This window comes from Solanum stenotomum, chromosome 5 (genome assembly GCF_019186545.1).
Source record: "Solanum stenotomum isolate F172 chromosome 5, ASM1918654v1, whole genome shotgun sequence".
Classification (NCBI taxonomy): domain Eukaryota; kingdom Viridiplantae; phylum Streptophyta; class Magnoliopsida; order Solanales; family Solanaceae; genus Solanum; species Solanum stenotomum.
In genome coordinates, this window is record NC_064286.1 from 41,290,262 (window position 1) to 41,362,350 (window position 72,089).

The following is a 72,089-nucleotide window of genomic DNA, read 5'->3' on the forward strand; positions in this document are numbered from 1 at the left end:
TTAGCAGATATATTCACCAATACATTACCAACTTTAACCTTTGAGAAGTTGAGATACAAAATTGGAATGCGTCATCTTTGAGTTGTTAAATGATGTCTTCATCAGGGGATAAATGCACGTTGCACTCTTTTTTCCTTAACCATATTCTATCCCACTGAATTTTTCAGATAAAGGGTTTTAATGAGGCATCAAACAAAACGTATTACTACATTTTTTTCTTTCACTGAATTTTTTTTTTACATGGACATCTAAAGGGGAGTGTTCTAAAGTCAATGTCCACATAAATATACTTTGTATGTAACATAAATGTACACACAATATATTTTGTGTTGTAACATATATGTACACACAATATACATTGTGTGTAAGATTGATATACATGCAACACACTATGTGTTGTAAACTAGCCATCCATACAATACACTTGAGAGCCGTTTGGTTACTGGTTAGAGTCATGCAGGTATTAGTTATGTAAGATTTAGTTATGCATGTATTAGTTATGCAAGGTTTAGTTATGGGGTATTAGTTATGCAGAGTTAGTTATGCATGTATTAGTTATGTAGGGTGTAGTTATACAGATATTAATTATGCAAGATTTACTTATGTAGGTATTAGTTATGCAGGGTTTAGTTAGGTAAATATTACAATACATTAGTAAGCTAATTTTTATTTCTTAATTTCAAAAATGTTTAGTGAACTAATAGTTATTAGACCCATTAAAATAAATAACTATCTAAATAACACATTATTATTAAAGAAATATCAATAGATAAAAACACTAAAGTAAATAACAAATAACTAAAAATATTATAATTCATGTATATGGCAGTGCGTTGCGAAGAAACTAAGCAAATAAATTAATTACAATTAACCGTCACTGTCTTACCGCCAAAGAAAACAATTAATAAAAAATTAAGCAAAAAAACTAAAAATAATTAAGCAACTAACAAGACAAAAAATCTAAAAATAAAAATTTGATAGTGTTTTTTTTTTTTAGATATAATAACCATTTGATTTGTTATAAATTAATCTACATTTAAAACTAAAGTCAGGGGTAATAATTCCTGCCAAATTCCTTTGATGTGCAAGAATTTTCGTTCCAGAACTTGTCATCGAGTTTTCTACTATTACTTAAAATGTTTTTCACTGTGTAAGTAATAATCTTGGATTTTGATCGTCTTTACCGTGTGTAGTGGTGGTAAATAGACGGGTTGGGTCAAATTTGGGCAGATTGAAAATGGGTCAACATAAAATGGATAATAATTCAACCAGTCCATATTTGATATGGGTAAAAATGGATTGGGTAAAATACTAGTTTACTCATATTTTCATGAGTAAATAGTACTCTACTTAAGAATTCAACATGGAGAAAATATTTGTCTTTTTTTAGATGAAATATGTTGAAAATTCTTCATTTAGTTTTATTGTATCATAAAAGTAAAAAAAAAAATCCTATAACTTTTCAATATAAAATAAATATATGTTTTCCTCGAAAACAAGTAGATTTTTGACTTATTTTCTCATGTTTGGTTAGTGAGTAGAAAATATTTTCCGGAAAAGATTTGTAGTGTTTGGTTTATGAATGAATTTTTTTTTTGAGAAATATCTTTTATTTTTACTAGAGTAGAAAATAATTTTTGAAATTGAAAATATTTTTTAAAAACAAACTTAAATTTTTTTTCGGGGTTTGGGGGGGGGCACTGATAGGGGGGATCGAGAGTAGGGGTGAAAAAATAAAAATTGAAGTTGAAAATATTTTTTTAAAACAAACTTAAATTTTTATTTTTATTTTTTTTTGGGGGGAGGGGGGAGGGGGTCGATGGTAGGGATGAAAAAATGAAATTTTGAAGTTGAAAATATTTTTTAAAAAACAAACTTAAAATTATTTTTTTGGGGGTGGGAGGGGGCTAGTAGGGGGTGGGTGGGGGTGGTCGAGGGTAGGGGTGAAAAAATGAAATTTGAAGTTCAAAATATTTTTTAAAAATAAACTTACATTTTTTTTTTGGGGGGTGGGGGCTGGTAATGGGTGGGTGGAGGGGTGATCGAGGGTAGGGGTGAAAATGTTTTCCTTCATACCAAACACACCCTAAAACATGCTTGATGCAGTTTAAGCAATGTCAATACTAGTACATGATTTGCTTATTTTACACTATTATTTATTATCCAATATAAAATTAAATAAAAAATATATATATAATTATAATTAACAAAAGAAATGTACATTTAAAATAGATATTTTTGGAGGGCCAAAGACTTCACATTTTCAATTATAGAGAAAAATAATTAGTTTTATAGAAGAACATAAAAAGGAAGAAAAGTTATAATATATTTGATAATATCATGAATTTTGAGTGAATAAAAGTTAGAAGCTTAACTCATTTAACTAATCCATATTTTACCCATATTATCCATATTTTACCCATATTTTTATGGATTGAATATGGATATCAACCCATATTTTACCCATGTAAAAAGTCACTCACCCAATCCATTAAATATGAACGAATTGGACGGATTACCAAAATATAAGCTCATTTTGCCGGCACTAACCATGTGCAATAGTGCAAGTTATCTCCAGACTCAAGAGTAGACCATCTCTTTTATATGATGTTGTAATAAATAAATAGTATAACTCTTTTAAAAGCACACATAATAAAAAAAATTGAAAGTTAATTGAAAAGGATAAATATGTAATTTTATTATTTTAATTCATGTATAACTAATATTCACACAACTTATTCGATATTCTACCATGCATATAATTATACATAGATTTTCTCATAAGTTATGTGAGTATTAATTATGTAAAATTACTAAAACACAATCAAACATCGTATAAAATTAATACATGAATAAATTTTATACAACATTTGAAACCTACCAACCAAACATTGTATAAAATTAATACATGAATAATTTTTATCCATTCACAAACCAAACAATATATAAAATCAATACATGAATAAACAAGTTATTCATGTATTAGGTTGAGCTTTAACCAGCTACCAAACGGCCCCTTGGTACCCAAGTATATACATGAAAAATAAATATTCATATAATATAGTTGTTTGGTTGGGAACTAGTTATCTCAAGATTAACTATCTTGGGGTTAGTTATCCTGGGATAAGTTATCCCACCATGTATATGGGATAACTTATCTCATCACTATGCTATAAATGGTGGAATAAGTTATCCCAAACATGTCAATCAAACAAGACATCTAATTTTTTTCCCAAGACTATTTATGTTTATCCCTCACACCAAACAAGTGGTGGTGTGTATTTATATATATATATATATATATATATATATGTGATAAGAGTCTGAAAAATACCCCAACTTTGATCGAAATTTTGTTACGATACCAAACTTTAATGAGAACCTATTACCCCCCAGACTATTTAATACCGTATTTTAAACATATATATTTACCCACGTGGACATAAAAAATAATGTAAAATTATAAATAGTAATGTGTTCACGTGGGCACATATATACCTTTAAAATACACTATTAAATAGTTCAGGGGGTAAAAAACACACTATTAAATAGTTAAGCGGGTAATAGATCCTCCATAATGTTTGGTATCGTAACAGCAATTTCGTTCAAAGTTGAGGTATTTTTCAAACTCTTATCCCTATATATATATATATATATATATATATTATTTATTTTTTTTAATTTTATTTTTTATTTTATTTTATTTTTTTATGACAAGGGAAACCCGCAACCTCTATCATTTGGGTCCGCACAGGATAAAACCCCTGCTCTTATGCAATAGCTTGCAAACCACAGAGAAAAGGTAACCCGCACCAGGCAAGCCCGGTGCGACAATCTCAATTCAAAAGGCAAACTCTTGCTTTCGACTTCCTACATGAAAGTCCCAAGCCCAAGTCGCTGGGTCACCCCAAAGGATGTATATATATATATATTTAACATAAGACAAGATTAAGAGAAAAGAAAATATTTTCTCATCTATCTTTCTTCTTAATTTTACTACATTATCTTTGTTTTATAACACTTTTCAATTCTTTTTTCGATGAAGAATGCTCACCCATTTTCCCTCACTTTTTTTTTTCCTGTTATCTTCTTGCTTCTCTTTTTCCTCCGCTACCTAGTCCTTGATATGCAATTGTAGCTTAAAGGATATGAAACAAAATGAAATAGCAAAAGGGATGAATTTAGTGGAAGAAGAATAAACTATAAAAAAAAAATTAAAAAGAAATAAATAAAGAAACATAAATAAAAATATGAAATTAAATGAATTTAACACATGGCAGACAATGATTGGTGAGCAATTTTTCCTTCTTATAGTTGAGGTTGAATGAGAAAGATTGTATTTACCCTCGTTCTTTTTTTTTAATTTAAGAATGCTATACTGTACATGCTTGAAAAACTCGAAAGTCAGGTTATGCAATGACCAAAATTTGGTATGATTTGTCCAGTGTCCACAATAGATAAACTATAAGACACTCAGCTTGTAAGTTACAATTCAATAGTAGGTAAAACTTACCAGATACCATTTACCATTGGCAACTTTCAAGCTACGAATACAATAATCGACGATACATCTAAAACTGTGAACTGACAAATGATCCGATACAAGATAAAGAAAAATGGCATGACAACTTTAAATTCATTTATACCATGCACTATCACTATCTGATTCTATACTGGTACACACAATTGACATTGTAAATACTTTTCACAAACCTGTGCACAATAGTCGTAAAATCGTATACCCAGTTTTATTCCATGGGTGCACAAACAAGTAACCAGCCACTTTGTTCCTCAGAACTAGACAGGAACATCAGTTGTTTCTGAAAGTTCAGGACCATTATCACTCTTTCATTCACCTGAACCCGGAGGGAGCAGCTTGAGCACCCGGTCCACCCGGTCTCGACATAGCTCTAGATTGGAGGAGCATCTCTTCATAGTTCTGATTACAAAAAATCAATGTGAACAGCATGAAACAAGAAAGCCAGCATGGTAATTGGTAAATATCTCAAAGTAAATTTACCCGTTTGTCAAATGCATCGTCACTTGAACTAATAATCTTATCTGCAAGGCCATAGTCAATGGCCTCTAGTGCCCTGAAATATTTAGGGCGTAGGATATCTTTCTTAATTTCTTCCTTTGGTTTTCCAGTTCCTTGTGATAATAGTTCAAGGTAATACTCTGAGTTTGATTCTAGTTCTTTGGCCTGTGGAGGGGCAAAGTAGCAGAATACTTTAGTGACAAATGACAGACCTGGATAGGCAGGTGTCACCATACACATTGCAAACCTTATGTGATCCATATGCGCAAAATGTAACTTCAACGAGCAATTTCAGAAGTGTTTATGAGGCACATATACACATGGACATAGCTAGAGAGAAAGAACAACCTTTATCCACATCTCTATCGGTGCTCCACTGGATTTGCTGACCTTAGGTAAATACAATTTGGCTGCAATCCATCAATAGTGTGAATATCAAAAGCAGTAAAAACTGAAAACTAGAATAAATTTGGCAGGCATGAGAGTGTGGAGGCCTTTGAATGATGTACATAGAAGATAGTTATCATGAGTCACCAAAAACAATTGTTCTGCTTCTAACCTAAATCCCTCCCACCAACCAAAAAATAAAAAAGGAAAGCAAATATAAGGAGGATGGAGGAAATGAAGAATGTAGCAGAGGATTGATGAATTACAGAAAGTTATTATGAAATGAAGGGATAAGGCACAAGTACCCCCTAAACTATGACCGAAATTCCAGAGACACACATTAACTAAACTAAAGGCCCTATTAACCACCCNCCCCCGCCGAACCCATTTTTTTTTTTTTGTAATTTTGGACATCTTTTTGGCCTAGTGGCCTCCAAATATCTCCCACGTGCCTCAACAAAGTGAAGACACTGAGTGTGCCACATATGCCAAAAGGTTACAAAATTACAAAAAAAAGTGAGTTCATCGGGTAATAGAACCTTAGTTTAGTTAAGGTGTGTCTCTGAGATTTCAGTCATAGTCTAGGGGTACTTGTGTCTTATCCCTAAAATGAAGTATAGCAACTTATGTCTACACTCAAAAACCCTTGATAAACAGCACTTGTGTGATAGTACAGTTGAGAAGCATTTTTTAGAATACATCCTCACACCATGGACGTGTCAAGTTAAATAGTGATTCAGTTCGTCGTGCTGTTAAAGATACACACCCTTACGCAAATATCTGTGGCTCCCATCTATCATTGGTACCAACTATGAATTGGAAACAGAGAAGATCATATGATCATACAGTTGCCAGTGCGAATCAAGATATTGAGGGTGAAAAGTTGAGCCTTACTAGATGAATTTGGCTGCATAGCACGGAACCCTTTCTTTCCTTGTGACAGAAGCATTGCTGCTTGACCAAAAGCCAGGCCACAGTTTACCGTATATACATCTGATTTGCAGTACTAGTGACAATTAAAAACACACAAGTAATAAGTCAGATGAATAAAGATCGCAGTCTTGGGAAACATATAGATAGATAAGGTGCATCAAATTGTTCACCCATTGATGTTTTACTGCTATGGAGACTAAGGGTGGCTTTGTTCAATTTCTCATTATTTGTTCTAAAACTCAATTGAGATACTTACTCAATATCACGACAAACATAAGTAAACATAAGTTCAAACATTAAACTCAATATCACGACAAACATAAGTAAACATAAAAGTCTAGAGATACTTACTCCTATCATGTCAGCAATGGCATATGCCTCTGTTTCAGAACCGACAGTCTCCATTTCCTCATTCTGGGAAAAGCAAGAGTACATCAGCAGCAGGGAAATATTAACTAAGTATAAAGTGTATGTTCGGTCAACAAATGGGATGACATGGATTTTATATCATTCTTGGATGACTTCGGCCCAGGAAACACATCCTCTATTGCATTTTGGCTAGTGTGAGATAATTCTCTGGATTAGCAAATCAGTGATCCCATTTTATGTTTGGAATTTGAAAGCCAGATAAATCATAATGAGCAAAACCAAATATGTTATCCTTACTTCAGGAAGAATGTGCCGTCTTGTGCAGACATACAATGCAGCAAGTACATATCTAGTACAGAAATGTGGACTATGCAATACATAACTTCTTGAGAAAGAAAAAATATTATGTATTGCATGCAGACCACGTCTCAAAAATGTGTAGATGCATATAACATTTATACATAGTAATAAATTATTTGTGTATATGAATACTGTATTAAAGCATATACATATGCATGGTATCAATATCTGAGTTTTTACTGATACGACTCGTACAACATATATCTACCTCTGAGATTAATATTATGATGCATGGACATCTTTGAGTATAAAATGTATGCAAGAATGCAGATGGATACAAACATTTTCAAGGTTATTATTCATAATTCATTTGCATGTGAGGTTATTGTCATTTGGTAGACAAATAAGACTCCCAGATCCCTACGTGCAATTGCCACCATGTATCATCCTAAGATCAATCATCCAACCCTCCCTATGAGTGTCTTTGATAACTCACCTTATCCTCCAATTATATAAGCTACCAAAATGAAAGAATAGCTTCTTCTTTTTCTTTTTTTTTTTAAACTGGTAAGGTTGAATTCTTCAGCATTAAGGGTATGCTGGCAACCTCCAAAAAGGGATAATTACAGATTTCCTATCAAATCTATAATCTGGTCTATATCATCTATACAAAGCTGTTTACACCAAAAAAGTAGAGCTACTATACAATTCCATTTAACTTTGTGGATGGAATTGGATCTATCTTCAAAACATCTTCCATTTCTTTCTTTCCAGACTGACCACCAAAATGAAAGAATAGCTTGATGAATCATTCTACACTTCTCATCTTACCTTGTTCCAGAAACTAAATTTATTTGGAGAAATTAAATTGGAGGCAAACTGTCTTACCTGGGTACCAGATGAATTTATATATAGGTATACGGGCTTTGTTGGATTGTCGAAATCCAACCACATAAACTGTGCAACAATAAGCTCTGTAACAGCTTCTACAATCTGTGGCAATCCAACGCTAAACCAGTATGAGAATCAGAATAAGAACATTGCAAATGTAAAATGCATACAACCACTTAAAGGGAAGCAAGATCTAGGAAAAAGTTAATACAGGCATGCCCAGATAGACAATTCTAGCATCTAAAAGCAAAGATGGCAAATCAGGAGGCGCAGTTGGGGGTCTATCAGATCTTGCTCCTCCTCCTCCGTACATGCTGACGCTCATGCTGCATGTTGAAGGGCCCCGTTTATTCATGCCTGACATACTCCACATTCCACCATTTTTCAGATAGTTATGGGATGAAGCTATACTCTCCTGTAATCAAAATATATTAAATGTCTTTTTTGTAAGAACGTAGACTTGGCAATGGGATATTTAAACAAATTTAACACACCTGACATCTTAAAGCCATTAAAATACATGGAAACCAATTAAGAAATGAGTATAAAAAAGAACTTACTTCAGTGACACTTCCTGACTGTCGCCGGGCTGGGTTATCTTCTGTCATGAACATATCCATCTGTGACGGAGAAAGGCCGTAAAGATACTGAGGGGCATTCTTATAGTTGTTCAGTACTACAAAAAGATACTATACATGATTAAGAGCAGAATCTTCACAAACAATAGTAAAAAAGAAGATATAAACATAACGAACACAGTAAATTGAAAAATTAGAGTAGAGAAGAACAAGGAAACTGCAGTAAGAGTGCAAAGGACCATTCCACAAATACCAGATTCACTTGAATGACGACCATAGAGTTCTGAAACCTACATTCTTTTCCCACTTGAAAACACATAGGGTGTGTTCAGTATGAAGGAGAACACTTTACAGAAATGTTTGGATCGCTTAAAATGTTTCGGAAATGTTTTCCAAATGGACTTATTTTCCTCCAATTTAAGGAAAATGAATTCCCTACATAAAGGAAAAGATTTCCAAAACTCTCTTTCAACCTTACCACCTGACCCAACTTCCAACCTTGACCTAGGACTTAACTCCCAGCCCTAACTCGAAACTTTACCCAACCCCGACTTGGTGTCAAGGTCAGGTCCTGGCATGGGGTTGAATCTTAGATCTTGATTTGGGGTCAAGGTCATGGTTGGGGTTGGTTGTCAGGGCAAGGTTAGGCCAGGGTGGGGTCAAAGATCAAGTTCTGAGTCGGGGTCGATGTTAGGATCGGGTCCCGAGCTTGGGTCATGTTTAAGGTCGGTGTTGGGTTCAGTTGGGGTCGGGGTCCAAGTTTGTATTAAATAGTGAGGGTCCAGGTTCGGTGTCATAGTATTTGACCAAATTATATTCAAATGCTCTTCAAACAATATTTTCTTCTTACTAACCGAACAACAAGAAATAAGTAAGAAACTCACTTATTTTCTAGGAGCACATTTTCCTTCCTACCAAAGACACCCATAAAGTAATTCTCTCGTTCTCTCCCCCTTTTTCTTTGTGATTTTACACTATGCTGCTCAAACTTTTCCAAAATGTTGCCTTTCTATTCTTCATCTTTCTTTCTCTTTGCTTTATCATGCGAGATGGGGGCACCCGAGTCTAAGCCTCGAAAAGCACACTACTTTGGGAGGATCCGACATGCACTCGTAGACATTTTTGAAAAGCTTGAGCAACATAGTTTTTACATCAAACTAATATGCGGTTGAATTTATTCAACCTATATAGAGACACCAATACCCTCACTCAGATCTTCCTTCCACAATTTTGGAGAAACCAAACAACATAACTATTTGTGAGTGTTTAAAGCCTGTATGTAAGCAAAAAATTGAGATATATTTACAAGCAATAACTCATGTCTACAAAAAAATGTAAATAATCTCAATTAACAAAATCTCAATCCCCAAACTAGTTGGGGTCAGGTAAATAATCAGAAACATTTCATTTCAATACAAACTAATGTGCGAAATTAGGGTTGCGTAATGGAATTATGAGAATTGGATAAGGGCACTTACGTCCATCTTTGAGATTTTCTTGTCTGAACTGTTTGGGTATATGGTCGTAAGACTGGGCTACTGGAGACCTGTAAGAATAGCCTCGAACGCCGGCGTTCGGTCTGCTGCGACTATGAAGAAGAGAAGCTGAAAAGAAGAAATTGGGGCTGGGAAGGAAAGTTGATTTATGGAGTACAATACGAGAGCCAATTTCGCGATTATTAGCAAGAGTCGGGCAAGAAAGTGGAGAGAGAAGCAAGGAAGAAGCCATGGATGGACACTTCAATACACGCTTGTGGTGTTTACTTTCTGATGAGGAGGAGGAACAAGTGTAAAGTGTGGCTGGGAATTGAACTGCATTTAATGGGCCGGATTGGAGGACGTGACGCCCAATTCATCTGCTGTTGTGGTGTCCAATTTTATTAAGTATATTTATGTGAATAGTTTGTTTAGATATTCATCTAATTCATGTAGTTCAAATTTTTAGTCGTCTAAATAATTCTTTTTCGATTTTTTTGTGATTTCATTTTAATATTTCAGATTTATTTGAATCTACAAATTCATTCATATGTTTATTTTGTTTGATTTTTAATACATTTATATTTGATAATTTTAAATTTTGATTTTAGGGTTTTAGATTGAGGGAAAGCATATGTCATTCTACAATGTCTGAATCAATCAGAATTACTAGAGATATACCAAAATCCCATATTGTTAGTATTTACATTAAACATAATGGGATACAAAAAAATTGTATGCATTCAAATAAAAAGAAAACAGCTACGAAACTAAAAAGAATCAAGCACTTTTCAATCGTTCTGCATCATAGATTGGATACAAAACATCCAAAAAAAGCTAAAAATATCAAATCATACAAAGATTTCACCGATTCAAAATAATCAACAAAAACAAAAATACCTAATATACGAATATATTATCCAAACAAATAAAATAATCAACAAAAATAAAAATACCTGATGTCGAAATTTCTTGAATTCAGTGGAACTGACGAAATTATAGTCGTGAATTTTGAAAACATTTGTTTCAAGAATATGTTGAATTCAACTCGAAGAAGCTATGAAGATTATCAATTGAATGATTCGAAAGACAAAACTATTTTTTGCAAAAAAAAATTTGGAATTTTTAAGAACATAGGACAAAAAAAACGCTCGAAAGAAAAAATGGCAACATCCTCTTTCAAAACGTAACTGATTTATATTTAAAATCGTTTTTTCCTTTTTTGAAATTTTCTGTTATTAATTATTTGTATTCTTTCAAATTAATCAAAATAAAATAAATACATAACTCATCTTTTAACAAACTAAAATATTGTTATTTTTAATAAATAGTGAAACTAATGCTAAAGAGTCCCACTAAAGGCTAAAATATTATTATTTTGAAAATTTTGAACAAATTAGTTATCTAGTCATAAGACTTAACATAATTAGTCAAAATAACAACACTTTAAAATATTTATTTAAAATGTCAGAATGTCAATATTTTCAAAAATAATTTGTATCCACGTTTTATTATTTATATTTCATTTTATTTATCAAAAGAGTCCATCATTGGACCAAACTCTAACCAATAACCTACTAAAAATAAAAAACAAATACAAAACTACCCATTATTATTATTTCCACATCTTACACGTTTTCCACCTTTCACGTTTCTCAGTTAAAGAATTTATTTTTCCCACCTTTCACGTTCCGAGTTTCTCTTTCTTCACATTTTTCTGCTCACTTAGAAACACAAATTATTCAAAGTTTTGATAGATTATTCAACAAAATCTTTGTATTAATTCAAGGAATTTCTCGGTTGGTAAATAAAATCTCTATATTAATTCAAGAAACTTCTTGATTGGTAAAGGTAATTTCGTTTATTTATGCATAATTCTTTTGATTTGTTTTTAAAATCACCTATTATAGTGTATATTTCGGATTGTATATATTACGGATTTTCCATCAATTTTATTGATTTTATGCGAATAGTTTGTTTAGATATTCATCTAATATTTATGTAGTTAAGATTTTTAGTCATATAAACAATTTTTTTTCGATTTTTTTGTGATTTCGTTTTAATATTTCAGATTTATTAGAATCTACAAATTCATTCATATGTTTATTTTGTTTGATTTTTAATACATTGATATTTGATAATTTTGAAATTTGATTATAGGGTTTTAAATTTGGGGAAAGCATATGTCATTCTATAATGTCTGATCAATCAGAATTACTAGAAGTATACCAAAATCTCATATTGTTACTATTTACATTAAACATAATAGGATACCAAAAAATTGTATGCATTCAAATAAAAAGAAAATAGCTACGAAATTAAAAAGAATCAAGCACTTTTCAATTGTTCTGCATCATAGATTGGATACAAAACATCCAAAAAAAAACTAAAAATATCAAATCATACAAAGATTTCACCAATTCAAAATAATCAACAAAAACAAAAATACCTAATATACGAATATATTATCCAAACAAATAAAATAATCAACAAAAACAAAAATACTTGATGTCGAAATTTCTTGAATTCAGTGAAACTGACGAAATTATAGTCGTGAATTTTGAAAACATTTGTTTCAAGAATATGCTGAATTCAACTTGAAGAAGCTATGAAGATTATCAATTGAATGATTTGGAAGACAAAACTATTTTTTTCAAATTTTCTTTTTTGGATTCTTAAGAGCAGAGGGCAAAAAATATGCTCGAAAGAAAAAATGGCAACATCCTCTTTCAAAACATAACTGATTATTTTTTTCCTTTTTTGAAATTTTTTGTTCCATGATTTTCTCTATTCTGTTATTAATTATTTGTATTCTTTTAAATTAATCAAAATAAAATAAATACATAACTCATCTTTTAACAAACTAAAATATTGTCATTTTAAATAAATAGTGAAACTATTGCTAACGAGTCCCACTAAAGGCTAAAATATTGTTGTTTTGAAAATTTCCTAATTATATTTTGGAATTTTTTTCAAAACAGCAATAGTTTAGCATCTAATAGGATTCCTTGTCAACACTTTTAATATTTATTTAAAATGTCAATATTTTTATTTGTTATAAGGCTGACTTTTGTATTTATTTAATTTGAAAGAATACATTTTTTTAACAACTGGAGAAAATAATGGAAGAATATATTTTTAAAAAGGTAAAAATGATAAAATATCTAATCAATTACTATTGGAGTCCTACAACATGCCATCTCTCTCTTCTTCATTCAAACCCTTTCACCATTGTTCTAAAAATATTAAATATTTATTTTCGAATTATTTCATTGAAATTGAAGTGGAGTTTTCGTTGATTTGCGTCCGTTTTATTTGGATAAGAAACTATTGAATTAATCGATTGATATTTCAAACTTAATTCCATCAATTTCCTTCAAAGTTCAAGATTACTAGTGAAAATAAAAAAAGTTGTCAGGTATTGTTTAAGTTTCGATTTTTTTTTTATGAAAGTAATTGGATCAGTGTATATTTGACATTTTGTATCTTAGTTTGATTTTAATACAAAATTAGTATGAATACGAAATTTTAATATAAATACGCTTTTGTGGACGAAATGAACTTGTGTTTGACTGTTTATTTTTAGATTTTTAAATGGTTTGTTAAATCTACACTGAACGTGCGAAGCTTTTTTAGGTGGATTTTTTTTGTAACATAAAAATTATTTGCCTGCATATGTTGAAATAATGAAAATATAAATTTATTATTCATTGATACATAAATGCATTTTAAAAAACAATATACTATGAGACATACAAATAGACACAAAAAGAATACAATTTAAGAATATACTAATACATAAAACAAGAATACGATATGAAAAAAGACAAAAAGAATACAATCTAAGAACATACTAATGCACAAACACAAGATTACAATCTGAAAAAGGACAAAAAGAATACAATTTAATAACATACTAATACACAAAACATGAATACAATCTGGAAAAAGACAAAAAAAATATACAATTTAATAACATACTAACACACAAAACAAGAATACAATCTGGAAAAAAAAAAGACAAAAAGAATACAAGCTAAGAACATACTAATACATAAAACAATAATACAATCTGAAAAAGGACAAAATGAATACAATCTAAAAACATACTAATACACAAAACAATAATACAATCTGGAAAAGGATATATAAACATGACACATATATTAAACAACTACATAATGGAGCTAATATAATTCTTCTTTTGGATACTACTAATTTGGGATACATAATGGATCTAGTAGAATACAATTTTCTTCAACACTAACCCAGGATATATAATGTAGCTAAAAACATAAATACTTTATGTATTTACCTGTATAATCGGGATAAAATCTTTCAAAAGATTGTATTCAGAAAAGAAAAAAGAAAAAAAATCTCAAAAGATACTCGATGAGACTGTATTTACCTATATAATCGGACTAAAATCTTTCAAGAATATACCGAATGACTCATGAAATTGCTTTAAAAGTGGATTAATTTGTAAGAAATTTTGTAGGAGAAAACAATGATGGAAACGGAAGAGAGAAAAGAGAGATTTGGGGGTAAAAACATAGAGAGAGGAAATAGGGTTGTGGGGTCTTTTTTTTTTACTTTTAATCGGGTAGTGGATTCATAAATGTGGGACTGATTTTGGTGTCTTTTTATTGGGGAAATAATTATATTAGGATAGTAAAATAATCATAATTATATTAGGATACATTATATTTGCTAAAATAATGACATGACATTTTTAATAATTATTTTAATGTTTATATTAATTATGTTAGGAAATTTGACTAGTTTGATAATTTTCCCTTATTTTTTTCCTTCAATTTCTACTTCTATTTACTATATAGAAAAGCCATGAATGAGACGATCAAGGGCACTTCTGAAAATATGACTTTTATTAAGGGAAAAATAGTAAATTTCGAAGTGATCATTCAGAAAAATCAATTTTTTTTTCTCTGGAAAAAGATCAAATACAAGTACAAAAATATCTTTCTCTGGAAATTTCTACTCACACTTTAAATAAACATTAGGTTCCACCAGCTCTCAAAAACTTCAGTTCATCTTGTGGCTTGTCAAATTGTTGGTTCTAACTTTGTCTATTCTTTGATTTGTTTCAATTTCAGGTAAGCAATTCGTAATTTGTTTTTAATTGTTCTCTTGAATTTGTTTGATCTCCATAAAAAAGACTTGTATCTTTAGTTTGTTTGCTAATTCGTGTAGATGTTGTCCTTCTTTTGCCAATCAAAAAAAGAAAAGAAAAATGTTTGGAGTGTTGCAGTATTATTGGTAATAGTAGGACTTGAACATGTATTAGGCAGGGGTGGACCCACATGCACCTGTGAGGGTGCATGTGCATCAGTAACTTTTAAAAAAACCGTATATATATGTATAGACAATTGATAAAAGTAAATATATTTAAATGTGCATCCTAACGACCAAAAGTTGTTGTGGGTGTACTGGTCAAATGCGCCAACTCATTGCACGACCGCGTGAGAACGATTCCTGGCGAAGGCAACATTTTTTCAACTTTAAATTCAGCATTTTCCCTTAAAAAAAGAACTTTTAAAAAATTGCTTTTATTAAAACTCATTTTTGCCACCTCATCTGGCCCCCACCCCTTTCTTAACCACCCTTTTTTTTTGTCATCCGGTCTCATTCCTTTCTTAATAATTGAATTTAAAAATAAATAAAGCCCTAACACAATTCTAAACTTAGCCCCTAGGTTGTAGTATAAATAGAGAGGGCATTCATTTGTTAGGCATCAACCAAGTTGTAAAGCTTTCTTCCAAGTAATACAAGGCCTTCTTCCAAACTTCTCAAATCTTTCTAAGTCTTTCTTTGCATTCTCTTAGCAATCTTAGTCTTGAAGGCTTGCTTTAGCTTACAAGATCTTGCAAGAGTAGTGAGTAAGTTTTTAAGCGCCGCACGAGGCTTTAGCGAAAACTCTAAGTCCGTGATAACGTGGTATCAGAGCAAAGGTTTGTACTAAGGGAATGACTAACGAAGGAGACGCAAACGCCGCTAACACCACCAACGTCTGTTCGGAGAGAGGAAAGCAGAACCGCAAGGGAAAGAAGCACCAAAAGGGTAGTGAGGAAATATTGCTCGACCCCACACCAAGCGAGGCGTTAACATTTCACCCACCTTCGACCACCGAAGCAAGTGACGATGAACTTGGCGAGGAGGTCATCGGCTTCACCGCCGGAGAGGAATGGGTCGCAAGGGTTGAAATGGCAAGGCAGGTCGTGGAGCTATTAGGCCGGAGTTTGAATGTGGTTGTTGGCAAGTTCAAGACCCTCGAGGACTTCACCCTTGAGGAGACTGACAACCTTCTCTTAGATTCATCAACTAATATTTCAAAAAAATCTCCATCCAAGTCATCAATTATAGCTTTCACGATTTCTTGTGCACTAGAACTCACAATATCCTTTTGAATTTTTGAAGAAGTCATCATAGCATTTTTTGGAGCATGTTTTAAAATAACATTATTCATATCTAGAAGCATTTTTCTAAGCCATTTCAAAAGACCTTAAAAATACCTTTATTTTTTGAAGACTCACTTTCATCATGACCTCGAAAAGACAATCCAAATTCCAAGAGGAACCTTGCCATATTAGTAGAAGCCTCTCAACGAATTCGGTGCTCACTTCTTGTTTTCTCAGATTGCTTGTTAAAAGCAACTTGAATGGATTGAGATTGATTCTCAAAATCTAGCATCTTGTTGAAACACCTATTGTGGATGCTATTTACTTCACCAACATGTAAATTGAATCGTTCCAAACTATGATTCCAAGTCTTAAAACCAGTTTTCATAAAAAAATCACCTGCATTTCCCTTTACATAGTCATTTTTAAATAAATAGCAACATAAGCAAAATACAACATCTTTCTTCATACTATACTCCAACCATCTAAAATATGAACCCTTAAACCATGTCTTACAAAATCGACGCATTTTCGTTTCGAACGTAGTTTGAGGATATTCATTATCATTAATATCGGGTTGACAAGGCCCTTGTTGAATATAGTGTCTTCTCACTTCATCTCGTATTCTAGGGCTATATTTATCAATAGATATTCTTTCTCCAGTATCCGATTTAAGTGACTGCAAATCAAACTCATCTATAAAGCGCGAAGACTTTTCTCTAAAACTAGCACTTGGATGAGAAGAATTATTTTTCGTCAAAAATCTATCCATCTCAAATCACAAGAACTAACAACAAATTATTGCAAAAAAAATACGCTTCTAAAGAAGAACTTACCAATTAACGCAGAGATAATAGGAGTAGGACTTCAATTATGCAATGAAGAATACTTGTAAGTTGTAGATTTTCTAGCAGTCATATATTTTGTTTAGACTTGTGCTAGGGAAAATTACTCATATGTAATTAATAATTACTTTATAAGTCCCTAAAGTATTTACACTTTGGTCCCTCTCTATAATTCTCTACACATTCTAGGATATTCCAAAGCCTTCTTGAAATATCTAAGGGCTTCTAGAGTTATCCATAAGCCTCTCCACAACTCTAGATTCTTCTGCTCCTATCCGGATGCAAAATTTGACTGGCAAAGTGGCGGGACATGACATTAAGCTCATTTATAAGGCAGTCCCTTTGTTCATCTTATGGCAAATTTGGAAAAGAAGGAACAAGATCAAGCATGGTGGGAAGATGTCTCCAAATTCTATGATATGGTGGTGGAAAGATTAATACATCTTATGGCAAAGAATCTATATCTATGGATGAAGGACATTCCAGGCTTCTTGCATAGGTTGGTTAAATTTATGGAAGACTACATTCCAGTTATAGGATGTAAAGTGGTGAAATGGATCAAGCCTATGGTTGGTTATAAATGTAATTTAGATGGTGCCTCGAAAGGCAATCCGAGCCCTAGCTCAAGAGCATATTGTATAAGAGATGTGGAAGGTCATTTTGTGTATGCTGAAGTCAAGAGGATGGAGGATAATAATAACCTCAAGGCAGAGATCAAGGCTATCACTATGGGACTGGAATATTGTAGGACCAAGGAGATATTCCCTGTTATTCTGGAAACAGGCGCCTTGGCAGTTAAAAAAATGATTTGTGAGGAATGGGATGTCCCATGGAGCGTTACAATGGAAATTAGGAAAATTAAGCACTTGATGAAGGAGAGAGAGGTGGTGATTGAGCATGTGTTCAGAGAAGGCAACAAGGTTGCTGATGTTTTAGCTAACTATGTTTTCTCTTTTGCAGGAATAGATAGCATTATTTTTTCATCTTTTCAAGAGTTACCAAATGATGCAAAGGTATTGCTTAATATGGATAAAGCAGGAATTGCAAACCTAAGAATCAGAAAAATGCAAAATACAAACTACGGATACAGTGAAATCAATCACAATGCACAGTGAAAGAAAGGAACAAAATAGCAATAGATCATCAAAATCGCAAGTGAAAAACATAGGATCAAATGCAACGAATACAAAGCAGCACAACAGATAACTGGAGTAATAAAGGAACGATTGTGAGCAACATTAACAAGAAATACTTGGACTATGCAGTGGTATTAGCTAGATTTATGTCTCAATTTGCAGGAAAGGGCTAATCTTAGAAATGAAGCTCAAAGATCGGATGTAAAGCTTGATAACAAGAAGACATGGTGTAAATCGAATCTTACATGAGTTGTTCATGTTGGGGTGAAGTGTATTCAATGGGCTAGGTTTCCATGGCATTCGTGAGAATTTGGAGTGTCTCATGTGGAAACAACCCGACCTCAACTTGTTGCAGCCATCGACGAATCGATTGCACCCACCGGCAGACCAGTTTTCAGTACTCACCATTGCAGAGAAGAGCTGAGTCCTGCATTCTGGAATTGGGGATTTAGGAATCTTTAGTTCTTTTGTTCTTTTTGTCATTTAGTTTGTTGTCTTAACAGATAGATTTATGGACAAATTATTTAACTACACTCCTTTATTTACCTTAATATCCATTTATTCCTATTTATTTCAAAAATTTCAAAAATCTCTTATTTACCTATGTATCCCGCATGTATTCCGTGCACAACGCTATGTATCCCACTATGTGGAATGCATCAAACGCTATGTATCCCGGGCACAACGCCATGTATCCCGCATGTATCCCGTGCACAACGCTATGTATCCCGTGCATAACGCTATGTATCCTGCTATGTGAAATGTATCAAACCGAACGTATCCCGTGCACAACGCTATGTATCCCGCAAACATCATTTTTAAGGAATTTTTGGTAAATAGAAAACTAGAAAGGATAAGATGTTATTTTGTATTTATAATATGTGGTTCCTATAATTTATACTAGATTTATTAGCTGGGCTGGGTCATTTTGAGGCATGATCCCTTTTTCTCATTTTAATAAAGGGCCCTGGCAGCCCAATTTCGTATAAAAAAATTAGGTTCTTCTTAAAATTTTAAGTTTTTCTCAATTTTTTTTATAATAGACGGTAAAATATTATCATACCACTAAAATAAATTCATATACAAGTAAGAAATGCACAGACTCGATCATCTTTTGAAAAGAGTGTTAAGTTAGTGAGCGTCACGAGCAAAGCCTAATTATATAAAGACTGAATCAAATATTCACTCTTCCTACCGTACGTATTTCATGCATTTAAACATATGTAATCTCTCCCTAATGTATCATAAACTCTCTATTTACACTTTGTGGTCGAAAGATGTTCTGGTTCCTATTATGAATTCAAATGTTATAAATAGTAGCTCCATATATATATAGTTGTTATTGTCTCCTTCTTAAATCTGCTCCAATGTTTCATTTTGATCTTCAATAGCTCCACAAACATGTATTTGTTATGTAGATGTAGTCTAGTCCAAGTCTTAGTTCACACTGCCTCTCATAATTTTTATTCTTTGTAAGACACAGTAATGTTCTCGATCCCCTATATATATATATCAATGTGTTCTAATCTTCAACTTATATAGTTGTCTCCAGTACCAGTTACTTGTTGGACTTGGGGCATGTGACCAAAAAGTCTCATTGTTGTTCATCTACAACTCATTCACCCACTTTATCCAGATCAGTATGTCCTTCTTCTCCATTAATTAATTTTCATATCAGCTTTGCCACCACATCTTACAATCCTTAATATTTACATCTCTTTGCTTCTTAAGTAGACATAGTACATGTCTCATGCCACAGGAGAGACTTTCTTTTTTCCTCAGTGCCACCCCAAAGGAACTCCCTGCTACACTTTCTGTCGACATCATTCAAAACACCTTGGGGCAGAATAAAGACAACACCCCAAAAATTATGCAAACAAAATAAGACAGTTAATAATCAACAACCTACCAGCATATGATAACTATCGTGTGGAATTTTCTGTAACGCCTCGGCTTTCGAAAAGAACTAAAGAGAGGTTCGCCAAAGTCACCATCAATTTGTAGTTTTGGGTCAACTTTAAACGATCATATCTTTTAGCACATAAATATTTAGGTGGCTCATGACCTACCAAATTGAAGGTATGAGTCATCTTTCCAACGCCGCCAAGTTTGCTTAATTTCAAGCTCGGAATAAAAAGTTATTCCCATTTGAGTGAAGCCTCTCTATTTAAGGCATCTCATTCGTTTTAGAAAAAGATATTTTTGGTATTTTCCGTTTACCACTAGACCTAACACGTTTTTCATCACCCAATTAAGGGTCTAATCAGACACTAAGTTACTTTTTCACATTCCTAAGCACTTAGAGAAAATAAGAGATTAGAGTTCAAGAGGAGAAAGAGCTAGGTTTTGAACATTCGTCAAGATCCCGTCGATTTTCGCCAAGAACATTGTTCTTTCCAGGTATGTAAGGTTTCTCACAGTGTTGGACTTGTTCGTCCTCACACCATATATATGAATTCAAAGAGTTCTTGAGTAGTTCTTGATTTTTGTTCAATTCTTGAACAATGGAGGTTGTGAATGCTTTTGTGTTTTTAATATTTAGTAAAAGTTGTGTTTATCAAACAGATTGCGTTTAATTCCTCATGTATTAGTGTTGGGTTTGATAATCGAGGAGAGTTTAGGAGAATTTCCCTCATTCTAAACGAGTTAGGTCCCTAAATTGAGTATAAAAAATTTTGTCAGCTTTTTGGGTATGGGGGTGGGGTGGCGCACCACCTAGGGCGCCAGAAATTTTGGTCTGTAGTTTGGGGCCTGGTGCCCCACACCAGCAGTGTGCCCCAAACATTGGTCAGTAGTTTGGGCCTGGCGCCTCACGCTAGCAATGCGACGTCGCCTGGTCTTTTTCTTTCCGTGCTTCATTCCGGACGTGTTCCTTTGAGTCGTGATTACATTCTCTTCTTTGTATTAGCTTCCATAAACTCCATTCACCCTTGAGGACTCATATATGTTCAAATCACATGTCTTAATTTACATTCCAAATTAAAGTGAGTTTAAGAGGAAAGTTCAAGAGGTCTTTTTGAGTCATTTTGAGAATTCTTTTGTAATCAACTATGATTTTGAACTAAGTTTTGAGAAAATAAATATGAGAAATGAGAGTTGTTTCCATGTTTGAGAAATGAGAGTTGTTTCCATGTTTGAGAAATGATATAAGGGAACCAAGTATTCCCAAAAGTAATATGTTTACATTTAAAAGAGAGAAACTTTGATTTCTAAATAAGTATACAAGTTCAGAGATATTTCAGAGCATTACCCCTTTTAAGAGGATCTATTGAGTAATTACCTCAAATTGAGAAAGAATTATTTTTTATATATTTGAGCATGAGTTATATATTATTGGAAGTAGTATTGAGCACTGATATGGGGATGAGTTCAAACAACTCAAATTCCTCATAAATCATGTAGCCAACATGGGTAAAGGATCGTACTTTTTAAACGATTCTTTATTGCTTTTAAGCATAGCTTAGTGGATCCACTTAGTTGAGGTGTTCTATATCCCGACAAGGTATAGAATAATTTTGGTAGCGTGGGCGAGACATTGTATCATCACATAGCTCATAGTGATGGTTGTCGGTTAGAGAATCTCTCAAATAAGAGTAAATAGTATCTTATTGTATTTTATACACCATTGAGCTCATATCTTCTGTTTTATAATGTTTTAACATTGCATTGTCTTCCAGTCTTATCATTTCAGTTGTTTATGCTTTATGTTTCCCCCTTACATGCTCGTACATTAAATGTATTGACGTTAGTCGACCTGCATCTTTGTATGATGCAAATACATGTGCTCAGGGTCATCAACAGGCGCTTCGTTGATACCATTTACATTCCAGCTAGCTTTGGTGAGCCTCCTCGCTTTTCAGAGGGCTTCACACTTATTTCCTGCTTTTGTTAGTTTGTCGTGGGTTCTGTCCCACATCTATCTTAGTATTAGAGGCTTCATAGATAGTTAGATGTTGAGGAGTCTGTTGTTATTTCCCCTTCTTGTTGAGATATTTTGAGATCTTGAGACAATTGATTTTATAACTTCATAAGTATTTCCAGATGTTCATTTGGGTTGAGTTTGATTTAGACTTTAAGTTTAATTATGCAATTGAAGTTCCTATTTCTATTTGAGTAAGTCTTTCGCTAAGTAGTTAGCCAGGCCAAGAGTTCACTTGGGGACCAACGATGGTTCTTGAGTGCCAGTCACGCCCAGAATACAAGCTCGGACGTGACATTTTCTCAAATTTGTTAAACAAAGTCACTTTTTTTCGTTGCATTATTGACGAAAAATAACAAAAAAAAAAAAAAAAGCAATTGGCAAATTGTTTGTTGTGCTCGACATCGCTAACGCTATTTGCTATCACTATTGATACGTAATTACTGATTGAGTCCACTTGTGTAAAATATTCATGATTTGAGCTCCAAACAAAATAACAAATGATTTTGTTAACTAACAACTAATCTAGACGCCTCTTAACATTGCTCTCTCTGTTCACTTTTATTCGTCATACTTTATTTTACAAAAGTTAATTTAATATATTTTAGGAATTAAATTGAGTTAGATTAATTCAATTATTAAAATTTAAAATTTAGATATTCGGAAACAATACGAGAAATACTATAAGTTGCAATTCTTTTCATACTAATAAGATGCGTCTTAAGATGTTGATCAAAATCCATGCAGTTTACCTCTTGAAAAGTAAAACGTAACACGGAAGAAATATGACTTTTTATATAATTAAATATCTAATGTGGATTAATTTTTCTTAGCACCAAATGACATTTATGATTATGGTAGATATATAATCAGATCCTTTTGTAATGAGCATGTGCTCATGTTTTAGCCTATTGAATGACATTGTACTATTTCTTATAATTATTTAGCTCTTAGTACCGTAAGTGATCTGTAAATTAACATGAAAGCTAATAATTCCGAACTTGTGATCCTTCTTATCAATTAATTGCATTGTCCAACCGTGATTAATACAGAGTTCAATCTCTGCTTTGTTACTAGTATTATATTTGCTAATTCAAAAATTCAGAATATCACTAAACTATATTACTAGTACTCCTATTAGTTTAATCTATATATATAGTTGTGGAAAAAGTTTAAACCATATTTAAATAGGTATTGAAAATGAGTTGGCTGGTAATTAGTTCTTAATTCTAAAGGTAAATCATGGAAAAAATTTCTTGATATATTAAAATTCATAAAGTAAAAGTGAAAATTAAAGTAGACAACTAAAAGTGAATTGAGAGATTATATTCCATAACGATTTACTCCCTCCTTTCACTTTTTTTTTGTCTACGTTGAACTTTGCACATCTCTTAAGAAATAATGATCGATATGGATATTTTATCATAATACCCAGATTAATCGATGTTTAATATTAAATCTTGAAAAGTAATTTGGGGAATAAGTAATTAATACTAAGGGTAAAACATATTTTTTTTTTAAAAAAAAATTGTATGTTAAAAGTGAATTTATATTTGAAATAGTGGACAAGTAAAAGTAAACGGAGGGAGTATATATTTCCTCTATTTTAATTTGTTTGTTTGTTTTGACTTAATACAAAAATTAAGAAAATAAATAAGACTTTTAAATTTGTGATTTTAAATTTAAAATATGAGAATGTACCAAAAATATCATTTAACTTAGGCATATCATGTAAAAGATTAAAATTAATTAAAGAATTGTTTTAATAAAAAAAGCATCATTTTTTAAATAGATTAAAAAAATAAAACAAACAATTGAAATAAAGAAGTAGTTATTAAAGTTAATAATAGTGTTATAGTGAATAATGTATAAATAGCATATGCTATGTGGTGCTAGCATCAGAATCTTCTTGATGTTAGGCGGGGATCCGGCTCCCCTCATTAAGCCTTTCCTCCATTTTTGTGAAGTGTACATATGAGAGACATGTGTTTTATTAAAATTAAAGATCATATTATATTGATAAGTATCATAATTATAATTAAGTTAATTAATTTTAAAAAATTATTTTTTAAATTTGGTAAGAACAAAATATTCATATATTTTGATATTCATTAATAATATTAATTTCATCTTATATATTTTATATTCAAATATTAAAGTGTATTTGACAAAAAATTATTAGATTCAAACGTTTCATGTTCTATCATTTTAATACTCAAATATTTTGATTTAAATTTAAATTTATAAGATGACTGAAATTCTAGAGATACACATTAACTAAACTAATGTCCTATTACCCCCCCTCCTCGGTAACGGCCCAGCCTGCTAGTGATATTATCTGCTTTGGGCCTAGCTCGCACCGCTTTAAAATGCATCACTAATTGGTAATGTCTGTTTACTTATATACCCATTACTTGTGTTTATCTTTATAAGTAAAAAAATAAAAATGTTATACAAAATGTCATATTACTTGTGTCTTATAAAAAAAAAAAGGGAAAAGGCTCAAATATGCCATCGAACTTTTAGAAAAGGTTCATTTATGTCATCCGTTAAAAGTTTGACTCATCTATGCCATTACCGTTTAAGAAAAGGCTTATTCATGCCACTATTTTTTAACAGTTTTTTTGCAAAACCATTTTTGACACGTGGCAAATTATAATTCGGTCACGTCATTATTATTTTTTATAAAAAAAATTCAAAATTCTAAATAAAAATTGAATTAAAATAACTCATCCAAGTAAAGACATTACCAATATGTAAAAAATGGTTTTGCAAAACCACTATTAAAAAATAATGGCATGAATGAACATTTTTCTTAAACAGTAATGACATAGATGAACCAAACTTTTAACAGATAACATAAATGAGTCTTTTCTAAAAGTTCAATGGCATATTTGAGCCTTTTCCCTAAAAAAAAATATTATGATACCAAAAAGTTTTCTAAGTGATAATATTGGGTTTTGGGCTTGTATGCTTTTGTGACTTGCCTCAAATTGCAGAAAATGGGATACAACTCATTCTTGATGTCATAATTAATCACAGTATTAATGTAGCTTTGTGGGAAAATACATAAAAAAAATTCTGAACTTGACACGAAAACTTATTTTAGTACTTAAACTACACGTGTGTTTATATACCCCCTTAACATTTTTTAAGTGATTTTTTTCAACTCTCTCATCACCAACTCAGTTGAAGGCTGAGTGTTGTTGAGTCACACACGTTTTCATTCGTCCACGTGTACATTATCAAAATTCCTAATTAATTGCTTAAATCTCCATAATAATTATTTTTTAAAAAATATTGAGCCAAAAATTAAACCCATCAATGAATTTACTCCTCAATATACAAACTATAATTCAAATTTCAATTGCATTTTCAGTTTAGTTATACGATACCACCTTCCTCAAAAATTAAAACATTACTTGCATAAAAATGAAAAATTATTAATGAATTGGGCGGAATCTCCATAATTAATCTTTTGCCAACAATATCTTCGATTTTTTTTAATGGAAGTCAACTTCATTCTGATAACCCTTTAAACTGATAGATCTAATAATATTCTTTGATGTCAAAAATGGTGGGTGAATCAAACATAAAAAAAATTTGTAAAAAAAAGAAAAAAACGATTAAAAATAGAAAAGAAAAAAAGAAGAAGAAATGTGGAAGAAGTTATATTTGAAAGTAAATGTTTACTTGAACTAAATGAAAAGAATAAAAAAGAGAAAGAGTTATGAGAAGAGAAAAAAAAATGAAGAAGTAGATGCAGAAAAAGAACAAAAATGGAAAAAAAAAATAAGAAGAAGATGCATAAAAAGAAATATAGAGAGAGAAAAGTTAATTCAAAATAAAATATTTAAAAATTAGTAAAATAAGTTATTAAGTATGTTATCCAATAAAAAGATGACATGTGTCAATTTTTTGGTGTCTTTTCCTTTCTCACGCATTTATAAAAAGTTGGTGATACAAATTTTGTCACGTCACTCTTTAAGGGGTAATTAAATTCAATTCAATTTAAATTAGGGGGTATATAAATACCCGTGTAATTGAAGTATTAAAGTAAATTTTCGTGCCAAATTCGGGGAATTTTATGTCTTTTCCCTAGCTTTGTTGGTTTGCAACTTTGCATGGTCTTTTTTTTTTTTTTTACAGATTTTATGCACGTGGGTCTTTAATTTGATGTTATTCCTCTAAACTTTGCATTTTATACATTAAGTTGAATGATTAATTAATATCTCAAATGGCACTGCCTTTTTTAACTTCGTTTTTCTCTATTGATATAATAAGTTAAGGTCCAATAGACCATTAATATATAATGTGACAGCTCCTAGGCCAATCAGTGAGATTTTAATTACACGCATTGCTTTTCACTGTATCATAAGTTTTTTAATTTGTTAATACTCCCTTCAATCCAAAATAAATAAATTTATGATTTGTTGATATGATTCAATGTGAGCCGTGAGAGAATTTTTCAAAATTCAAAGATATATTAATTATTTTTCTCCAAAATTATTCTTCTCTTTAATAAAGTTTTCAACTATCTTTAGTTTTAAAAATAGTTTGGGAAGAATAAAAGGATAATATTGATAAATTACTCTTTTATTAATGTCATTAACTAAATTTCTTCAAAGATCAATTTATTTAATTTCAAGGCATAATAAATAAATATGTCTTTTAACTTGGTTTCAAATCATATTTATATCCTTCAACTTTGGGTGTGTATAAATAAGACACTTTAATTATTATAAAGCTGAATAAATCGACACGCACATACTGCGTGACATCCTACATGACAATTTGTGTCCTACGTGTATATTTTTTGTCTACTTGTTCAACTTTATACAAATTTTAATGTCTATTTATGCACATCAAAAGTTGGAAGGATAAATATGAAATGAGGATAAATTAATGACGTATTTATGTAATACGCCAATTTTGGAAGGGAGGGAGTATTGTCACTGTATTATTACCCATGAATATATATCATGTTAATTTACTTTTATGGAAAATATAATTATGTATAAAGGGAGAGGTTGTGTTTTGAGTTTCCTTGGATACCCTGGCATGATGAGGTTTTTAGTTGTTGATATTTAATTAACTGTCTTGATTTCTGTTTTGTGAGATGATTCTTTTGTCTGCTAGATCCTCTTTTACTTGTTCCTTTGAATAATGTCCACTATATATATTTCTTTTATTTTTATAGATCCTTTTTGTCTACCTTTTTGGTGCCACCTTTAACTCATACCAAGATGGTGTTTTCTATTGGCAAGCTCCCAACTTCAGATGGAAAATAGGAAAAATCTTTTTAACTAGAAAATTTGGTCAGAATGATATTTTATTTATGTTATTTTATTTTTTTAAATATTTTTATCCTTTTAACTTTAATATCTTTTAATTAAAAATGAAAAAAAGATCAGTTTATTTTAAGATTAAAAAATATATTATAATTTTTTTAATTTTCTGGCCAAATTTTGGCTAAATTTTCTTGCCATTTAGCACTTTCCTGAAAAATATATATACTTTTTTTTTACATTACTAGATTATATTTAGGCATAATATATAAACGTGTCGTTTAATTTGATTTCATTTCATATTTATGCTCTCTAATTTGGATGTAGACAATTAGATACTTTAAGACTTAAGTTAATATATAAAATTGAATAAGTAAACACATCAGTCCTACATGACATAATATATATAGCACACTACGTAAGATGTAAATTACCATGTAGGATCTCGCATATGACGCATGTATCTATTTATTTAACTTTGTATAAATTTAAATATCTACTTGTATACACCCAAAACTAAAAAACATAAATATGATATAAGGTTAAATTAAAGAATATATTTATATATTATGCCTTATATTGGAGAATAATGTAATGAGTTGGTTATGTCTCCTATGGTAAGTGGTTGCCCCCGGGCTCTATGGGCTTTCCAGCCAACCAAGGAAACAATTTCTTCACTTAACCATTTCTTCTCTCCTTCCTCTCTCACATAGTTTCTGACAAGATTTGGGGGTTATGAAGTATTCCTCCGCCCAATTTAATATGACGTTAGTTTGACTTGACACAAAATTTTAAAAATAAAAAAAATAAAAATTTATATGACTATAAGTTATTTCATTAAAGATAAAATAGATATTTAAAAGTTAAATTTCTACGTAATATAGAAACGTGTCGTTTTTTTAAATAACTAAAAAGGAAAGTGAGTCATATAAACTGAGACAAAGGGAATATATAATACACAAGCGTGCTCTTTACTTTGGTTTCTATTTATATCCTCTAATTTTGAATGTTTATAAGTAGACATTAAACTTGGATAGAATTGAACAAATAGATCGATACACATGTTACTTTACGTCTTACATAGTAATTCACGTCTTACATGACATCCTACATGACGTTCAACGTGTATTATGCTACGTAGAACGCAAGTGTTTACTTGCTCAGCTTTATAGAAGTTTAAAAGGCATTATGTATTATGCCTATATATATATCCTACTCATATTTGAGATCCTGTTAATTTTCCTTCATTCTCCATATCTGAGTAATTTTGGTCATTGGGGATATAAGGTTATGAACACAAGCTAGTGTTTAGGAGAAGATTAAGTTGCCAAAAATGAAGTTTATGAAACTTGGATCCAAACCTGATACATTTCAGTCAGATGGGAAAAATGTCAGGTCAGATCAAGTACCTAGTTCTTCAAAGTTTTATTCACCACTTTTTTCTTGTTGTGATTATTCAGAGTAGTTTTATTGTGGAAAAAACTGTTTCTGGTGTTATATTAACACAAATTTAACTTATTTGCTTATCCCCTTTTGCATTTATCTTGTGTCAATCATGCTATGTTTGTTCAATTGAAGCTAGGTTTTGTATTTTCTTTTCATACTGTTTTGATATGCTTTACTTGAGCTGAGCATCCATCTGAAACAACTTTCACGAGGGAGAGGTACAACGACGTAAGGTTGCATACATACCAACTCCACTCGTGGGATTACATGGGGTATATTGTTGTTGTGTGTATCTGAGTATACGGATGTGTTTTGTTCCAGAGATTAACTCTTTAGTAGGGTTAATGTACTTTTATTCAGTCATAAGAAATCTCGCATTCCAATTGCTTAGCTGTCTTTTGATGGTTTCATTTTTCCATATGAAGTACCTTCTTAGAGCTTGTGTAACACCCCAATTTAGGATAAGAAGTCTCACATCAATAAAACATAGGAGAGATGTTGAGTATATTAGTAAGTATGCCTTACAAACTAATGATGCGCTTTAAAATTGTGGGAGTTTAGGCTCAGAATGGACAATATCTTGACATGGTTAAGCCATATCTGTGAAGTCTATCTATCTATGTCTTTTCATCACTCACAATAGCCTGGTGAATGTTTGCGTTTTTTCTCTGTTTAAACAAGTACTCATCAATAATATTTCCTTTAATGCAGATATGTTGCTTCAGAGTTGGATTCTGACATCGTTGTTAGTGTAGGAGACGTTAAGTTTCATCTGCATAAGGTACTACTATCTGACAATTAATATATGCTACCTTCTTCTGTTTGAGATTTTATTTCCGATGTTCTGCTTGCTGGTCTTAAGAAAAGAATGAAATAACTGAGCATACTTTAGTATTTCTTTTTTAATTGTAGTGAAGGGTGGGTTGGTTTAGTATTTCCTGATACTTGTAATCGATGAAAATTGCAGTTTCCTCTTCTGTCCAAGAGTGCTCATTTGCAAAAGCTGGTTACAAACTCAAGTGAAGGAGATGGTGATGAAGTTCACATTCATGACGTTCCGGGAGGACCTACTGCCTTTGAAATGTGTGTCAAGTTTTGTTACGGTATGACCGTTACACTGAATGCTTATAATGTCATAGCAGCAAGGTGCACTGCAGAGTATCTTGGAATGGATGAGACTGTTGAGAAAGGAAATCTTATTTACAAGATTGATGTTTTCTTACACTCGACCATTTTCCGAAGCTGGAAAGATTCGATAATATTTCTTCAGACCACTAAATCTAGGTTACATCTGTGTGAGGAAGTAAAGTTGATCAGCCACTGTACTGATGCTATAGCATCCAAGACGTCTATTGATGTTCGCAAGGTTGATTGGTCTTATACCTATAACCGGACCAAGATACCAGAGGAAAATGGAAATGGTCCTAACTCGAATGGAATTAGAAGCCGTGTCGTGCCAAATGATTGGTGGGTTGATGACTTATGTGAGCTTGAAATAGATCTTTATAAACGGGTTATGGTCAACATAAAGAACAAAGGGATTGTTTCCTCTGAAGTGATTGGAGAAGCTATTAAAGCTTATACTTTGAGAAGGTTCCCGGGCTTTAGCAAGGGTTTTTGCCAGTTCAGTGATGTGTCCAGATCGCGCTCAATATTAGATACGGTTGTATGTCTATTACCTGCTGAAAAAGGTAGTGTCTCTTGTAGTTTCTTGTTGAAATTGCTAAAAGCATCCATTTCCGTAGATTCTGGAGAAAAGGTAAAGGCAGAGCTAGTAAAAAGAATAGGGCAGCAACTGGAGGAGGCTTCTGTCAATGGTCTTTTGATTCGAGCTACAGACGGGGAAGCAACAATGTATGATGTCCATGTCTTCCACAAGATACTAGAGAACTTTGTTGTGCATAATAAGGATTTGAAAACTCAGTTTGAAGATGGTAATGAAATTCCAGGGGTTTTATCAGAAGCTTCAAAGCTCATGGTGGCGAAGCTAGTAGATGGATACCTTACAGAAATTGCCAAGGATCCTAATCTTCCATTGTCGACATTTGTTGGTCTAGCAGAGATGGTAACAGATTTCCCTCGCCCTAGTCATGACAGCCTTTATCGGGCAATTGATATATACCTCAAGGTGAGAATCTGTTGAACTAATCTATGGAACTTTTTCGATTACAAAAGAAATGACATTACTGTATTACTTGAATAATTAACAATAAAGTAAAATAGTCTAATATTTCCCGTGTCACATACATTATTGGTAGTGGAAACTAGTGCAGAAAGTTCCTACTCTCAACTAATGAATGCTAGCAAATTTACTTATTGATCTTCTTGTGATGTTGTAGGAGCACCCTGGGATCAGCAAGAATGACAGAAAGAGAATTTGCTGTCTGATGGATTGCAAGAAGCTCTCAGTTGATGCATGTACACATGCCGTGCAAAACGAGAGACTTCCATCACGTGTTGTCGTACAAGTTCTCTTCTTTGAGCAAGTCAGGGCCAATGCATCATCGGGGAGCAGCACTCCGGATCTTCCCAAAGCTATTAGAAACCTCACTAGTGCTTCATATGCGAGCTCAAGGTCAGCGACAACAAATACAGAGAATTCGGAGGTTACAGCCTCTGTAGAAGAACTGAGGGCTTTGAAAGAAGAGCTGGCAGCCTTAAGATTGGCAAATGGAGGACTAAATGGCGATACCAAACGTCACGTTGACAAGGCTGCCAATGGTAGAATGAAAAGTATACTTTCATCAAAGAAGATCTTTACAAAAATTTGGTCAAGCAAAGGCAGGAAACAAGGGGAAAATAGTGGCTCAGATTCATCTGACAGCTTGGAAGAAGCTAAGTACACACCTTCAAGAAAAGGAAGATATTCAGTTTCTTGATCCTAACTTAGTACCAGAAAATGTAGTCACTAGTATTGGTGGGTCTTTTCTTTTCTGGGAATTCTTTCTTTCTTTCTTTTTTCCTCCTAGACTAGAGTTTTCCTTAAATGACTTTAGCATGTCAAAAACTATAGTCATCTTAGTTCTTATTTGTTTTCATTAAAATTAAGATGTCTGAATCTGAATACACATTTAAGTTTAAAATGTGCATTATGATTTAGGTGTTTGAATCTGAATACACGTCTGAATTATAAAGATGGTGTATTAAGATCTGAATACTAAATAATTAAGATTGTTCTTTTTAATATCTGAATATATAAAAATTGTCTTTATTTGAAATTGAATACAACAACAATATACCCCGTGTAGTCCCACAAGTGGGATTACTTAAAAAAAGATTAAATATAAAAGTCAATAAAATACTTAATTAATTGAAAATTAAAATTAACAAAATATTTTTAAAAAATTATATGGTGGTGGTGGTGGTTGTTAGTGTCAGGAATGGTGATGTTGCGACTGTTAGAAAATCTCCAAGATAGCAACCTTATATCATTAGGAGTTTATTTCCTCTGCTTCTAGACTTCTTATTATATTAGGAGTCTATCCCCTATGTATCTATTTAATATGTACGTCCATGTTACAATTGAATGAGCAGAGAAAGTGAGATCTTCTCCAAGACTTACAGTGACTAGTTGATGGTGATGGTTGACTATAACAGGTGATGGTGACGGATGATAGTTGTGGTGGACTAATAGTGATAATTAATAGTGATGATGAATTATATCAATGGTTGAAAATACATAGTGAAGATCCAGGGTGGGGATTTTTAGTAGTGATTGTTGGTTGTTATGGTAGTGATGGTTGATGATTGAAATAGTGGCTAGTGGTGGTGATAGCTGATTATAGTGATTTACATCGGTGGTGATTGTGTATGTGGATAGTGGTAGTGAGTGGTAGTAATTGATTATGGTGGGCAATGATAGTCGCGGTGAATAAATAAAATTGGGGAACTTGCATCTTTGTAGAACTTAATTCTTAAGTAGATATCTTAATAATAGTACTTTGTTATAGATCTTAATCATTCAAATCTATTCAAACTCATTAAGTGGTTGTAACGTGAGAAAACTACATAATAGTTAAGATCTGAATGATTAAAATTCAAACCTAAAAAATACACAGACTTAGAACTCATTTGTTTTCATTAAGATTAAGACATTTGAATCTGAATGTACATCTGAATATTAAGATGTTCCATAAAGATCTAAATACTTAGTTAGGGCTATTTATTTTCTCAATATTTGACATATAAAATTTGTATTTTTTTAAAAGAATAATATAAAATTCAAATAAACAATAAATTGATCTAATACTATATCAAGAAAATATTTTAAAAATTATATCTGACAATTGGTGGCGGTGTGGTTGATTATGGTGATTTTGTGTGTCGATTTGAAAAGATGTTAATTGATGGTGGTTGTGGGTAGTATCTTATGGTATAGTGATTGGCCGTAGTGATTAATCGTGGTTGGTGGTGGCGACAACTGATAATTAGTAGTGGAATGATACTGATAGCTAATGACGATGATGGACCGGGAAGGACCAGTAATTAAATGTGAAGATGGATGATGATTTCAATTTAAAGATTATTTTGACTATTATCATTTTTGTTTTATTAGTTGTTACATTTCTCAAATAGTAAATATAATATATATTTTTTATATTATTGGTTATTAATACCTTTCTCAAATAATAATTATAATATTTTTTTCTATGTTATTGGTTATTTATTATAATTTATTTGTAAAATCATTTAAAGTTTTACTTTTGCTTATTTTCTTAGTAATAAAATTATAAAATTGAATTCACATGAGATGTACGCCTCTATTCTTGACGTGAACGACCACTTTCTTGGAACTCATTCATAGGCACTAATGGGCCCTGTAGATCCATGTGACCTATGCCTCACCCCGTACTACATAAAAGGACTCGTCTCGCGACCCCGCCTTTTAAAACACCCTTCAAAGATCATAGTAGCTCCATCATAAATTTTCATTTAGATAATGATAAGAAAATTTCGTAATAAATTGAAAATATTTTTATTTCTTTATCTTTTTCGAATTGAAGTAGAATAAGATTTAATAATAAACAAGAAATAAATAATATATTTATTTGAAAAAAAGGATAATTTTGATCTATTTCTTTTTTTTATTCAAACAATTGACGATAAAAGACATGTTTTAATCAAACTATTAACTGAGTACTCCATCGGTCCCTAATTACTTTTTATGGAATACATTTATAAAAAAATTTGGGTACAAAAACTAATCCCAAGTGTTGGAGCAAGTTATGTAGTCCAACATGAGTTGTGGTATAGTGGTGAGACTTTGTTGGTAGCGCCACCTCTGAATAGGCCCTGCAGTGCGCAATCCAAATTTAGTCGAAGCTCCAATGTGGACTCCGAACACCAGCTGAAAAACCAAAAAAAAAAGTTATATAGTCATTGATCTTAAAAACCCTTAAAAGTGGTCCATTTATAGGAGCGGAAGTCGCTATTTTTGTATCCAATATCAGTGGATCCCTATTTCAACTTCGTTCCTGCCCTTCAGGTATCAAAATCCCCAATTACTTATCGACAAAATCGTTTTTGGTTTCTCGAAGAAATTCTTTTTAATCATCATCGTGGGAGTTTTCTCTAATTTGTTTGTTAACAAGTGTGCCTGAAATTCTGAAGGGATACGGTGGATTGTAGCTGATTCCATCTTCTGATAGAACCCAAAACCTTAGCAATAGGTATCTTTACTTTGATGTGCAATACTTCTTACGCTTGTTGGCATCATTGCCAGTAATGCTTTTCTAAGGGTTTAGCCGTTTTCTTATAGTGTCTTGCTTTTGATTACACTATCACTTGTTGATTGTGTTTAGGTTATCGCATTAGTTGTTACTTTTCCTTATTAGTTGCTTTGTTTTTGTTTTCCCTTTTTCATTATTTTGATATGTTGTACTTGAGCCGAGGGTTCTCTCGAAATCTGATATGTTGTACTTGAGCCGAGGGTTCTCTCGAAATCTGAGGTAGGGTATGGTCTGCGTACATTCTACCCTTCCCATACCCACTTATGGGATTTCACGGGATATGTTGTTGTTGCATTGGAAGTAATGCTTTTGTATGTGGGCTTGAAATCTATCGTTTAGCTTTCTAAATCTTAACTCTTCTTTACCTTTTTGTTTGTTTATCTTGTTATCAACTTTTGTTGGATTTACTCTTTCTATTTTACCAAAATCGATATCATATAATATATTTCTTATATCTTTTGGTGTCATATTTTTTTCTTGCCTGTTCCACTTTACTTGTTTTAGAGTGCTTAACTTTACTTTGCTGCAGTCTGGCGCTGTGTTACATGCTCCTCTTCTCTTTTTTTCATGTCATTCAACTCTTAAGTGAGATGCTCTTCTTTTCCCTAAAATGATTCAGACAATTGATTGATAATTTCCGAGTCTTCTTTTCTGTTCAGATTTCATTGAAATAGCATTTCAAAGTCTTCTATAGCTGATGCAAAATCATGCTGTCCCTTAGTTAAATTTGTCAAATATGGCTAACATAATCGTATTTCGTCGATCCAGATCCATGGCAACTGGAACTTCTTCATCGTCTTTACTTCCTATTGATGAAGAAGATGAGATATTGATGCTATACGGGTCCGAATCAGGTTGGGTTGAGGCCAAAACTCACTGTGATCACCTGGCTTCTTTGTCATCCGATCTCACCCATATTCCAACTCCTGATACTCCTTGCAACAGGTTCATCTTGTTACAGCCCTATATTTTCTTCTCCTTTGCAAACTCCTAGAGACCCGTACATATGATATTATATTGTATGGTATTACTGTACTTCCTGTCACACTAAGTTGTCAAGTGGTACATTTGTCTTTGTTTCATTTTATTTCCTTCTTTTTTGAGCTTGTAATGAGATTAATTTGTGTTCATTGTTTTATGCAATAAGTAGTCTAATAAGCATTTTATTTCTTTTAGACTTTCAATGTTTAGCTATTCAAAACTTGTTTCTAGATTAAAGTATCAAGCACCCCATAGTAGGCGCTAAACACTCCTTTGTGTCTAGGACCTTACATCAGTTCTCTTTTTGTGGTGATGTTACTAATTTACACCAAATATAAGGAATAGAGAATGTATGAAATGTTAGCATGCTATGTTACCCGGACTCATCAAAAATGTCATCGGGCGTGTGTTGGATCCTTCAAAAGTAATGCATTTTTGAAGGATCCGACACAGGTGCAACAACATTTTTGGAGAGTCCGAGCAACTTAGTTAGCAAGTTCCAATTTGAGAAGTTCAAAAACATGAAAAGAGAATAAAAATGGACTGATTTCAAGGTTGAATAAACATATTTAGAGTACTTCTCTCTCTTTAACTTTTAAGAAGGAAATGTAAATTTTATACATCAATATCCTTTTGGTTCTAAACTATATGTTTCGCATTGTGCTATTTCAACGCATTACTGTATGTCCTTACGGAACTTGCTGGTCAGTCCACTCTCAGTTCTGTAGTTTTTAAGTCTGTATATTGGAATTAATAGTCCATTCATTGCTTTGGTTTTCAGATATCACATAGGCATTTAGCGATCTGATACACTTCCACCCATTTGTATAGATGTTTCTAGTTCTTCCAGACTAGGAAGGACTGGTTTTAATTTACTTCGCTTGACTTCGTTATTAAACCTACTATGCCTGTGAGAATAGCTGTAAATGGTTATGGAATTTCTTGTTGGAAGGAAAACAATTTGGTGACATTGTGCAAAAAACTTTTTGAAGGTGCCAACATCCAGTAGAGAACTGGCTATGTTTGTGTTGCAAGGAGGTTCTTTGCAGTCGATTTGTTAATAAGCACATGCTCGAGCATTACAAGCTGGCCGATCACTCTTTAGCCCTCAGCTTTAGGTAACTTTTGTGAGACAAGACGTCAATATCTTTCATCATTTTAGTCGTCACATCTTTGAGCTGAAGATACACATGTTTATGGATTTCCTTTTGTTTTTCCTTCTGGAGCAGTGATCTATCCGTATGGTGTTTCTCCTGCAATGCCTATTTAGATGCTCAAGTTATAGTGCCGTTGCAGTCTGTTCATTTCACTGCCTACGTACTGAAGTTTAATGAGCCTCCACCATCACGAGCAGTGGAGTGTGTACATATTACAGATAACAGAGCAGACGGTTCTTCTACTTCTGGGAAGTAATATTTTCATCTTCTCTTTGATGCATGTGATGTTAGGCTGTTCAAAAATTCTCTTCAAACTGATTTCCCTATAGGAAAATGGTTTAGCGAAAACTAATTTGGATCGTGGCCTTTTTATCTTGATATTGGCACATTAACCTCTTATTTCTGTGCTTCGTAAGCAAAATAGTTTCTTGAGGTATGCACCATTTCGCGTAAGAATAAGAACAATGTAAAATCTGTCTGAACTCTCAAGGAAATATAATTGGAGTTTAGAATTATCTGGCTGCTGGTAAAAATTGGGTTGCCCTCAATTTTGGACATCTTTGTTAAAGGATTGGAAAATTGGCTTTAAGAAGAGGTTATTAAGTACTTGTGTAAAGTGGATATGATTATACTTTTCAAAATTTCAAAGGGATAAAGAAACGGAAATTGAAGTGAGCTCAATTCACATTCAATTTATACATATACTGTGTTATGCCAATAAAAATATTGTATACAAAAACATATCCAATCTCAATATTGATCAATCCATAACGTTAAGATTAGGTTGAACTCTGCTTAAAAGTTGCTACTCAAGTTTTGATAAATTAGCAAAACCTTGGATCTTCTAATTTGGATAAAATTAGATAACTTGCCAATTTTTTTTTTCGTATGAGAACTTTAGTAATAATTTGTCAGAACCCAAAAATTAACATGATGTCACTTGTCTATTCTCACCAAGCCAAGTCAGCCTCAATCCAATGAAATAAAAGAAAAACGGAAAGATAATGCAAAAACAACATAAAGGCGGAAAACTTATTCTTTCTATTAACACACCAAAACCTGATTGTCACGTGTACAAGTCACTAATACATAAGTGCAAAATTAATAAATAAGTACATATCTCAACTCTTTGTTTCTCAAATAGAATACAACATAAAAAGAAGAACTAGAGGGTCCGCCAGGATGACAAACAACTACCTCTCAACAATTCTCTGACAAGCCTCGAAGATGGGAGAGAGAGCGATCACATGATATTGGGCTTGGAACCTATACAAGTGTAGAAGCAAGGGGTGAGTACCAACAACATGGTGTTCAACAAGCAACCTAATAAACGAAGCAACTTAGTTAGAAAATGAATACTCCTTTCATCCAAACCGAACCTCCTAAAACTATAACATGCACATAAATTAGCCAAACCTAACAGTTCTAGAGTGCACAACTCACAAGTTTCAATAATCACAGTCCAATAATCACAATTTCACAACCAACACGTATCAAGTAAGTCAATCTCAATGTCAAGTAGAGTCAATCACACATAACAGGTGCATCAATCACAATTAACAAGTCAAACATAAGCATCAAAACACATCAAATCACAATAATCAATCTCTTGCCGGAACTATTTTCCTTCAACACAATATCACTAGTCGGAACCATTTTCCATAGGCTTTATATCAAATCACTAGCCGAAACCATTTCCAATCGACTTTATATCACTAGTCTAAACCATTTCCCGTCATCTTTATATCATATCATTAGTTGGAACCATTTTCCATCGATTTTATATCATATCACTAGCTGAAACCATTTCCCCTCGGTTTTATATCATTTTACTAGCCGAAACCATTCCCGCCGGCTTTATATCATATCACTAGCCGGAACAATTTCTCATCGGCTTTATATCATATCACTAGGCAAAACCATTTTCCATCGACTTTATATCATATCACTAGCCGGAACCACTTCCCACCGACTTTATATTATCTCACTAGCCGGAACCATTTCTCATCGGCTTTATATCATTTCTATAGCTGAAATCATTTCTCATCGGTTGCGTATCACAAGTCTCATCACGGTGTAAAACAATCAATGCACATAGCAAGTTCATGCTATAAGGAAGAGGCAATGATTCAAGCAATTCAAGTTCACATTCATGTTATCAAACACTTCATTAATCAATCAAATAAGGATCACAACAAGGCAATTCACAAAACATTATGATCAACACATAATCTTTTCTTTAATCCCCTTTTTATTCATTACGATTTATCAAGTGGAACAATGAATCCCTCACCACATTCCCATTACTCCTAACACACACACACAATGAAGGCAATACACGAATTCTACTAAATTACAAGGTTTAGGACTTGCCTTAATTTAACCAACTAGTCACTCCTAGACTTGAGTCTTCTTTTTTCGACCAATGTCTAAAGCCACACAATCTATATCAATCAAGTATTCACAATAAATTTCCAAAAACAACAATACCCAACTCATATACTTTAAAAAATGAGTCAATACACAAAATCCAATTCCAAAAATGAAGTTTGAATTTGAAATTCTTCACTTGAAATCATTACCCAATGCAGTTGAAACTTATTGGTGAAAATCATTTCGAAAAAGGACTTAAAATCAATTCACAATCTCCATTTTAGTTTAGAACTTGAGTTCTTGAAAAATTTTGTCATTTGTCAATCAAAATCTCAAATTTTACTGTTGAAATCCATAAATGATCAAAGGGAGATGAAGTTCTAGGATTACAAAAGCTTACCCAAATGATTTAGCACAAGAAATCCTTTCAAAATGGCGACCAAAGGTTTTGCCAAGCTCAAAAATAGAAAAATGGGACTTAAGCCTCGAAATTTTCAAACCAAAAACCCTCCCTTATGTCGCTTAAGCAGATGCTGCAAAAATTGGGGGTCTCGCTTTTGCGAACCAAGCTTTGCTTAAGCGAACCCTGATTTGCTTACGCGAACCACGCTCAAAAGCTCAATCTTGCTTTTGCGAGCCGATCTTCGCTAAATCGAAGTTCGTAAAAGCGAAGGTCCTCTGCAAGAGTGAGGATGCAGTACTAGAAACATCGGCCAACACAAAATCATCGAAAGGACCCTCATAATTTGTTCGGAACCCTGTACACATAAACCACACATCCAAATCGATTATACTCGATGTTTCAGGCTCAATGAAATCGTTAAAATACGAATCTGAGGTCTCCTTGATCTGACATACGTGAAGACCACAATAAACTAATATAATGCCCAAAAAGGCTAAAACAAGATTCAGACCTCTCAAAAATTAACCAAGACCTCACATAGGTCTAAAATCATCCCTCGAAACCAATGGAACTCTTGGAATCAAGGCCCGAGCATCTGAACCCTGAATATTGACTAAAGTTAACTCAAAGGTTAAATTCTCAACAATTTCCAACTTAGGGTCTCAGATTCTCAAGAAGACTCCAAATCTAAAACCAACAACTCTCACTGATCAGATTCCACATTTCTAAACTGATGGAATCGACAAAATTTCATTCCCACACTCAAAACTTCAAATGACACTGAAAACCATTTTTTAAAACAATATTAGTCTTTCAAACTCAAATCTTACTTAAAACTGAGTTTGGAGAATTCTATAAACATAATAAAATAGAGAATTCATTTTTATCTAAATAATTTTTTTTATCAATTATATATAGTATAAATACACTTTAATTAGAATATGAATTAAACATATTTAACCTATCCAGTTTTTGTAGTTTTTAGTTCCTTTTTATCACAAAGCTGGCCCATCTTCTTACAAATTCATTATAAAATTGTGCCTCCTCTAATTCCTACTTATTATATATATTTTATTTTTTTAATTTATTTTTATTTTCATATTTTTATTTTTAAATAATACTAATAATAAGTGGGAATTAGAGGAGCTTGAGGTCAAGTTTCTCAATTTACAAAGAGAGAAACTAAGTAGGCGTTTGGCCATGCGATACCATATCACGATATGATATCGTGAGATGGAATTAGCATTTGGACATGCGATTTTACATTGATTCCATCTCATGATTCCATATAATGAGAGGTGATACTATATTCTCCAAAAACCATGATATGGAATTATATGGTGATTCCATATCATGATTTGAGATATTTTAATACAATAATTGATCCATGAGATTATATTTTGTTAAAACAACCCCCACATTATATCTACTAACCATTTGTTTCATATGTAAATAAAATTTATAATCACATCATTACTTTTTAAAATTTATTATTCTCACCGACATAAAATTTATTATTCTCACCAACATTCACTTGAAACAATTAACCGGCATGTTAAAATAGTTGCCGAGGCAATTGGCAAGATGACATCAACATTTATACAACAAAAAAATATGACTGGTGTACATTCCAAAATTCGATATAATACTCGATTTTGGCCTTGGTTTAAGGTAAAATTTCAATCACATTAATAAATTTATTTTATGGCCTTAATAAGTGCACATTTATATTTTATGTGTAAGTTATTAGTATTTAGTTACATATTTCCTATCAACTTTGTTTAAAGAGATAATATTTATTTTATGACTTTGCATTGTCTTGGAAGCACTATTTTTATTACTCTTACAAACATTATTTTTATGAAGTGCATTCTATAATGCTTCCAATTTATTTTATGTTCACTAAACTAATATTGATGTATTTTTTATTTGGTAGGATTGTGTTGGTGCGATTGATGGAACATATATAGAAGGGGAGGTTCCTAAAGCGGTGCAACAAGCATATTGTAATCGCAAAGGAAGAACATCACAAAATGTCTTATGTTCTTGTGATTTTGATATGCGATTTACCTTTGTTGCTGCTGGTTGGTAAGGTATTGCACATGATAGTAAAGTACTTGAGAATGCACTTGTTGAACCAACGTCACAATTTCCATTTCCGCCACATGGTAACTTTAAATTACATCCTTAGAATAAATTATTTATTTACACAAAGTTGTCTCATTTACGTCACATATGCTTTTAGTAATTCTTTATAAAATGTTTTTGGTAGATAAATACTATGTTGTTGATGCTGGTTTCCGAAACACAAAAGGATTTTTAGCTCCATACAAAAGACTACACTATCATTTGCAAGATTACCGAGGAAGTGAAAGAGAGCCTCAAAATGTCAAAGAACTATTTAATTATAGGCATTCATCTCTGCGCAATGTGATTGAACGGACTTTTGGAGCTTGAAAAAATAGATTTAGAATACTGAAACAAAGCATGAACCATTATGATATTGATACACAAGTGAAAATTATCATAACTTGTGCAGTGTTACATAATTATTTGCGAGAATACCAAAGTAGTGATGAAATATTTATGGTCTATGAACATGAAGATATAGTTGTGGAGGATATTGACCAACAAATGGCTCAAAGTAACAATGTTGGTTCATCTTCGGTCACATGATCGAGAAATGTAAGTTCAACATGAGGAAATTGTCTGTACTATGTGGGAGGATTATATTAAAGACTAGTACACTACAATTTATGTTCAATTTTTTTTATTAAATTAAAGTTAGATGAAACAATTACTTAAGTGGAGAACAAATAACTTTGTAATAATTTATTATTCGATTTTATAATTTTTTTTGTTTATTTGATAATATTGAATAAACAATTGGGGCTATTTTAATAGTTTTACAACTTATGAGATTTTAATGTTTATGAGAAAATATACAACACAAAAATTTCATATTGCATGTCCAAACAAACCTTCAATTTCATCTCATGATTCCATATCATAATACCATATCATGATTCCATATCATGATACCATATCGCATGGCCAAACGGGCCCTAAGTTTCTTTTTATCTCAAAGTTGGCCCACCTACTTTAGTTCCTTTTTATCACAAAGCTGGCCCACCTTCTTACAAATGCATTATAAAATTGTGTCTCCTCTAATTCTTACTTATTATTTATAAATATATATATATATATATATATATTTATTTATTTATTTATTTTTATTTCTTTTTTAATTTATTTTTATTTTAAAATTTTTATTTTTAAATTGTACAAAAAATATTACAAATTTGGTTAACTCTCGAAATTTCACGCATACTGTATAATTGAGACGAAGGGAGTAATATATATTATTTGAAAATTACATAAAAATACCATAAATCATACTAATAATTAACAACTTACAATATTTGAAAAACATATTCACTCTCAAAATTTCACATGTACCACATAAATTGAAACAAATGGGGTAACATATATTATTTGAAAATAGTATATATATATATATATATATATTACTATATATAATAAGTGGGAATATCTACTACTTACCACATGACAAGTGTTCATTTGGGCCCATTTATTATTTATATGTTTTCAATTTTTAATAAATGTTGTCTATCTTATTCTTTTTTTCAACCTTTTATTTTAAACTTCTTGAAATTTAATTACCTATTTATTACTCTCTCTATACATTTTTAATTGTTATGATTTCCTTTATAGAGTCAAACTATAAGAATTTTAACTAATATTTTACAATGTGTTTTTTCATCATATTCATATGCAAAAAAATTACAATTTATAGTACTTTTTGTATAGATTTTGCATATTTAAATTTTTTGTTTAAAATATCAAATTAATACAATCTAATTTAACTTTGAAAATTATTATATAATATATTACTATATATAAAAAGTGGGAATATCTACTACTTACCACATGACAAGTGTTCATTTGGGCCCATTTATTATTTATATGTTTTCAATTTTTAATATATGTTGTCTATCTTTTTCTTTTTTCAACCTTTTATTTTAAACTTCTTGAAATTTAATTACCTATTTATTACTCTCTCTATACACTTTTAATTGTTATGATTTCCTTTTTAGAGTCAAACTATAAGAATTTTAACTAATATTTTACAATGTGTTTTTTCATCATATTCATATGCAAAAAAAGATACAATTTATAGTACTTTTTGTATAGATTTTGCATATTTAAATTTTTTGTTTAAAATATCAAATTAATACAATCTAATTTAACTTTGAAAATTATTATATTACTACTATTAATAAGAGTGAATGTGAGGAGCTTCCCGTTTATGGGAATTGACAAAAAAATCCTCAAATGTTACTTTTGTAATTTCACATGAAAAATGTAATTCAATTGGTTAGTTAAAGGAATAGTGCAGCTGCATTTCATTTTTTGTATCTATTGGACTAATTTGTCCCCTTAAAACTACAAATAATTCGCACAACTTTCTGAAAACATGGGCCCCACTTATTACTACTTAGTTGTATTGCTTTGGTGACTGATATCAATTATTCTCTCTCCAATAATATTTCTCCAGTATTGACTTTATACATTTTTTAAGAAATTATAAATAAAAGAGTACTATTACTATATCTTTCTTTAAATATAATAAATATAATGTATTAAAAAATATAATTGAAAAATGACTATAATTAATGATAAGGGGTAAACTATCCATTGATTTCATAAAGTGGACAAGTATTGTAGGACATTCCAAAATAGTATAATAGACAATAATTATTGGACGGATGGAGCAGGATTAAGTCTTTCTTTCAGTTCTTTTCTCACATTAATTAATTTCTCTCAGCATTCAATTAGTGGATCTTTAGTAGAATTAATTAGAATACTTTTTACTTAATAATACACACAATATGCAATAAGAGGAAGCTTTCGTTGGTCTGTTCTTTTAAGGGTATGTTGATAAACCATCAACACTGAAAGGTAGCTCTACTGATAATTGTGAAGAAATCATATTAATGGATTAAAAATCAAAAAGAGGTAATTAAACCCTAAAATATTATAAAGACATCTATAAAATTTTGTTGAAGCTCAAAATCTATTAGTGTCATATAAATTAGGATAGAGAAAATAACATATATTATTTGAAATAACATGAAACGTACTACAAATCACACAATAATTAGCAACTTCAAAATTTAAAGGACATACAAAAAATTTGATCAACTCTCAAAATTCTACTAATATCACATAGTTTGGGATAGAATAAAAGTAACATATACGTAAAATGTACTATAACTCATAATAATTAAATAACTTCAAAATCTAAAAGATATATAGAAAATTTGCTTGACTTTCGAAATTCTATCAATGACACATAAATTGGGACAAAGAGAATATTGAAAATTACATATAAAGTATTATTAACCACAATAATCAACAACTTAAAATTTAAAGAACATACAAAAAAATTGTTTGACCGTTAAAATTTTATTAATGTCACATAAATTAAAATAAAAAATAAAAATATATGTTGGGCCCGTGCTAGCACGGGCTATTGTAACTAGTACTATTAATAAGTGGGAATTAGAGGAGCTTGAGGTCAAGTTTCTCAATTTACAAAGAGAGGAACTAAGTTTCTTTTTATCTCAAAGCTGGCCCACCTACTTTAGTTTCTTTTTATCACAAAGCTGGCTCACCTTCTTACAAATGCATTATAAAAGTGTGTCTCCTCTAATTCCTACTTATTATATATATATATATATATTATTTTTTTAATTTATTTTTATTTTAATATTTTAATTTTAAAATAGTACTAAAAATATTACAAATTTGGTTAACTCTCGAAATTTCACGCATATTGTATAATTGGGACGACATGAGTAACATATATTATTTGAAAATAACATTAAAATACCATAAATCATACTAATAATTAACAACTTACAATATTTGAAAAACATATTCACTCTCAAAATTTCACATGTACCACATAAATTGAAATAAATGGGGTAACATATATTATTTGAAAATTACGTTAAGAATACTATTAATCACAGGAACTAAGTTTCTTTTTATCACAAAGTTGGTCCACCTACAGTAAAACCTCTATAAATTAATATAGGTGGGACCATGAAATTTTATTATTTTATAGAGATATTATTTAATCAATAAATTAATAATTATTAATTTAAAGAATGGTTTGAGATTTAACGAAGGTTAATTTTGATTATATCAAAATCATTGTATTTTACTAATTTATGTATTATATTTATTGATTTCACATAAAAAAAATTTATACATAAAGTACAACGAATACATCAAAATCATTGTATCTTACTAATTCATGTATCATATTTACTGAATTGTCACTATCGTGCAAACAAAAGACATGGATGACAAGTGTGTTTTTTGATGAATATATTCGTTGGTTTGACCACAAAATGCATGGTAGACGAGTTTTGCTTATGGTAGATAATTGTTCAGCCCATAATAGAAATATTAAAGGACTACAAAATGTTGAACTGTTTTTCTTTCCACCCAACATGACATCCAAAATTCAACATTGTGATGCTGGGATAATAAGAGTTTCAAGATGTATTATCGTAACAGATTTTATCGTCGGATATTAGAAAGCTATAAACTGGGACAAACTGATCCAACAAATGTTAATGTTTTGGATGCTATCAATTTTGCAATCCCTACTTTGACAACAAATGTTCAGCAAGAGACAATAGCAAATTGTTTTTGACACTGTAATTTGTTTGGGGAATGTGATCTCAGAGAATTTGAATGAACCCACTTGTGAAAATATCATTCATGAACTTGAGGTCATGATTAATGATCTCGTTTACCACAATAAAATTGATGTCAATAACCTGTTGGATTATTCGGGTGAAAGTGATACATGTTCAGAGGTCCAGAGTTTAAATGAAATTGTGGATACCATCGGAAAAAATAATGTTGATGATGAAGTTGAAGATGATACTATATCTTTGGAACCAGTTATTGGTAAGTAATCACTTATCGCATCTAGAACTCTTCACAATTTTATGGTGCAGTTCAAAAAGACAATAACAAAACTCTTGGATGCAATAAGAAAAGTTAGAAATGAGCTTCAACTAGATTTGGATTTTAAGGAAAAAAACAGAACACAATAGAATCATATTTTACTAAATTGTCTTAGATATATTTGTAATTTTTAAGAATTATTAATTTATGATTTTAGTAGGACCATATATTTATATAGGATCTTCTAAAAATATATTATCTTATTATCTTATATAACATATATTATTTAAAAATTACGTTAAAAATACTATTAATCACAGGAACTAAGTTTCTTTTTATCACAAAGCTGGTCCACCTGTACTTACAAATGCATTTATAAATTTGTGTTGTTGGCTGGCCAAATGACCGGTTTGCCCTTATTATTTTATTTTAATATTTTCCTTTTTAAATAGCACTAAAAATAAATTTAAAATATTATAAATTTGGTTAACTCTCGAAATTTCACGCATACTGTATAATTGAGACGGGGTAACATATATTATTTGAAAATTACGTTAAGAATACCATTAATTGCAACTTAAAGTATTTAAAAACATATGAATTAGAGCAACTTGGGATCAAATTTCAAAATTTACAAAGAGTGGAACTTGCTTTAGGTAATTAGGGTCAATTATAGAAATTTATAAAGACGGGAACTAATCTAAAATTTAACCTTCATATACTACTTTATCTAATTTGATGGTTGATCTTAGGCATATTTATATGCCTAACTTGTCAATAATTGCCCATAAAATGCTTCAATTGAGGAATAATCTTGAGTCTATTAGCTTGATTTTTGTTATATTTGTGATGAAGTACACTTACACACATGATTAGTTGTTTCAGGAACTCTTAAAGGAAGTGGAATTGGAACGAAGAAAGACGGAGCAAAGATGTGCAAGAAAATGGCCAAGGCAAAAACCACCAGTGGCTGACGCACTAGTTGGCGCGGCGCGCCACTGGTGGTACGTCAGAGAGGAGTCTGTGGCGCGCTGAGAGGCGCGACGTGCCAAGGAGGAAACTTCAGAGGCGAGTTGTAGGCGTGATAGGAGGTGCAACACGTCCTTCTTTTACCGACTTTTCCAAGTTTTTAACATTAAATAGGATTCCTAATTGGAGTAGGATTTGTTCCCAACTTTTCCTACTATTATAAATAGAACCTTAGGGCTCCATAATTAGGGGAATAAGTTTGATTTAGTGTGCAAGAGCAAGAATTCAAGTGTGTAATAGGTTTTGATCCTTTAACTCTTTTATTTTCTGGAAATTACATGAATTATTGTATTTTCTTGTTTTCAAATAGCATGAGTGGCTAATCGCCCTAGTTCTGGGGCTGTAGCTACAAATTGATTGTTGTTTATTTAAGGCTTGTTGAATTAAATCTTGGTTGTCATTATAAGTTAATTCTATATTCTTGTTTTAGTATTTTATGCTTGCGCACCATATGATAAATTTAGTGTTTAATCTTAAAATCGAGAGAGGAGAGATTAGATAGACCAGAGAATATAGAGAGCTTGGTCCACCCATTAGATTGAGGTGATTAGTGTTCAGGAGTGACGCCCAGACGAACACCTTGCTTGGTTATGAAATAAGATGAAATCTTAATGCTCGCCAGTTAGTCTATTTATCCCCGCTCAACGATGTAGTTAGATAGCTAACTGGGGTAGGCGACGAGAGGTGTGTAACCCGGATCATACCATCAACCCTATAAACCAGTAACTTGACAACTGAAATTAATTCTAAGCCAATAATGTGATACATGATTCAGTATATGCTGCAGCCCTGGAATTGCTTTTAACTTGCTTGAAACATTATATCAAAGTTGTTCATAATTAGTTACGTTAAATTAGTACATAATTATTAGTAGATAAACAATAAATCATCAACTCTTGAAAAGGTTACTTTTTACTTTTAGTTGTAGAATTAAGTGAATATAAGTTGATCATAAGTCCCTAGGGAGCGATAACTCGTTTCTTTAAGAATCTATATTACTTGCACGACCACGTACACTTGCGTGTATATTGGGGAGCAACAATGATTTTCTTCATTAAACAACAAGTGTGTGTAGTGCCTTTTCCCTAACAAACTTTTCACTTCTCTTTGCAAGTATCTAAAAGTGTTTCTCTAATAAGTCTTTCGCTTCACTTTCCCTAAAAATATTTTTTAATTTAAAACTCATACAATCTCAAATATAAATTAACATTGATAATTTAGAAAAATGTGATTAACTTTCGAAATTTCACATGTACTACATAAATTGAAACAAAAAAGTAACATATATTATTTAAAAATTACGTTAAGATTTATAAATCACACATATAAATAGACAAATAAAGTAACAATTATTGTCCCGTGATTGCACAAGTTCATTGTATCTAGTATATTATAAGCGTATATAAAAATAAATATGTACATTATTTTTTTAAAAAAAGGTGTCCTAATTGACATGGGATTAAGGTTGGCAATTGGACCGGTTTTTTTCCGGTCCGGTCCGGTTCCCGTACCGGTAAGTCCGGTACCGGTTGAACCGGTAAGGAACCGATCTTATAGGTATCGGAACCGGTACCGAAACGGAACCCAGATTTTTATCCGGTTGATCCGGTTCGGTAAGAATCGATTCCTGTCCGATAAGAACTGGTTCCTGTTCGGTTCAACGGTCAATTTAATTTTATTTTTTAAAAAAAAAAAGTTGAACGTTATAAAGTCGTTGGGCCCTTTTAGCCGTTGGGTTGGGACCCAAAACGGCTCCAAACAGCCCCACTCCTCTCTACCCCTTAACACTATAAATATACCCATATTTTTTCATTTAAATCACAAATTCACAAACTATTTCATTAATATCTTATAAAATCTCTTAATTTTCAATCTCTCATAAATTCATAATTATTATTTTGTGATATTGACTTGGAGTTCGAATTTCGGAGATTTATTTGAAGTAAATCGGAAGCTTTAATTGACATCTCTCAATTTCGGCTTTGGTTATACGTCTACTTTTACGTAGACGTTCGGTATATTCGTTCCAACTTTAATTTTTTTTGTTGTTTATTAATTAAGTTATTTTATTTGTTTGTTATATTATCTTAGCTTATTTTTCATAATATTAATTATTTTAAACTTGAACATGAATTTGAAAAAATATAGTGGTAAAAGACCAATATCGGAAAGAAAAAATAATAGGGGAGGAGGAAGTAGTTCTAATTCTAAAAATTTGCCACCTCCAAGATTTAGAATTAATACTAATGATTATACTCATGTTGATGAAACTTCTTTTACACGAGACTCACGACCTATTGAATTTAATTCCGAAAATGAAGTAGATCATGAAACTTTAAATAGATGTTTTACTAATTTTGAGGAAGAATTGGATGAGGAAGTAGAAATAAATAAGGAAGATGATGAGACCCCCACCCCTACTAGTTCGGCTACCGAATTACCGGAACAAGATGAAGTCCCCTCTTTACCTACTTTTTCAAAGACCGCTGTACGTGTTNACTAGTCCGGCTACCGAATTACCGAATCAAGATGAAGTCCCCTTTTTACCTACTTTTTCAAAGACCGCGGTACGTGTTAAAAGATCTTTAGTATGGAAATTTTTGATACAAAATGAGGAAAAAACTACTGTTACTTGCACGTAATGTAAATTGATCATGAAACATGTAACTACGGGTACACAAGGGGGAACGGGACGACTAAGAACACATTTGAGAAAGTGTAATAAAGAATTTGCTCGCCTAGATGATATAGAAAGGGCTAATAGAAATGGAATACCTCAACCTGAAAATTCTATGGGAGTTGGAGATTCTAATATGGTTCAAAGTGTATTAAATATGACTAACCCGGCTAGCCGAAGCACACACCGCACATATAGTAAAGAAAAAGATCGTAGAGAATTAGCTAAAATGGTTGCTGTTTGTGGTTTGCCTTTTTCATTTCCTTCACATCCTGGTTTTATTCAGTATATTCGGGAATTGTATAACCCAGATTATGAAGGTATTCCAAGAAGTACAATTAAAAGTGATCTTTTTAAATATCAAAAAGAATATTGTCATTTTCTTCGTTGTTTATTTGTTTATTATGATGGTAGATTATCTATTACTTCTGATATGGGACGTAGTCCTAATGGTAATGATTATTTTACAATTACTGTCCATTGGATTGACCATGAATGGAACATGCAAAAACGAATATTAGGATATAAATATGTTGAAGAAACTAAAACCGGTGCTTATATAGCAACAAAAATAGGCTTTATTTTACAATTTTATGGAATATGTGATAAAATAATGAGTGTCACTTTAGATAATGCTTCTAATAATTTAAAAGCAATTGATTATTTAAAATGTAGACTTTGTCCAATTGATAATGATTCTTTTCATATTAAGTGTGCCGCACATGTGTATAATTTGATAGTAAAAGATGGTATTTCTCAATTTGGAATTTCTTGTGAAAAAATTAGACTTGCTTGTAATTGGATTTTTAAAGCTAAAATAAAAGCTAGAATTACAGAATTTAAAAATCGTTGTAAAGAATGTGGACTTGAATATAGAAAAGTTCCAAAAGAAGTATGCACTAGATGGAATTCTTTATTTGAAATGCTTCAAGTTGCTTATATTTATCAAGAGCCGGTACAATTAGTTTTTAATGCTCATAATGCGGACCCGAATTTGAGAATTGGCTATGAAGATTGGGAAAATACAAAAGAACTTATTGAATTTTTAAGTGTTTTTTATAAAGCAACAAATGCTGCTTCTGGTCAATATTATCCAACTATTTCTTCTGTTTTAGTAAATATTTGTGCTATTTCATCTGAATTTGCAAAATATAAAGGAAAAGATCGATTTGAAAATTCCCTTGCTTTTATGATTGAAAAATTCAAAAAATATTTTTTCCCTATTCCTCAAATCTATTTGACTGCTACTACTTTCAACCCAAATTACAAATTAAAAGGTGTTGAAAGAATGGTTGAAAAGATTTATGCAAATTTAGAAATTAAAGATGATGAAACTCCTAGTGTTGAAGATTGTAAAAGTAGCATATATATAAAAGCTAGAGAGTTATATAATACATATAAATCTATGGAAAAAAATATTCCAATAGTTGAACCTCCATCTTGTAAACCTAGAAGCGATGATACGGATGATTGGATGGATGATTATCTTGAGCTTGAATCATCTACTAATAATGATTTTGATTTATATTTCAATCAAGCATGGGAAAAGATTAGGCATGAAAAAGGACAACTTCAAGCTCCAATATTAGTATGGTGGAAGAATCGTGAAAATCAATTTTCGACCCTTGCTAGGATTGTTGGAGATGTGCTAGCGATTCAAGCATCATCGGTCTCTTCGGAGCAAGCCTTTAGTGCGGCGAAATTTATGATTGAAGATCATTGATATTCATTAACAAATGATAGTTTGGAAATATCAGTGTTGTTTCGAGATTGGGTCAATGCCGAAAGAAGAAATACCGGACTACCACAATTAAATAGCCAAATAGAAGATGAAATAGATGAAATATTTGGTGATAATAGTGATGATGACATGGAAGCAATGAAAGAAGAACGACAAATACAAGTTCCAAAAAATGTTTCTTTTGAAATGATACAAAAGTTACGAAAAGATTTTAAAAAATGTTTTAATTGTTAGTACAATAATTAATATTCAATACCTAGATTATGTACTCTTTGTCTCTTTCTAATATTTGTATTATACAATTTATTTATTTGAATAAATATACGGCTATTCGCCTTATTTTTTAAAAAAATAGTCTTTTATATTTAATCCAAGTCATTTTAGAAATTTAATTTTCAACTATTTTATTATTAGTTTAAACTTTAATATAAAATTAAATTTTAAGGTTTAAACTTTAAATTAAATATAAACTTTAAACTTTAAAGTTAATTTTAAACTTTAAAGTTTAAACTTAAATTCAATTGAAACTTTAAAGTAACTTTAAAGTTTAAAGTTTTAAATTGAAGTTTTTTAATAATATAATTTTATTAATTAATAAAATAATATTATATAATAATTAAAATTAATAAAAAAAAATAAAAAATTACTGTACACAATGATCCGGTAAGAATCGGTTCCGGTCCGGTCTAAATCGGTTCCTATCCGGTAACTAAGGAACCAGACGGAACCTTTGGAAATTTTCGGTAAAACCCGATTTCGATAACTAAATCCGGTAACGAAGACCGATTCCGATAAAATCGATCCTGTCCAATTGCCAGCCTTACATGGGATACAATAGGAAAATATAGGGAGGAAAATTTATATTTGTGCCCTCAAACCCATAAACCTTGTTTTAGTTGAGAGCTCCATGGACACGGAGATGGGTGGCGCTGAATCGAAGAAGCCAATTTGTGCAGAAGAAGAAGATCCATGGAAGAGGGAGTTACCACAGAAATACTTGGCGAATGAGAATCTGTGGAATGACGACGATTTTATCCCCAAAACCGCTTCAAAGGATAATCGTGATTTGTTTCGCAAAATTTATGGAAGATACTTCCGTCAGATTCTCCAATCCGATGTTTGTCTCCCTCTACTTATCCGAATTATTGCTCCATAAGTTGTTTAATTGGGGTTGAATTTCATGGTAGTTGTTTCTCCCTTTTTTCGTAGGGTGTTTATTTGGGGCTAGCATGATGTTGTGATTATGATAGGACCAAGAGAAATAAAATTGAGTGATTAGACTTATACTTGCATATTTCATAATCTAAATCCCTGTATTTCACGTATGTATCAGGAATTGCTGAGGCGTACACTCTATCCGGGATTGTGGGATTTCACTGGGTTTGTTGTTGCAATATATGAAATTCTCACAATCCGAATTCCCATAGTTACTTGTTCTCTGTTTGTTCTTTACAACTCTTTCTCTTCCGCAGACGTTATAGATGTCCCATGCTTGTCTGACCTGACCTAATTCAGAACAAACTACACCAATTTAAATGCTTTGAGTATCCTTTTAGCCAACTCAGGTCTGTCTAGGGGCACTTTTACCCATAATGTATGTTAGAGTAACAATTCTTAGCCTCTGCTAATGGACCAAATACTAGAAGAGAATTTTCGCGTTGGATTTCTTTGTCGGATTGAATATCAACTTTTTTCGCTTTCACTTGCTTTAACTTACTGTCTATAATATAAAATCTGGACAGTTCATCATGTACAATTCAATTAGACCTCTCCTTCTGTTACAGCTTGGATACTGACAGTTCATGACTTATTGGCTTATTTGACAGGGTTTCGACATTGACATTTATCCTGGTGATGCTCAGGCAGCTATGTACATACCATATTTGGATTTTGAGAAAGAAACTGACTTGCTGATGGAACTGGCTAACCATGCTATTCAGGATTACAACAATAACGAAACCAATGTATGACTCTGTTCCTCTTCGCTTTATGTGAATAATATTCCTCAAACCCTCAATGACGTTACAATATTTTCTCTATGCCTTGCAGGTTTACAAGTACAAAGTTAACTATGTTGAAACAGTGAACTTTATTTTGGCTGAATGTCGTGAATTTTTCATGACTGTTAAAGTTAGTAACCTGACTTTGCGTACACCGATTGAAACTTTTCAAATCCATGCATATAAAGGACCACACGAGGAGAATGTTGTCCGTCTTTGCAGGAAAAAGAGTCGAGATGATGAGGTATTCAATTTCCTCCCAACTTTTTTCTTTTCATTGTTTGTGTGAGGGGTAAAAACAAACAATATTTACCTATACTTGGTTGCTAATTTACATTGGTTTGTTTTTTCTCGACTGTTTTGCAGTTGGTTTATCGGCTAAGCTAAATTGGAGGAGGCGAAACATCAAAGGAGGCAAGGAAAGATAGTTGAAACTATAGTTTTTTAAATCTTAGATCGAACTGGTTATTATTAATTAGTTGTAGAAGTATTTGATAAATTTTTAGACGTTGTCCAATTTATGTAGTGTTACGTATATTGTTCTAGTTTTTTTTGAAATGCATGATCATTCACTAGTCTTTGTGGACATGGATGAAGAAATCATCTAAGGGATCTATACTAATGGAATTGTTTACAACCAGACATTGTGCACAATTGTCAAGGAGATACTTACAAATAATGGTTGAAGGAAATATATCTACAAATTAAAATTACAAAATTAATTTTTTTTTTTTTTAAAACTTCATACTAAATTTAAGTCCTTTTTTTTTTTAACGAAACGGAGGGAGCAAGTACAATAGTCTAATACGTATGCACAAGTCAAGTCTCCATTCATTTTATGCGAAGCACGTGCAGTAAGCATATTCTCAGTTTGACTATGTCCAATTTTCAATCCAAGAAAACAAAAAGATGGGATATTTTAGATGATTGAAAAATTATTTTACAAATGATTAGTTGCACCCAAATCCATTCCATAGAATTCGGATCTCCAGATTTACTATCTTGATATTGGTGGGTTGACTTTTTATTTCTCTCCCCTACCTTGATGAGGGAATGGTGAATGATATCAAGAACACTGCAAATGACAAGAAAAATCCAAAATTAACTTTATTACCTCTTATTGCTCTCATTTTCTATGATGTTTCAGGTGGACCTTTTGGTATTGAAGATTCAGTTAAAGCAGGTGGTGGTCCTTTATTACCTTTACTTGGTTTCTTGATTTTCCCTTTACTTTGGAGCATACCTGAAGCTCTAATCACAGCTGAATTAGCCACAAGTTTCCCTCAAAATGGTGGTTATGTCATTTGGATATCATCAGCTTTTGGCCCTTTTTGGGGATTTCAAGAAGGGTTTTGGAAATGGTTTAGTGGTGTTATGGATAATGCTCTGTATCCGGTACTCTTCCTCGATTACTTGAAGCATTCTTTACCCATATTTAGTCATCTAATTGCAAGAATTCCGGCTTTGTTAGGGATTACAGTTTCGTTAACATATTTGAATTATAGAGGACTGCATATTGTTGGTTTTTCGACTGTTTTGCTTGCAAGTTTTTCGCTTTTACCCTTTTTAGTAATGGGGATTCTATCGATTCCTAGGATTAGGCCAAGAAAGTGGTTTGTTGTGGATTTTAAAAAGGTTGAATGGAGGGGATTCTTTAATAACATGTTTTGGAATTTGAATTATTGGGATAAGGCTAGTACTGTAGCAGGGGAGGTTGAAGATCCTAGTAGAATGTTTCCAAAGGCATTGCTCGGGGCTGTGGTTTTGGTGGTTTTGTCTTACATAATTCCACTTCTTGCCGGTACAGGAGCGTTGGATTCTAATCCTAGTGAGTGGAGTGATGGTTATTTTGCAGAAGCTGGAATGCTTATTGGGGGTTTGTGGTTGAAATGGTGGATTCAGGCTGCAGCTGCAATGTCTAATATGGGGTTGTTTGAAGCTGAAATGAGTAGTGATGCATTCCAACTTCTTGGGATGAGCGAAATCGGAATGCTTCCTTCTATATTTGCTTCAAGGTTTGACAAATTTTCAGTTGATTCTTTGAATATTACAAGCTAGAGATTTTCCTTGTATGACTTAGTGATATTCAACTGAGGTAGATCATGATCATCAAACAATGAACTCCCGTTGTCCCAATTGACGTGGCACCCTTTTTCTTTTAGTCTATCTCAAAAAGAATGTCATCTTTTTATAACTAGAAACAACTTCCACACAAATGTCCAAGGTTTGTTTTAGACCACAAATTTCAAAAGTTTATTACCTTTCTTTTTTAAATTTTGGGTCAAGTCGAAACGGTGCTACACAAATTGAGACTGAGAGAGTATTTAAAGAAGAAAAATCAAGTCTTAGGAGTACCTTAGGAAAGGTGCAGACACAGTATAAAAATGAAGACTTGTTATTTAAGGCTTTCATAGATTGATATCTGGATTTAAGTATAATGAACATTACTAAAGGGAAATAACAAATTTACAATTTAGCGTGGTGGCTTTCTTAGTCTATTATCACAAGACAAGTTATTACTTCAAATCTTGCAGATCAAAATATGGGACACCAACTATCAGCATCGTATGCTCTGCAACCGGCGTAATCTTTCTGTCATGGATGACTTTTCAAGAAATCTTGGAATTTCTTAACTTCCTCTATTCAGTAGGAATGCTTCTTGAGTTTGCAGCCTTCATAAATTTAAGGATAAAGAAGCCAGATCTTCATAGACCTTATAAGGTCCCGTTGCAAACAGTTGGAGCAACGCTGCTTTGCCTGCCACCTTCTCTGTTGCTTCTGTTTGTCATGTATCTGGCTTCTTTAAAGACGTTTATAGTAAGTGGCTCAGTCATTATTCTTGGGCTGTTCTTGTATCCTGCCGTGATGTATGCAAAGGAGAAAAAATGGTGTCATTTTAATACAAGAGAACAATTGGGACTTTCTAATGATCTTGAGGACCGATCATCACCTACTGAACTTGGTCAGGTTGTTGCTGATGATGCGTCTCTTAGCCTACTCGGACACTCTAAGACAGTACAAGATTCGAAAACTTTGTCACAAGAAATTTCAACAGTGGATTAGAAGATACTTCCATATTTTGTGTACATTTAAACCAGAAGCGGGAGCTTTGGTGCAACATTGTGACCTAGAGGTAATGGGATCTCTCAATCGTGAAGACAGTAGAAATGCAAGGTAAGATTGCGTAAAATAGATCCAATCTGATCCAACCCTTCACTTAGGGACCTTTATGCACCAGACTGCCTTTTTTTTTTACCAGAATGGATTTATATTTACATAGTTCAAGCTAGGAAAGATATGCTTTTACAGAATTAGCCAGACACTATGGGAGGAAAAGCCCAATTAGATTTATGTAAACTCTTTGAATACCTTATATCTGATGTGAAACACTACATAACTTATCAATACAAACTCTGTACATACTTTTGGTACATCACACCAATCTGATTTCACATAAATGTTTAAGGGATCGAGCACACCAGATTCATGGCAGCTAACTGGTCTTCAAATTTCACATCTTATTTTCTCTTTAATAAAATGTCAATCTACTTCAACATGTTTTGTCCTGTCATGTTGAACAGGATTCTGAGCAATTTGTATAGCTGATGACTTGTTATCACACCACCAAATAAGTTGGCAAATTCCCTTTGTGAATTCAGCCTCTGCGCTAGAAAAAGTCACCACGTTCTATTTCTTGCTTCCACAAGTCAAATTAGCTGATGTTGATCTTCCAACGCCCAGTCTGCGTCTGTAAAGCCATCAATATTCAAATGATTGTGTTTCTTGAACACTAGTCCTCTTCCAGGAGACGACTTTAGATAAATAGATCTTGTCAACAAGTTGTGATACTGAAACCTCCCTTTGTTTGTTGGCAGATGCTCTTTTAGTCCATCATTTTAGACTAAAGTAGTGTCATCTGCTCTGCAATTGACCATTCATGTTTCTGTCAATAAGTCAACAACATTTTCTCTACGGGTAAGGAAAAGTACTTTTGCTACATTGGATAACCTCTCACTACAGCAAAAATGACCTTTAGTTAACGGTAATAACTTAATTTAGTGGCAGCTAGCACTCTTTGTAAATGTCCTTAAAGCCTATAGCGACATTGAATTCAATGACAATTAACTAGTATCGATAAAGGCTTCAACACTCTTTGTTAATGTGTATTTTTACTGTCCCAAAAAGTTATTTTTACTGTAGTGTCTATCCTAAAAAAATACTTAAGTCCTCCAAGGTTCTTCATTTTGAACTTTATATGTAGCTAAATATCTTTGCAACTTCTTAATCTCTTCTTTGTCATATCATCAACACGGATAATTAAGGTTGTCACCATACTGATTCTAGAATAAGGTGTGTGTTCAATATTGCTTTGTTTATAACCTCGTGTCTTCATGGCCAAGCTAAAGAAAATTTTAACATACCCCTTAAAAAAAAACTTTAATTAGAGCTAGTTGACTTGACACACTCCTTCAAAAAAGTAATTTAATTAGAAATATATTTTACTAAATTAATTTTATTAATAATGTTTTGGAACTTTATATTGGACTACTACTATTTTTGGTCATTTAATACTAAGGATAACTTGAAAGGGAAGTCTTGATTTGTGAAAATGGACAATTAAATTAAAAATTGATTTTTAGTAATAAAACAAAGGGAGTAGCAATATTACTAATATATTGTATTCAACACTATTCTTATATTGTTACACACTATCAAATGACCCCTAATAGTTTTAGTTAGATCTAGTAACACGTATAGGTTAGTTATTATCTTGATGTATACATGCGACTTGCGAGTTAGTTTTTACTTTTTGGGTGTGTTTGATATGAAGAAAATTGTTTTCCAATTTTCTCATGTTTGATTGGCTTAAATATTTTGAAAAATGTTTTCCAAATCAACTTATTTTCCTCAATTTAAGGAAAATGACTTCCCTTTAAAAAGTAACGAAAACATTTTCCAAAATTATTTTGAACCTCACACCTCAACTTTAAATCCTAACTTAAGTTTCAGGTATCGATTTCCAATACTAATCCTAGCTATGACTCCTGATTCTCGATTCGACATCCGACTCTCGACCTCGATTCAAGATCCAACTCCAAAATTTCGAATTGAGTCGGGGTCAAATCTCAAGTTAGAATTAGAGGTTGAGTTTCGAGTTGAGGTTGAATCTTGGGTCGAGGTCAAGTCTCGAGGTCGATTCTCTAGTTCGATTTCAATGTCAGGTTTTGGGGTCGGGGTTATGTCTCATGGTCTGGACTTGGGCTCGGGTCTCGAGTTGGAGTCGGGTCTCAGGTAGGGTCTCGAGTCAAGTATCAGGGTCGGGGTCGGGTCTCAGATCACATGTCAAGGTTGAGGCCGGGGTTGGATCTCGAGTTGGGGTCAGGGTCAGGGTCGGGGTAGGGTCTTGGGTCGGGGTCATGTCTTCGGGTTGAGGTCGGGTTTTGAGTCAGGTGTCGGGGTCTGGTCTCGGATCGGGGTCGGTCTCAGGGTCGGGGTTGGGTCTCGACTCGGAGTAGGGGTCGAGTCTCAGGGTTGGGTCTCGATTCAGGTATTAGGACGGGTTTCGGGGTCGGGGTCGGGTCTTGAGGTCACGGTCAAGTCTCAGGTCTTAGGGTTCATTCTCGGGTCGGGTGTCAGGTCGCGGTCAGGTCCTCGGTCGGAGTCAGGCATCGGGTAGAGTGTCAGGGTTGGATTATGTTTCAAAAGTTGGATCTTTAGTCGGATGTTGAGGTCACTAGTCGGGGTCAAGTGCGGATGTCTGGATCATATTCCAATTCGATCGTCGAGTTTCTAGAGGGGTTAGGTCCTTGGTTTGGTCTTGGGATAGTGGTCCTGATTCAAGTCATGGTTAGGGACAGGGTTAGGTTTCAATGCAAATGCTAGGTCTCGTGTTGGGAATAGGGATTAGGTTCTGAATCGAGTGTTGGGGTCAAGTGTCAGATCGATTATCGGGGTTGATTTTCACATCATAAACTATTTTCTAAAAAGTATTTTCTACTCTCTATCCAAAAATAAAAGATACTTTCTGTAAAGTATTTTTCATTCACTAACCATACACTAGAAAATATTTTTCCGAAAATTATGTTGCACTCACCAATCAAACATGAGAAAATAAGTTAGAAAATATTTTCCAGGAAAACTTTTGTCGTGGAAATCATTTTCCTTCCTATCAAATACACCCTTTACCTTATATGATCATGATTGCAACTTTTCGAGTCCGGAAACTAAAAATAGAAATGAATAAGCTATAGATTGTATGATTGTAGTTTTCGAGCCTAAAACTTAAAAGGAATAATTCTAGAGGGTTTTAGTAAACAACACCGGTATGGAAAATTTGAATTTGAAATTTGAGAAATATTAGTAGATTTTCAACTTTTAAATGGGAAAGAAAATAAATATGGTTGCTTCTTTTTCCGTAACTAACTACTAAGGGTGTGTTTGGTTTGAAGGAAAACATTTTCTTCCAAATCAACTTATTTTCCTTAAATTTAAGGAAAATGAGTTCCTTAAAAAAGTAAGGAAAACATTTTCTAGACCAGCCCTCAGACCCCATCACCCATCAACCCAAAATATTTAAAATTTATTTTTGAAAAAACTTCAAATTTTAAAAATTTCAGTTTGTTTTTGAAAAATATTTCAAATTTTAAAATTTCATTTTTTAAAATTTTTTTCATACGTCAAATATGCTCTTAATTTTGTTGAACCCTCTAATTAAGCTAAGATGAAAAGGAAAAGACCAACCGAGCAAGACAAGATTCAGGTAGATTTTTTGAAGAACATATGTGAAGTAAATATTGAGTGGGTCGATTGAGTTGTTTAATAGCATATTTAGGACGACTGAAATGCCTGAAGAATGGAGGTGGAATACAATGGTTCTATTGTATAAGGACAAGTGTCACATGCCTATTTTCTAAGGTCTCGTGGGACAGCGAAGGAGGGCTTGCACAGCTCCTCGTAAGCTTAGTCCTAACACAAAAAAGTACTATAGTGCAACAGCAAAATTGTCTACAAACAGTCCACACAAACAGCCAACAAGAAAGCAAAATAAGAAAGCAAGTACCAATTTTCTTTGTATTTTCTCCAAGTGTTCTTCTTACAAGTAAAGTCTTCCAATATAGTCTAAAAGCTGTGAAAACAAAGCTAAAACCGTTATGGGACAAGTTCCCAAAAGAAAGGACTACAAGGGTGTCTTTACAAAGTTAAAGATTAGGTGGGACAAGGTAGAATGTCCCTTATCACAAGTCAGCCTTGTCCCCTCAGCTGGGGCTCATTTTGGCTGAAAGTCAAGGTTACTACATGCTCATCAAGGGTCTCCAAGTCATCTCCGAAAGCTGGAAAATAATTGACACGCCCTCGGAACTGCTGAAATTTAATGTAGCTTCTTGCGGGGTGGTACACGCTCCCCCACCTGATTTGGCAACGACCCCAGCGCCACACGCTTGAAAATAAGAGTGGACTTTGTCACGGAACTGCCATAAGTCCTCGTACTTCTCCCACGTTGCCTCCTCCGGTGCCATTCCTTTCCAATGGACTAGGAACTGCGAGCTCGAATTGTTCCAGCCCTTTCCGCGAACCAATTGATGATCAATAATTGCCTCGATCTGTTTGTCCACGGCTGGTGGATTAATGAATATTTGAGCTCTACCGGCCTGCCCCCGATCCTTGTCTTTCATGTCTTCAAAATACGGTTTTAATTGACTAGCATGGAAGACCAGATGTATCTTCAAATGATGGGGCATATCAACCCGATATGAGATTCTGCCCTCCTTAGCAATAGTCTCGAAAGGACCCTCGTAGCGACGAATTAGACTTTGACTCACACTTCGCAGCGACTTGCATTGTCTAGGATTGAGTTTTATCATAACCCGATCCCCAATTCGATAGGCGACTGGCCGTTGCTTTCGATCAGCAAACTTCTTCATTTTCCGGGCTGCCTTATCAAGATAAGATTGTGCAAGATTAACTTGTTCCTCCCAGGTTTTCGCCATGTGATAGGCACCTGAACTCTTCAAATCGGCATCAACGGCAAGAATTGTGGCGTATTGGGCTGCTGCCCGGTAGCCAACTCAAATGGAATCCTTCCCGTCGCCTCACTCCGCTGCAAATTATAAGAGAACTGGGCAGTGTCCAGCAACTTCGCCCAATCCTTTTGATTGACACAAACATAGTGTCGCAAATAGCACTCCAAAAGTGCGTTGATCAGCTCTGTCTACCCATTCGTTTGAGGATGAAAATTGGTCGAAAAGTGCAATTCCGACCCAAGTAAACTGAATAATTCTCTCCAAAATGCACCAGTGAATCGAGGATCTCGATCACTAATAATGTGCTTGGGTATACCCCAATGCTTTACGACATCTCACAAAAATATATGGGCTGCCTCTTTGGCTTTGCAGCTGGCCGTCGTGGCAGTGAAGGTCGCATATTTTGAGAATCGATCAACAACAACCATAATAGTCCCGAACCCTTCCGAATTCGGCAAGCAAGTGATGAAATCCATGGTGATGTTGTCCCATGGTTTTTCAGCAATAGGCAGCGGCTCAAGCAGTCCACCCGGCGCCTTCGTTTCAACTTTATCTTGTTGACAAACGATGCAAGTACGCACATAGACCTCAATGTCATCTCACATTCGAGGCCAATAATAAGAGGATTCCAGCAACACTAACGTTCTCTTCTGCCCCGAGTGACCAGCCCACACCGTATCGTGACCCTCCTTGATCAAAGTACGCCGAAGATTAGCCCACTTCGGCACGTACACACGTCTACCCATAGTCCAGCCCCAAAATAATGTCAAATACATCCATGGATGAAATAGTGAAGTCCGTCAATCCATTCCATCCTCCTAAATCAATGGGGACTTTAGGAGTGAAACCATGGACAGTAGTGGGGAAGGCATTGACGGTTTTCAACATCATATCACTGACAACATAATTAAAACAAAGGTCCTTGGCCCTTTCCTTCATTACAAAGTTATGTGTTGCATCGGTGTCCACCGTAATTTGAACGTCTTTGCCATTCAACTTGGCATTGACGAACAGTGATTCGCGCGGCCTTACACTAGTCGACTGGGCAGCCAATGCATCAAGCGTCATGTGATTAAATAATGCCATATGATTGAACATACCAACATCAACGTTCTTACCCCTGTCCACCCTACCAGCCTGCCCACCTTGCTCCCCGGGTAGTCCTCTGGTTTGCGCAGCAGCCTGCTCTTGCTGCTTTTGGGTAGCAACCATTGCACTTAACTTACTCAACGACGAACAATAATTGGCAGCATGAGTAGTCTCACCATAAATATAACAACCCTCACGATGTGGAACGCCTTTCTTACAATCCTCATAGTTTTTTTGGAAATTAGAAAGCTGATTATGATTGTTACCTCGCGCATCGCTGCCTTGGTTGGGAACTGGTTTGCTCTTGTTCCGATTGTTATCCACCTTGGGAGTAACATTTTTGCTCCGATGTACCTCCTTTTCGCTGCATCTGCCCGAAAATTAATAAGCGATTCAGCCACTACGATCACTTATCAATGTCACGAACTTGTCACCTTTGAAATTCTTGTTTGGCCCAATTTTGGAGACCATCCAAGAAGTAAAACAACAAGTCCTCGCTGGTCAAACTCGAAATTTGGAGAGTGAGTTTCGTGAATTCTTTCACATAGTCACAAATGAAGGACGTTTGCTTCAATTCTCTCAACCTCCGATGAGCCTCATGTACTACATTTTGAGGAAAAATTGTCGCTTTAGCTCCCATTTGAACTGCTCCCAATCATTGATGGTGCAAACCCCTCTCTTCATGTCTGCCTTTTTCCTCTGCCACCACAACATAACGGTGGCGCTCAAATACATAGCCACTGTGTGGATCTTGGCAGCTTCACTAGTTATGCAAACATGCTCGAAATAAACATCCATTTGCCAAAAGAAATTCTCAACATCTTGGGCATTCCTTTCACCACGAAACTCCTTTGGTTTAGGAGCTTCAATACGTCTCACGAATTTTAACAGGACCAACAACTCCCACACCGACAGTCTCATCAACCTGCCTTTTCAAGGTCTCAAACTCTCGATGAAGAGAGGAGAGAGCTTCGATGAGCTTGAGTTCAAGGTTGATCAGCCCTTCCTTGTTCACCTCTTCAAGCTCTTCAAGGTTACTCTTCACCTCATCAATGCCCTCAAGAGCAACTGTTTCAAGAGAGCTAAAGTTGTTCTCAAAAACCAAAAGTCGCCTATTCAAGGCCGACAAACCAACCTCAACTCCAATGATCTTCTCGTTGAGTTGGCTGGTTTCAGAAACTTCTCCTTCTTCCTGAAGGCTTCTGCCACAAACAGGTGGGTTAGAAGAAGATTCCCTTACCTACTTTTATCACATTTCTTGGCAGTATCTCTCCGAACGTCTTGCTCCCTCTCATGACCACCTTCTTCGTTGCGTTGAGACTTTGACGTCATGCTCAAACCGATGCTCTGATACCACTTCTCATGGGCCTAGTTTCTAAGGTCTCGTGGGACAACGAATGAGGGCTTGCACAGCTCCTCATAAGCTCAGTCCTAACACAAAGAAACACTATAGCGCATCAGTAAAATCGTCTACAAACAGTCCACACAAACAGCCAACAAGAAAGCAAAATAAGAAAACAAGTTTTGGGAGGCAAGTGCTAATTTTCTTTGTAGTTTCTCCAAGTGTTCTTCTTACAAGTGAAGTCTTCCAATATAGTCTAAAAGTTATAAAAACAAAGCTAAAAACGTTATGGGACAAGTTCCCAAAAGAAAGGACTACAAGGGTGTCTTTACAAAGTCAAAGATTAGGTGGGACAAGGTGGAGTGTCCCTTATCACAAGTCAGCCTTGTCCCCTCAACTGGGGCCCATTTTGGCTGAAAGTCAAGGCTACTACATGCTCATCAAGGTCTCCAAGTCATCTCCGAAAGCTGGAAAATAATTGACACGCCGTTTGAGACCTGCTGAAGAGCAACACGAATTTTCCTTGCCCTCAAAACTGCTGAAATTTAATGTAGTTCCTTGCGGGGCGATACACAAGGGTGGTATTTAGAATTGCAACAACTATAGCGGTATCAAGATACTAAGTCATACTACAATAATTTATGTCTATCTACGAGAACTAATTAAAATTCATATTGGGGTGATTAACTACAAATTATTCGAAATCTTGCAAGAAAACAGAATTTCATATTGAGCTTCAAACATATGTTATTGTGATGGCTCTTACTAGCTCCCCCCCTCTCGAACAACATGTGTAATCTCCCCCCGCTTATGACTTAAGTGACGAAGTCCATTTCCTTCGCACTTAATAAGCATTTTGTTGTAGTCAAGCTTACTGCTAGCCTATCGCATAAAGCCCAAGCTTCGATCGTGATTACTCATTGCTTTTGGCCACCTTATTTAGTCATTTATTAATCGTATAAGGATATTTGTTGAGTAATGTCAACATACTGCATATGGCAAGGCCCACGAGGGGCTAGGTGGCCCGGGTCAGAGTCATAATCGAACACGACGCTTGCTTGGTGAACTTAGTTAATAAATAATGTTGTGCCTTTGCTATAAGCTATAACTTTTAGCATGATAATAAATGTTTGATCCTAATAAGTGGTATCAAAGCCAAGGTCGTGAATTTGATTCCCAAAAGCAACATTATGCACGAGACAGGTGTTGGGATGGGGATTATTGAGTAATTTCAATATCCTGCCTATTGTTGACACCCAATTTTGGCTTAACATTTTCAAGATTCTTAACTTCTAAGTTTTATTTATTCAATAATTCAAAATATTTTTTTTATAATTTTAAATAAGTTTATCAATATTTATCCTTATTTATTAAAATTTTAGATTTTTTATCTGTTTATTTTAACTACGTTACTTTTTGTCACAGCCGGTTGAATACGTTCAAATATTTGTTCATTTTGATTAAATCATTATTTCTGTTAAATTGCATTGTTTTACACATCATAGGTTACGTTCATTACATTTTTAATATTCATTTTATTCATTACTTTTATTAATATCAATTTTGTTTTTTTAGCACAGTCTAGAAAAACTATTAAATTGGGATAATAATTATATACACAAATATTTTATTTAACCAACAATTTTGGGTCATAATCTCAAGCACAATTTGAGCCCATTGTAAAATTATTTCCTATATAAGTTTTGATTAGCTTATAAAAATAAAGGGGGTAGTGAATAATATTTTTAGACTAAAGGGTGAAAACTTTCCAAAATAGAAAAATACCCTACAAGTTTCTCCTCTTATTTTTTTGGCACAAAGACAGCCGCCACCCAACCCCCATTTTCCATTCTTCTCCAATCAGTCATTGCCTAAAATGAAAGCCACCACTGTCCAGCCACCCACAACCCTGAAAACACAAGCAACCCCAAATCTCCGGCAACCCCAAACAGCTGCAACAACTCCCACCGTCGAAAACCACCTCAACGTCGCTTTAACTTCAGCAGCAAACAACAACCAGACCAAAACCCTTTTTATCTTCACCTCTTTTTCGGTGAAATAATCACCGGAAATGAACCCAAAACCACCAGACCCCTTGTTTCTCCTTTAGCGAATCCACCAGACCCCATAGCGTCAACACGAAGCTCCACCACCGGAGAAAATGATGATGCGAACCAGTCATCTCCCCTCCCATTTTACGATTTTGTTTTGTTTTTAGGTATTCATGCTGATATATTGAAATAGTGAGTCCTCACACTCCTGCGAGCCACTCATGTCGCGAAGTACACCACCAAACAACCTCCAGCACGCTACCAGTGAGCTTTAAAGCTCCGATTACTTTGAAGCTTTGAGCAAGTGAAACCCAAGAGCCTACAAATCTGGATAGATTTTTATTTTGACGATGATTAACTTGATTTTTGGTAAACTTCATCTTTTTTTACTATCTTTGCTGCTATTTTACACTATTTATTTTATTTTTAGGGTCGATTTGCCATTGCTTGTTGATTTGGTGAGATCCGAACTTCAGTAGTATTATCATATTTTGTTTAGATATTTACTTTATTGTTTATTTTTCTTAGTTTTTCTACTGTTACTAAGTCAATTTTATTGCTTTTTTGCAAAAGTTTTGTGCATTCTTCAATATTTTGATAATGGGTAGCATGTTTTGGTTATCATGTTTATATGTCGTTTTAAACTCTTGTTAATTTTGTATATTGTTTAGTTTTATTGATAATTGTTCAAAATGAGTTTTAATGAATTTGTATATTGATTTAAATGTCGTTAGTTAATATTTTTGCATTTCTCTTTTGATAAATTTTTGTTTGTTGCTTGCTGATCATGTTAATATTATTAATGTTGGTCTTATGTGGTTATTTTTTATTTTAATATTTGTTGTTATTGTTATATTAAAATTGGGCAGTGAAAAAATCTCTCCATCGATTTTGGAGGCTTCCCCATTTTAAAAGACGGAAATTTTAGTTTAAGTATATATCCATTATTTGTTAAAATTGACCGATGAAGAAATTATCGTCGATTTTCAAGGCCTCCCCTATTAATAAGATGGATTTTTATTTTGAAGTTTTTATTTGATTTATTTAATTTTATTCATATTTATTTATTGCTAACACTTTTACTAAGTGTTTTTATAGGTACTCAGAATTGCTCTCCATTGAGTTATTCGAATGGAGTTCGAATTATATCTTTTATTTACTATTGTGTATGTTATCGATGTTAGTCAAACCTTATGACGTTTTTGATATTATTACTTTGTTTTATTACTTGTGTATATCATATATTTGTTTTACTTCTATATTATTTTTATCTCCTCCTCAATTTGAAAAAAATGAATTCAGTCGGGACTCACATTTGTGATTTCGAAGGATGCCTAACAACTTTCCTTCGGAATAACTTAAACTGTTTCCTAAAATCTCTTGGTTTCGTAGATCACTTAAATAATTTTCTATTTTTTTCCTAAAATTAGGTGGTGACTCCTTTAAAACTCTTATTTCCTTAAAATTCTTTTAAAATCGAATTAATTAATAATTTTTTGAGACATCACGACGTTTCTCCTTATTTGAATAAAATAAGGGTGAAAACAGAATGGCGACTCCACTGGAGAACGTTGTTGACCCTGAATTTTGACTCTCCCTGATTATAATTAATTTTCAAGTTTCTTAATTTTCAAACGATTTAGAACAACTAATTTTATCAAAATCCAAATATTTTTCAAGTTTATTTTAAAGTAATTTTAGTAATTTTATATATTTCAAATGATAAATGTGTTTTATATACTTTTTGTATGTGATTAGCATAATCTAAGTATATTCAAGGAATTGTCTCAAAAGATTTTGTTTTACTTAAATATTTGATTAAGTTAGTTTATTTTAGGTATGAGTATAATCTTGAATAAATTATTTTATAATTAAGTTAACTATTTTATTTCGTTAAGATCAAAAAGCTTATAAATTAATTATATCAATCCGTCTTACTTAATTACTAGTCGAGATTACCTTTTGACCGATTTTGACTATATCGCTAATTCCCAATTGGCTACAATTTAAATTTATATGGCTAAACATAGTTTTGTCCTTAACCATATTAAGGCCAAAGTTTTGGGACCCTTTGCTTGGCATTTCCAACAGCCCAAATCTAGATCGGCCCACTTTAATTTCAATTATCCAATTCCTCTTCTCTAATTTTCAATCGAACCATCCCATTCTTTCACTCATAACCCGGTCCAATTTCTTCAGCAAAGAAACCCATCAACTCTTTTCTTCTCTTCACGTTAACAATAACAATACACATCGTCTCATAAGGTGACAACAACAACAGATATAAATGCAAGGAAATACAAGCAGTAGCAGACGACTCCTTCACGCCTCGAAACAACGTCAATGGTACAGCTCTATCCGCGTCTCCCTCAACTCGTAAAGCAGAAGCAGATATGTTTTTCAGTCCTGCCAGCCGCGTCTCCTCCTTGACTTGCATGGATGGATGCCACGTCGAGTGTCAAGGGCGACCAACCAATCAAGATCGTCCGCGTCCTTTTCAACTTTTTGGATTTTTCTCTGGAAATTGAGATTCTCGTACAAACAACATCTTTTCCCCATCTTTTGGAAAAATATTCAAATGGAGATGGAAATTTCGGAATTCCTATTCTAGCCTTTGCCCCCCAAAATTGAAAACCCTAGACTGCCCCGTATATTATCCTCCTTCTTCTTCATTGTAGGGGTTGAAATTTTTTTAACTTAAGTAGCGAAAATAGCTAAAACACCATACCAAATATAATTGAAGGAAAAACAGAAAAGATACTTATTTTTTGAGCTTGGGTTTGCTATTCTTGCCCAAACTTCTTGGCTACTATTTATGCTTGAGCTTCCATGGTGAAGGTTGTCGTTTCGCTTCTTTGGTCACTGTTTTGCTGCCCCGAAAAAGGTGAGAATCTCGCCTTATTTCGCTTGTAGCTTTTTCTCTTCTCAACCTTTGTGTATCTACTCCGGTCTCTCAAATAGCTGTTTTAATTAAATGTCTTTGTGTCATTTTTGAAGTGACCTAGTGTTTACTTGAATATGCTTTTCTCTATTTGTAGTTTGCTTAAATCCTTGGTTGTTGTTCTCGTTTTAAGCTCGACCTATTTATTTGTTGATCACTCTGACTTTTTTCTGTCTCCATCGATTTTGGATAATTTTTCTTGTCTTGTATATATGTTTTGAAAATGTCGATGAAACTATTCTATTACTCCTTTGTGTATTTTCAGGCATATATTAGAAATTCAAACTAATGTAAATAGGCGTATAGTTATTTCACTTTATATGATCGTTTTATATTTTAGATGATTTCGTTATGAGGCCCATATATTGTTTCTTCTATAGTTCTTATTCTATCAATGGTATTATGTTTTGTTTGCTGGAATGATATCTGAAAAGAATGCTAAAACGTGTTCTGGCTATAGTATTAGTTGTTCAAGGTCATCGAATGTCATAAAAATATAGATTTAAGGCCCTTGGTGATATACATTGTCTTTCACTGTGCTTATATTGAAATAGGGTAGTGTATGGATTCTATTTTATTTGGGTCTTTTTCTTATATTAGTCATGATTCTTACTTACTGATTTTCACTTTGTGTTTGCATGTAAAATCTGCCCGAGTCCTCACGGAGTCCGTTTTACTTCTCCGCTTTTCAAGAGAGTCATAAAGACTCAAATTCCTTTATCAAGTTAGCCAGCCAGCTGTAAAAAATCGGCGAACAGGTCCCGGAGTAGAAAAAATATGAAGCAGATCGGAGAATTGAAAAGATTGAGGCCTACTCTTAATTTCAAAATTGTATTTTGTTGCTTTTGGGCGTAAGCCCACTCACTTATTATTATTTCTGTTAGAAATTTAGGACAGGTGAAAGAATTGGGCTTTCCCAAAGAAAAAATATTCCTTTTATGTTAGTTTAAGACATGTGAAGGTGACTCAAATGGGTCAAGGGCCCAAATCTTCTTTTCCTATCTCATTTATTTGTTATTATGCGTTTTATGCGTTCACTTAATTTTAAGGTTTCAAAAATTCAACTCCCCAAAAGATAGCTATTTTGAGTTAAAAATTTAAAATTAAATAAACTTCTTTTAATTTCTCTTATTCAAGTAGGCATATTATCTTAAAAATAATAATTAGGCAAATAATTAATTATCAGATAACCGCATATTAGCGGGCATTTCCAGCATTTTAAAACCCTTCTTGAAATGCTAATATGAACCCAAACCCATTAAATATTTTCAATTGATTTCTGTTTTGATCTTTTGAAAATAAATAGTTTTCTTTATTCTACTTAAAAATTAAGTGATGACTCTTTAAAATTATTACATTCTTTTAAAACCCAATAAAACAGAATGACGACTCTGCTGGGGATTTGAATGGGTTCTAACCTTAAGATTAACTTTTTTGGGTATTTGTTTAAATGATTACTTGTTTCAATTCTTGTAGCTTATAAATTGTGGCATGTCATGGTATTGAATTCGCCAAATAACAAATAGATTGCATTAGAAAAAAAGGCGGTTACGTGGCTTACCACGGATGTCCTTCAGAAAAAACACAAGTTGAATTCTTTGGAAGTGATAAACGAATAGTTGGCTTGTGGTCATCCAACTTCGTTTATTAGACTTTACCCTGTTGTTTGTCCAACTCGGGTAACCCTCATTTCTAAACCAATTCTAGTCAACCTAGAATAGAGCGAAACCAAATGCAAATTTAAGCATTAGCCTAAGACGGCTTAATACCCAAAATGTATTGAGTCCATTAGTAAAACCACCAAAAATCATGTCCAAGGTCCACGACCTAACGACATATCATATTATTTGACATTTGAAAGATGTATGTGTGGAAACCTGATTGTTACCTATTTGGGTAGGGGGAAATCTTAACCAGGTCCTATTTTGTAGGTATGGATCGATTTTCCAAATTTGACATGGTTTAAGGGCTTCAGATATGCTCAAGTTATGGTAGAACGACCTCAACGTGTTCCACAGAAGAGACTTCAACAAATATGTAGGGGCCCTAAACAGATCTCATCAACATGGATGGGATGCCCGAATTGATTGAAATTCTCACTGGCTACTGGGACAATGAGAAAGTGGTGTTTCGATTTGAAACCATGAAAATTACCCCGACTATCGAGGAAATTCGGGATGGCATAGATACTGTAGGTACATGGCTTGAAAGAAGAGTAAGAAAACAATAGGACATCCCAATCCCTAACAAGCCTACTGTCGAAGAAATTACAAAGTGACTCGGATTAAGAAAGGATTGCACACACTGGGCCCTTGGGTCAAGCATTGCTTTCAGGGATCTCTATATCAGATTTGGACATGCAAGCTTCTACGCAAATAATAACCAAGAGTTCAGGGTTACTTTCAGAGAATGGGATGGGATCAGACTCCTGACATTCACTATTGTACTGTTAGGTACTATGGTTTTTCCCAAGGCCCGAGCCTTAGTATCAACACTCGGATAATCATGCTCGCAAACACTTTG

At 33.1% G+C, this 72,089-nt stretch overlaps 5 protein-coding genes and 1 pseudogene across 5 annotated transcripts; 5 read left to right on the forward strand and 1 right to left on the reverse strand.

Moving 5' to 3' along the window:
* Nucleotides 1-4,551: 4,551 nt before the first annotated feature.
* On the reverse strand, nt 4,552-10,278 carry LOC125865295 (ATP-dependent Clp protease proteolytic subunit-related protein 1, chloroplastic-like). Its single transcript, XM_049545503.1, has 9 exons — nt 9,975-10,278; nt 8,479-8,594; nt 8,130-8,333; nt 7,916-8,020; nt 6,710-6,772; nt 6,320-6,431; nt 5,387-5,448; nt 5,021-5,203; nt 4,552-4,939 (listed from the first exon to the last, which is right to left on the reverse strand). Exons 1-9 carry the CDS (start codon nt 10,222-10,224, stop codon nt 4,853-4,855), a joined length of 1,182 nt encoding a protein of 393 aa, XP_049401460.1. The 5' UTR covers nt 10,225-10,278; the 3' UTR covers nt 4,552-4,852.
* Nucleotides 10,279-28,806: 18,528 nt separating this feature from the next.
* LOC125865286 (BTB/POZ domain-containing protein NPY2-like) lies at nt 28,807-32,101 on the forward strand. The gene is made up of 4 exons (XM_049545494.1): nt 28,807-28,970; nt 29,733-29,802; nt 29,989-31,149; nt 31,361-32,101. Exons 1-4 carry the CDS (start codon nt 28,909-28,911, stop codon nt 31,898-31,900), a joined length of 1,833 nt encoding a protein of 610 aa, XP_049401451.1. The 5' UTR covers nt 28,807-28,908; the 3' UTR covers nt 31,901-32,101.
* Nucleotides 32,102-33,475: 1,374 nt separating this feature from the next.
* LOC125863986 (uncharacterized) lies at nt 33,476-37,569 on the forward strand. The gene is made up of 5 exons (XM_049543942.1): nt 33,476-33,502; nt 34,424-34,506; nt 35,519-35,695; nt 36,724-36,849; nt 36,961-37,569. The coding sequence occupies exons 1-5, from the start codon at nt 33,476-33,478 to the stop codon at nt 37,142-37,144; spliced, it is 597 nt and encodes a 198-aa protein (XP_049399899.1). The 3' UTR covers nt 37,145-37,569.
* Nucleotides 37,570-46,033: 8,464 nt separating this feature from the next.
* On the forward strand, nt 46,034-46,838 carry LOC125865307 (ARS-binding protein 1-like; annotated as a pseudogene).
* Nucleotides 46,839-52,951: 6,113 nt separating this feature from the next.
* LOC125863987 (uncharacterized) lies at nt 52,952-54,509 on the forward strand. The gene is made up of 4 exons (XM_049543943.1): nt 52,952-53,239; nt 53,949-54,086; nt 54,172-54,366; nt 54,489-54,509. The coding sequence occupies exons 1-4, from the start codon at nt 53,030-53,032 to the stop codon at nt 54,507-54,509; spliced, it is 564 nt and encodes a 187-aa protein (XP_049399900.1). The 5' UTR covers nt 52,952-53,029.
* A 517-nt stretch (nt 54,510-55,026) lies between these two features.
* On the forward strand, nt 55,027-57,604 carry LOC125865288 (probable polyamine transporter At3g19553). The gene is made up of 2 exons (XM_049545496.1): nt 55,027-56,137; nt 56,657-57,604. Exons 1-2 carry the CDS (start codon nt 55,176-55,178, stop codon nt 57,183-57,185), a joined length of 1,491 nt encoding a protein of 496 aa, XP_049401453.1. The 5' UTR covers nt 55,027-55,175; the 3' UTR covers nt 57,186-57,604.
* The last annotated feature ends 14,485 nt before the right edge of the window (nt 57,605-72,089 follow it).

Bases quoted from the DNA above. Each gene is read 5' to 3' on its own strand.
- LOC125863986 (XM_049543942.1), top strand. From the start codon at position 33,476: ATGACGATGATGGACCGGGAAGGACCA. The intron at 35,696-36,723 runs GTTCATCTTGTT...AACTTTTTGAAG, and splicing joins CCTGATACTCCTTGCAACAG to GTGCCAACATCCAGTAGAGA. The intron at 36,850-36,960 runs GTAACTTTTGTG...CTTCTGGAGCAG, and splicing joins TCTTTAGCCCTCAGCTTTAG to TGATCTATCCGTATGGTGTT.
- LOC125865288 (XM_049545496.1), top strand. From the start codon at position 55,176: ATGGTGAATGATATCAAGAACACTGCAAATGACAAGAAAAATCCAAAA. The intron at 56,138-56,656 runs GTTTGACAAATT...CAAATCTTGCAG, and splicing joins CCTTCTATATTTGCTTCAAG to ATCAAAATATGGGACACCAA.
- LOC125865286 (XM_049545494.1), top strand. From the start codon at position 28,909: ATGAAGTTTATGAAACTTGGATCCAAACCTGATACATTTCAGTCAGAT. The intron at 29,803-29,988 runs GTACTACTATCT...TGAAAATTGCAG, and splicing joins TTAAGTTTCATCTGCATAAG to TTTCCTCTTCTGTCCAAGAG. The intron at 31,150-31,360 runs GTGAGAATCTGT...GTGATGTTGTAG, and splicing joins CAATTGATATATACCTCAAG to GAGCACCCTGGGATCAGCAA.
- LOC125863987 (XM_049543943.1), top strand. From the start codon at position 53,030: ATGGACACGGAGATGGGTGGCGCTGAATCGAAGAAGCCAATTTGTGCA. The intron at 53,240-53,948 runs GTTTGTCTCCCT...CTTATTTGACAG, and splicing joins GTCAGATTCTCCAATCCGAT to GGTTTCGACATTGACATTTA. The intron at 54,087-54,171 runs GTATGACTCTGT...TATGCCTTGCAG, and splicing joins ACAACAATAACGAAACCAAT to GTTTACAAGTACAAAGTTAA.
- LOC125865295 (XM_049545503.1), bottom strand. From the start codon at position 10,224: ATGGCTTCTTCCTTGCTTCTCTCTCCACTTTCTTGCCCGACTCTTGCT. The intron at 8,595-9,974 runs GTAAGTGCCCTT...ATCTTTTTGTAG, and splicing joins AGAAAATCTCAAAGATGGAC to TACTGAACAACTATAAGAAT. The intron at 5,204-5,386 runs GTTGTTCTTTCT...GCCCCTCCACAG, and splicing joins CGATAGAGATGTGGATAAAG to GCCAAAGAACTAGAATCAAA.